The sequence below is a fragment of the Pinus tabuliformis genome, chromosome 6 (assembly GCF_031772625.1).
Source record: "Pinus tabuliformis cultivar Carrire ecotype Pingquan chromosome 6, CPIR1, whole genome shotgun sequence".
NCBI lineage: Eukaryota > Viridiplantae > Streptophyta > Pinopsida > Pinales > Pinaceae > Pinus > Pinus tabuliformis.
The window spans coordinates 388,761,725-388,833,333 of record NC_142292.1 but is presented as its reverse complement, the minus strand read 5'-3'; the positions used below and the strand labels follow the sequence as shown (position 1 = coordinate 388,833,333).

Below are 71,609 nucleotides of genomic sequence, written 5' to 3'. Positions count from 1 at the left end.
TTTATTAACGATTGTAATTCCTCCTTGAAAAGGAAATGCAATCTTTCTAAAGTATGTAGACACAACTGTAGCCTTAGCATAAATCTAGGGCCTTCCCAGTAGGATGTTGTAATCAAGGTTTCCATCGATAACCTCAACATCAATTTCTACTATTTTTCCCCCCAGTTCAACTTGCAAGTTACTTAAAATCCTGTACGGGGTGTATGTTCGTCCATCAAATGATTTTAATGTCGTTGACGATCACGACAAGGGTGGTGAGCCTAAAGTTTTCCAGCAACTCATTGACATAATACATGTAGATGCCCCCTCATCAATAATTGTTCGATGAACAGTTTTGTTGAGGGCTTTCACTTGAATGAGGAAAGCGAGTTGAGCTGGTAACTGAGGTTCATATCCTTTATGATTAAAGGCCACAAGATTGGAATCCGCTGGGTCAATCCCACCTATTGTTGATAATAGAGCCTGCTTCTGGGAGGGGCAATTTTGCAGTACCTCAAGTGTCAATATAGCGGACGGTGATTGGGCCAGGTCCTCTACTATATTATAATTCTGTGCTGCTCTGGCACGAGGATTAAATGTTGATTTGTGTACTACTCCCTTTGGCAGCTTTATCGTTAGCTCAGGAATGATGGGTGGCACAACTTCGGTTGAAGTTGTTGTCGAACTACTAGGTTGATCAGTAGCCTTGTTGTTCGACAGTTGTGGATTCCCGTAATATTTATTCCTTGTCGATATCAAAGCATCATTTTGCTATTTCGAAATGGACAACATAAGTGCTTGGGACCGGGAAGCATTGTCGCTAGCAACGAGATTGGTTTCTGGGTTCAGAAATGGATTAGTCAGTACCGCTAAAGTTTTTGAATTCTTAAAGAATTTCTTAATCTCAACTTTATGTGGACAATCTCTTATCCGATGATCCTCATCGCATATCTGACACCCCGAAGGAGGTTTCCTTTGCCCATAAGGGTTTGTAGAAGATTTTTCAGGAGATGAATCATCCTGCTTCTTCTTTTTCCTTTTCTTTTTCTTCTTGCCTCCTGGTTGCTTCGGTTCTTTGCCTTTGTCAGTCGACACGAAATTAACCTCCGAGGCAAGAAGTTCTTCATTTGCATTTTGACCGGAAACCGTGTGGGCTTTCTTTGATGTAGCCTTTACGGTTTTCGTGCTAGTCGTACTTATCACGCCATCGCCAGCATGAGAGTCTTTGTTTGATTTAGGAGGAGGAGGAATAGAGAACTCTGGTCTAGGAGCATCAGGGAATTTATCGTAGAGCGTGCCAGACTGAGTATAGATCAAGTCTAGATATTGCGCACGAGCAATAACTTGCTCTTTAGTGATGACCCCTCCCTTTGCCACATCTTCTGTAATAGACGGTAACAATGACTTAATAAACCATTCAGCTAGCAGCTGATCAGGAACATATGTTTTTACCATTCTACGATGATGTCGCCAGTCATAAATATGATCAGATATGTGAGTGGTCATCGTTTGCTTAAAATTGGTAAGAAGCTCTGTTCCTATTTCGTACCTTATTGGTAACTGAAAATGGGTTAAAAAGGTTGTGGCAAGGGTGCTGAAGTTATCGAATGAAGCTCTAGGAAATTCGATGTACCATTTCGTTGCTGGACCAGTTAATGTTTGCTGAAAAAGGCGAAGCCTAATCGAATCATCTTTTAGAGTGTTGGACGAACACCACAGATGAAAGGTCATCACATGATTCGATGGATCTTCACCCGAATTACCATTAAATTTAGGAATATCTGACGGAAGTTTATGTGGAATCACCGGCCACCAAGGGGCATAAGCAATTGGATCGTTTGTTAGCCGATTAAGATCTAGTAACTCTAAAGTCGCCACGAAGGGAAATTGTTGATTCAGGTTCGGCGAAGCATACCCAGGATATGATGGGATCGCCTGAGCAGTGGGTCTTTGCATACCAGCATAATGTATTTGATGCTGATAACTTTGGTAAGGCTGATGGGCATAACCATTATGATATGATTGATGTTGACCATTTTGAATATACGACTGCCCATTACCTGCAAAGCTTTGTTGCTCAGGTCCTTGGTAAGCCTGTTGGAATTGCAGTTGTTGATATTGTACTAGCCATGGTTGTGAAGCCATTTGATGTTGTCCAATACTAGTTGTTTGACCAAGATGAGGGGTAAGAGTACCCGTTTGAGCCTGGGTCACTCCAGTTAAGGAGCCACTAATCGGTGATTGTGGTTGTGTGGTGGAGACAAGAGGTTGTTGTATTACGACCTGGGAAACTTGAGGTTGGCATACAACAGACAACGCTTGTACTTGCGACACCGTCACAATAGTCAGTGTAGGGGGGATATTTGACACAGGTAAACTTTGCTGCATTGAGTATACAATTCTTGGTTGTTGAGGCAATATTGGCACCCAACCGCTGGATGTAATTCCAGCATAACCCAAATTCTGTTGTGAACTCTCATATGGTTGTTCTCCTGGAGGAAACAATGAAAGGGCATACTGCCCCCCATACGGCAGCAATCTAGTGCTCAAAGGAAAGATTTGCCTTTGGGGACCGGACTGCCCAAATTGATACTGTTGCGAAGGATCAATTTGCTGAGACTCAACATAAGAGATTCCAGATATTATTCCAGACGAACAAACGGGAACAGACCATACTGTCAAAACAGTCCCTAGATGGACTCCATCTAGCGATTGAGAGCTAGTTGGGACAGATGGTACGCCGACGAACATCGTTGGAGTAGCAGCAAGAGGTTCCACCGTTGCTGCGTTAGATGACACAGTCCTGGATGTCGACAGTTGTTCAAACATATCTAGTCTATCCCAAATATTTCCTAGCGATTCTACAGGAACTTTCGATGAAGGGAGACTAACTTTTGATGAAGAAGGATATAGGGTGATCGCAGCTCCAAAATGCGATGGAGTACTAGATGGAAGATCCTCCACAATCTCTTCTATAACAATCAATCCAAGTGGAAGAGGTAGACCGTCAGGTCTGTAAAATATTTTTGGTGCCGAAGAAGGTATAGACTCTGCAGCGACAGATGTTTTGGCCTCAACATGATGTCGAATCAGATGATATTTAGTATTGATGTGCTTTGTTCGATCATGGAACTTTGGGTTCTTGGCCAACTTTATTGCAGAGGTGTTGTCAATCATGAGTGGAGTTGATTGTACTTGTTTTACCTGCAAATCTTCAAGAATTTTCCTGAGCCACACAATTTCTTTTGTTGCTTCAGCTGCTGCCACGTATTCTGCTTCTGTTGTGGAATCTGCTGGAACTTATTGTTTGCGTGATTTCCAGGAGACAGCTCCTAATCCAAGACTCATAGCATATCCTGAAGTAGATACCCCGGTTTCGTTGTCTCCATCGAAGTCTGAATCAGAGCATCCGATCAAGCTGAAGTCATCCACCTATGTGTACTTGATTCCAAAGTCTTGAGTTCCCTTCAAGTACTTTAGAACTCTTTTTGTAGCAGACCAATGTCCCTCACAAGGCTTTTGTATAAACCTGGAGAGGATTCCAACAGCAAATGAAATGTCTGGTCTGGTAGTAGTTAGGTAGTTGAGACTTCCTACAAGCTGTTTATACTTTGTTGCATCCTCAAATTCCTTTCCTTCAATAGATGTGAGCTTTAAGTTTTGTTCCATTGGAGTAGTAAGAGGATTGCACTCTGTCATGCCAAACCTGTTCCACAAATCTCCAATGTATTTCTTTTGAGAAAGAAATATGGACTTTGGATGTTGGGTTACTTCAATGCCAAGATAGTAATGAACATAGCCCAAATCAGTCATTTCAAAACTTTTCCCCAATTCCTTCTTTATGGATGCAATGTAGCTTTCATTGTTCCCTGTCATTAAAAGATCATCTACATATACCACAAGATATACAACTGTTTTTCCAACTTTCTTGACAAATAAAGTTGCATCATCAAGATCAAAATGATTGCAATTGAATTTCAGAAGATGCTCAGTTAGTTTTTCATACCAGGCTCGCGGTGCTTGTTTGAGGCCATACAAGGACTTCACAAGTTTGCATACTTTATGTTCATGTCCTTTCACAGCAAATCCTTCAGGCTGGGACATAAAAACATTCTCTTTTAGATCTCCATTCAAGAAAGTAGTTTTTACATCCATTTGATGGACTTTCCAACCGTTCTGAGCTGCTAGTACAAAGAGTGTCCGGATGGTAGCCCATTTTGCTGTGGGGGAAAAAGTCTCCTCATAATCAACCCCTTCCTTCTGTGCAAAACCTTTTGCCACAAGCCTAGCTTTGTGCTTGTCAAGTGAGCCATCAACTTTATACTTGTTCTTGTAGACCCACTTGTAGCCAATTGGTTTGGTTCCTAATGGAGGATCAACCAGCTTCCAAGTGTCGTTCTTTATGAGGGCATCATACTCCTTTTGCATCGCTTCTTTCCATTCATCATGAGAAGCAGCTTCTTTGAAGGAAGTTGGTTCAAAATCTGTAGACAAGTTCAATTCACAATCATAATAAACATCCATATCAATAGGTGAATTAGAGTCATCTACATCACCTCCATTTTGCCGGTTTGAATTTCTGGTTCCTGTCTTTCCAACTTCATCAGGATGAACACTTTCAAGTGTCTTTGTCAGCCACTTTGGGGGACCTTTCTGAGATGGTCCAGGTTGCTCTATTGATTGAGTTGGGACTGAATCAAGATTGAGTCTCCCAATTCTATCAATTACATCACTTAAAGCATCATCCATTGTTGGAGTTTCATGCAGGGGAGAGTGCTCTTCAGAAGAAGATTCCACATGTTGATCTAGTATAGGAATCCCCCCTTCAAGATGTGGAATCTGATTATCAAATTCTTGAAATGATTTTGCTTTTGCAAATCTAGCCAAGCGATCAAGTTGCCGCTCAACAACATTGTCAGTTCTGGATGATTCAAGAAAAATTACATCTCGAGATACAACAAACTTTTTATTTACTTCATCATAGAGGCGGTATGCTTTGGAGGTGTTTGAGTACCCCAGGAAGATACACTTACGACTTCTAGCACCAAGTTTGTTTCTATGTACCTTTGGTATCAAGGCATAACAGGTGGAACCAAATACCCTGAGATGCTTTACCGAAGGAACATGTACATACCACATTATATAAGGAGTCTTGTTTCTTATAGCATTAGATGGACATCTATTCTTTATATATGCAGCACATAGAACAGCATCAGCCCAAAACATTATCTTTACATTTTTGAAGAAAAGCATGGATCGTACCATATTTAAGATTGTTCTATTCATTCTTTCAGCTGCACCATTCTGTTGGGGATTATAATGCACAGTTGTTTGATGTTTGATCCCATGTTGGCGAAGATAGTTTTCAAATTCATCTGATGTGTATTCTTTTCCATTATCAGTGCGAATAGACCCAATATGAGATTGTGCATCCTTTTCAATCCATTTATGAAAATTCTTGAATGTTTGAAAAGCATCAGATTTGTTCTTCAATAAATAGACCCAACACATTCTGGTGTAGTCATCAATAAATGTCATGATATATTTATTTCCATTTGCAGAAGGAACAGGCATTGGACCACATAAATCTGAATGAATGAGTTCAAGTTTCCTATGTGCTCTTGAATGTGAATCATGAAAAGACTGTTTGCTATCCTTTCGTAGAATGCAAGCATCACATTGCTTAAGTTTCCTAGGAATTGTAGGCAAACCAGCAACACCATTTTTCTTCAACAAGCGGAGACTGTCATAGTTCAAATGTCCAAATCTAGCATGCCATAATAAACTTGATGGAAGTGTACCTTCTTCATGATGAGCATTGTATGAGAAATGTTGTGCATGAGCAGAGGTTCCTTGCAGTTTGAGAAGTCTTTCTTCTTCTATTCCCCTCATGACAAGTGAGTGGTCAAATGCTTTTCTTACCTCAAGCTTGCCATCAAACATATGAATGGAGTGACCTTGCTGGCGAATGTGGACCAAGGATAGAAAGTTTCTCTTGAGCTGTGGGAGATATAGAACATGATCCAGAAGAAAGTTTGGAAGACCAGGTAGTTTAATCCTGATTGTGCCAAGCCCTGATGGCCTGATTTTTTATTGATCTGCAAAGTATACTGCTCCATCAACATTGTCAGTGAAATCTTCAAAAAAATCTTTTCTATGAGTCATGTGGCAGGTTGCTCCTGAATCAAGCAACCAATCATTTTTCCATGAAGCAAGTGAAGCATTAAACAAATCTTCATTTACTCCAATGTTACATTGTGCCTCAACATAGTGAGCGGATTCAGGTGCTTTACCTTTGTCTGTATCATCAGTTTTACCTTTCTGTTGGTTTCTTTTCTGCTCAATTTTTTCCCATGGTAGCTTGCATGTAGAGGCATCATGTGATCCATTTCTTTTGTAGTGAATGCAGTGCAAATCTGCCTTTTCTCCTTGAGAATGTCTGCCCCCCTGCCTCTGAAATATCTTCCTCTTCCTCTTCGTCCACCTCTTCCTCTTGTAGAATCTTGAGCAGGATGCTTTTCTTTATGAGCAAGGCACACAGTCTCTTCAGAAGATTCAGGGGCTGTCTTCTTTCCAAAAGCTTTCTCTCTTTCAGCAAACTTTTTCACAAGAGAGTCAAAGGTTATATCTTTGAGATTTCCATTTGCTTGCAATGACTCAAGATAATTGGAGTAAGTAGGATAAAGTGCCTTGAGAAAAGAAATAAGAGGAATATCCAATTCAACCTTAGTAGATTTGATATCATGCATTATAGACTTTACTTCAGATGCAAGAGCAAGAGGATCATTATTTTGCAGTTCAAGAGTGAAGAGTTTAATCATGAGTTGAACAACTTCAAGTGCAGAATGTGAGTCATAGAGTTCTTTCAGCTTTTGTAAGGCTTCAAAGGCAGTTGAATATGATGAAATATGGCGACTCACCTCTTCATTTACAGATGTTGTGATTAATGCATAAGCTTTGTTGTTCTTGTTTTCCCAAATGACAAGTTCTTTGTCTGAGGTAGGCTGTACTGGGTCATTGTCTCCTTCTCCGACACACACTCCTTTCCACAACTCATTGAAAATGAGGGTGTGTTTTATCATCCGGGACCATTCAGGATAGTTCTCCTTGCCAGTGAGAACTATTCCCACCATAGATATGATTGAATGCATTGTAAAATCCAAGAGCTGTAAAAAATGCTTCTGCTGCTAAAAGAAAATTGATTCTGATATCAAAATGTATTCTGGCCTCAAACAATATATTAAACACAGTCAAACGCAGTAGCGTTAACTATGTTAGTCACTTTGAAAATAGCTTTATGAAAACAACACTATGGTAGCCCAAACAACACTAAGGTATAATACATATGTATGTATTATCAAATAATACAAACATTATACCTCGCTGCCCTAAAAATCTTTACTGCATATAACATTTTAATGCATTATATGCCATGTCCATCATATAAAAGGCAAACACGCATATAAAAGGCAAACTCCATGTCCACGCATCGGTCTCCATGTCCACTTCAAACACTCATCGGTCTCCATGTCCACGCATCAGCAGCATTACAAAGGTATAAAACACTTAATGGTTCATATTAGTGTCCACGCATCACAGGTATTATGACCACAATAACCATGCATATCAAGTGTTATAACCACAATAACCACGCAAATCCATTAACAAAACATGACCACGCATACGCATATCAGGTCCACGCATATCATGCTGTCTCAAATATTCACGCGCAGTGTTAATATTCACGCGCAGTGTTAATATCAACGCGCAGTGAATATCTCTCACGTGTAGCGTTTAATAACAACGGAGCAGTGTTAATATCTCTCACGCGCAACGTTTAATATCAATGGAGCAGTGTTAACACCATTTATTACACCATTTCTGCATGTGTATTAACAAATCTATATGCGTTTTCATTGAAAAAAACTATATGCATATAACAGCGTTCAGATACCAAAACGATTTCTAATGCATACTCCAGCAATCACAAGACAGGATTTGAATGTTTAGTGGTATGGATTCCATGCTCACCGCACCAAGCGCCTCGCCCAAACTCAGAGATACAAACTGAAGACAGCATCGCACGAAGAACAGGCAGGGGAACGTTTCAACTTGGAGCAGCGATTCATTCAGGTGAATGCATAGCGCTTCAGGACAGCTTGGACATTGCTGGCAGTGTCAGGCAGAGGAGCGTTTGCAATGTCAGGTGCAGGTTTGTATAAAAAGAATATGCCAGACAGGCAGAGGAGTTACAAGGAGTGTGAGAGCTAAAAAAGGAGCTGGCTCTGATACCATGTCAGGCCAGGCAGTAACTCCATTAGGCAAGAAACTGATTCATGTATTCATTCAATCAGGTAGGTCTATTATATACATGAGGGAGAGACTATTCAGTTCATCTCCCGATGACTGTTCACATTTCTCATTTATTTATTTACATATATTTACCTAATCACAAGGATTAGGTGTCAACACACATTAGAACTAGTCCTTGAATTCTTCATGCACAATGATCATTGAAGAACTAATGAGTTGTTAGGAGGTAGATTTATGGAGCACTAGTTCGGGGCAGATCCATAAGACCCTATGTGCAGACTTCTTAATGGAGCTAGAAGGTTGCTAGTGGGAATATCAGTGAGCCAATGTTTAGTGATACAAAAAGGAGTTGTCCATTCCATTCAACCATCCGAAGCTAGCGTGTCCAGTGCCTGATTCATTCCCAATGCCAAACCCCAGATGACCCTGCCCCTCAACAACATCCCCACAACTTTTACGACTCAGGTGTTGGGTGCCTACCCTCAAGAGCCAACTCGCCGAAACCTCTATAGTAACCTCAGTGAAGACAGAATGACAGACGATGACAGTATCACAGACATTGACAACATCCCAGCTCTCGACCCCTTGGTTTACAAGACCACCTAGACAGAAGCATACCCCCGTGCTGACACCGTTTCTCTCAAGCTAGATAAGGCCCATGCGGGAGAGGAAAATCCCATAGCGGATTGATACTAGGGAGGTTCTAGTGCGGCTGGGGTTCTTCCACCAGACACGCGATGTGGTGCACTTCTCCCAACCCAATTTACTACCGTCCACCATCCAATTTCTCCCATGCATATCCTAATTAACAAACCAAATAGAGAGAAACATGATGGAGTGAACGAAGAACCAATTTACATACTCGGTAGCCGGCGTTTGGGGCCGATGGAACCTTCGCCTCTTCCAAAGCTACTGTTCCACTCTCGCCTTCAGGACCTCTACATCTTCTCTCACCTTAATACTATCCTTCACAGCAATCTGGAAACTTACCAAATTGTTTATGCGACCTTTCTTCATTACGGTTTTCTTAAACACGCCAAAGGCCACCGCACCCATTGGCTTGAGTGTGTGGAGGGTGGTGGCATCATTCCTCTGCGTACTCATTATTAAGACGGTCTTAATGGATCCCTCTGACGGCTCGCACCCCCATCACGGGAAGTTCAAGCTTAATTTAGAGTGAGTTTGCATGAAGCAATTAACTAGAGTTAAGTCAAATTAGAAATAACATCATTCCATATTTATTGAGTTTAAGTCAAATCAGAAATAAAATCATTTCATATTTATTAAGTTTGAGCTTTATATACTGTGGTTGGGTCATTGTTGACTTCCGTAATTATGTCTGTGATAGACTAATGAATATAAGGGTTCTTGTGTGTGAATTATGTTTTTTCTCATCTTCGTTTCCATCAAATGAATGTAGCTAGCTAATAAGGCCACAATTTCATGTAGAAAATAATGAAAATTTTTATACAATTTTGTGTAAAGCTTCGAAATTTTGAATGTCCTAAATTTTTTATAGTGCTAAATCTATTTCCACCATAAAAAAAAAAAAAAAAAAACCTAATTCAAACATTCTCAAAATTATATTTATTAAAAAAATTCTCACCAACAAAAATTTAACCATCCAAACAAAATTATTGCCTAATTAAACAACGCCTAACCAAAGAAACCATGGAAATTTATTTAGTTTGCAAGGACTCGAACTTTAAATCTCCACAAAATTATTGCCTAATTAAACAACGCCTAACCAAAGAAACCATGGAAATTTATTTAGTTTGCAAGGACTCGAACTTTAAATCTCCACTCATCCGTGAAGAAAAGATGACAACGAACCGATTGGTTTATTGACGCTTTGCCGAGAAAGGAAAGGTAATAAAGCGAAAGGAAACAGTGAATTCTTTGGATGATGGTAAATGGGTGGAATATTCCGCCTTAACATTATAATCTTATAATATGAAATAGAAAACATATAAATATTTTTAATATAAATATAATTATAAAAATATATAATTATATTTTTTAAATATAAATTTAATAATATATATATATATATATATAAACATCTTAACTGGTAAAATACTTATAGTAAAATGGGTTCCATTTTCCAACTTAAAAGATCATTTATATTACAACCACGCATGTTTAGTCTCGTTTTAAATTGCTAATTGAAAACTTTAATTTTGACTTCAAGCTGGTTTCTTGAGGTCAAAAATGTACAACTTCAATTTCACACACTCAATTGCAGATAACTCACCAAGAGCACCATAATCATAACACTCAGTAGCTCGTGAAGTTCGTTATACATTGAAGGAAGGAAGGAAGGAAATTATTTTAACGTCCATGAGGCTAAAGATAGCTTATGGGACAGATTGCTTCTTCATCTGCTTGATGTATCCGACTCTTTTTCTGTGAAACTTCAAAATAATTTCTCTGAGCTTCTCGACAAACCCCTAAACCCCTAAATAAATAGATTATCCCAAGAGCTAATATCTGCATAATTTTCTCTGTTGTCTTTGAAGGCCTCACATTCGAAAATGAAATGTTTTTCTGTTTCCACTTTTCAGGAAGAATAAAAAATGCATACTCTTTCCTCCCACACTTCTTTTGGCCTTTTCCAGGGCCCTGCTGATGAGAATTAGTCCTTAACTGAGCAATAAGAATTTTGGCTCTCCCAGAGATATTGACCTCTATGAATTACACTTTTGAATGTGTGGCTCCCATTGCAACACCACAGACATTCTATTGTTATATATTAAAAATAATAATAACTATGATTGGTAATTGTAGTTGTAAAATTTAATTTTTTATTGATTTTTTTGCACTTTATATTAACATAAATTTATGAATGATATTATAATATTGATTGCACAATTTCTAAAGATATATACATTTTGCTAATAAATATTTTATTATTTAGTTAAAGTGGGTATATTATAAATTTCATGAAAGTAAAATAATAAAACACTTGAACTAGACATCAATTTAGATTTTTAATTGAGAATCAATGCTATTTTAATTGAGAATCAATGCTATTATGTGTGAATAATTTAGTCATGTTCTTTGCGCTTTTCAAAAATAAATATGGTGAATTTCACAACTAGAGTTATATTTGATAAAACATAAGTCAATAATAATTTGCAAAAGCAGATGTTGAATTTAGCAAGAAAGGTAGCTTTAAGGTTAAATTCATACCATACCCTTAATAATTATTAATATGGTTAACAATATTTTATAATGTAATTGTACTAATAACTATGAAATATAACCATGTATACTTACATCTTAAATAAAAATAAAATATTATATATAATTATAATATTTATTTGAATATTATTTTAGTTTATATATATATATAAATATATCAATATTATACAGAATTTCAAATAAAATTCATAATATTATTATTATTTTTAAATGCATTTCATTTTTTATATTTATACCAATTTTATAGTAATTGCAATTAGCTTTTGAAGACTCGTGTACAACTTTCACATTTACCTTTAAATATGTAAAAGCTTTATCAACCTTTTGCTTGCGATTTTTATTAACAATTAATTTTATTTACTTAATGTCGAAACGTTTTTCGGAGTGTTGTATTGTTTCATTTTTGCAATCCACCGAAAATATTGACATATCTTTTAAATTAATTTGGTTGAACTACTTTACCGTGCAACTCTGCAATAGCTAGACTCTGGTCACATTTTTCCAAGTTCAGAATAATTAAACTCCATTAAAATTGATGAATTTACTTTCGAAACTAATACCAATAAATTTCATTTCGAAATTAATACTAGCAAAATTGAATCTACTTTGAGTAGATATAAATTTTATGGAATTTCATATATATATTTGTTATTTTTAATTAATTTTCTAATAAAATGTATGTAATTTTTTTTGAAGGTCATTATGATTTAGTGAAATCAAAACACTGTAAAAAATATTAAAAATTTATGGTTCATTAAATATAACGATATAGAAGTAGAGTATATCTAGAGTGTTGAAACACTTTTTTTTCAAAAACTCCAAATTAACAAAGAATACACCACTGCCAATTTTTTTATTTTTTTTAAACACCAAGTTAACAAAGAATACACTACTGCCAAAAACTTTTCTTTCTTTTTTCAAAACCAAGCTAACAAAGAATACACTAATGCTGAAAAACATGATTTTTTATGAATCTCTTAATTTTTAAAGAACGCACAGTGAAACAATCGCTAAGTTGACATATCAAATGTGAATAAAAAAAACCAAAAAATAAATCATAAAACATGAAAAATAACTAAAAATAATACTTTTTTCTCAAAATAGAAGCAAAAAGTAAAACTCAACTTCAAATTTATATATTAACATTTTCTTCTATGATGTGTTTGAATTTAAAACCACATGTTAACTGAGATGCTTGTTTAGCTAGATAAAACACAGGGGTGGTGAATGTGAAATCATCCCAAGATAAAGGGAAAATGATTGCCCAAATAAACAACCATGAAGATAACGCAAGAGAAGAAACAAATAAGGAAGGAGAAACAAATATTCAGGTTGACAACATGCAAGATAGTGAAGGCAAGGAAAGACAAAATAGGGCAGCAAACATAATTATTAAAGGGGTGAAAGACTATGGGAAAAATGAATGTACTTTTGACCTTGCAAAAAACTTTTTGAAAGACAAATTGCTATGGCAAGTGTTATCACCAAAATAGGACCCTGATAGGCTGTTGATCAGACTATCTCGGTGTAACTATTTCAAACCAATCTTTTAGCTAAGGCTTAGCCTCCTCAGCCTGAGAGGGCTCTCTCAAAGGGTTAATGATTTAGATTAAAGATATGAATAGATGGCTAACTCTATGGTTTGTAATTGTATATGTTTATAGGTTGAAAGATGAAGGCTGGCTACCATTGGGCTATGGAGTCAAAGTATGTTTCAGTACCACAGCAAGATCAGCTTAACATGAAGTCAGGGCATAGAGAGTTTTTATGCATCAACAAAACAAAGATACAATGCAAGGAAACAGTTTATAAATACACGAAGGAAGTTAGAGCATGATTGATGAGTTCTAAGTAACATGTATTCATACCACTGCAAGTAAGTGAAAGAGGAAAGCCATGAGACAATATAACATTAAAAACTCTCTTTGAATCCTGAGTAGTGAAGCCAAAGCATTCTACCTAGCATGGAAGTCAAGGCATTATAGAGTTCAAGTGCAGAAATGAAAATACAAAACAGTGAAACATAGTAAGTTTATCTATGAAGGAAGTCAGAGCATCATTGATGAGTTCTCAGTATCGTAAGTAAACACCACTGCAATATAAGTATTGCAAGATGCCATCATAACAAGAACATGCAAGAACTCTTCATGAATCTTGAGTTGTCTAAGTAGAAATCTGCATTAGGTTAAAAATATACACAGTCTGCACATAGAGCAGCAGCTGAGCCAAAAAGTCTCCAACCCCACTGCTAATTCGACCTCTTGCTCTATATAAAGCATTTACAATTAGGATTCCATCATCCCTCATCAAGAGAATTCGAATTTGTCATCAGTGACACCTATTCTAACCATAAAACAAACCATTAATTAGAACTAACTTAACTAGGAGTGCTAGTGACCTAATACAACTAGGAGTGTAACTCCTTATTATGATTACAACAACCTTATCTAAGAATTTAAAGCATTCTTTGACATCTGCAACCTCATGAAGTCGAATTTGATGAAGCCTCCCATGTGGTCATCCAACTGCTGATGACAAACCCTATAAATTAGGGAACATGTTTCCCTGTTTCTAGGTTTAGATCCTTGAAAATTGGCACGTGGGACAGAGCCTTTATCTCCTCATCCATGACACATTTTACGAAACTGAAGGAGATTTTTGTAGCCCATGTTGTCCAGAACAAAAACCTCTCTTGGTTTTCTAAAACATTCCTCCAACTGTCCAGAAACTGTCCTTGAAAAACACGTGTCAAACAGGAAAAATCCGTTTTCTAAAATTAGGATCTCAATGAAAGCTTAGTATATCCCAACTTAAAACACTTATGCATAAAGTGAGATAGGTTATTGTAGCTGGAGATTTTATGAAGAGAAACCTCCCTCAGAATTCCAAAATACATCTTCCTGTAACCAGAAACTGATCTTGAAAAAGACTGCTAAAACCAGAAGACAAAGCTTGACTTTCAGCAGTTTCGTAGCGCAAGTTTAACCATAAATTCCTCCCACCTCAGAACGAATTTGAAGAAACTGAAAGAGTTTTTTGTATTTCAGCATGTTAGGAAGAAAATCCTCTTTCAGTTTGCAAAATTGAGTTCTCAGATGCTCAGGAAAGCTTCTGGAAGTTAACTAGTAAAAACAGTTTTTCTGCTGAAACAGGCTGCTTCAGGGGTTTCGTAGCGCGCTACGAAAACACTGATTTTGTAGTGCAAAACAGGATTTTTACACTATCTGCGCTACGAAAACATGGATTCGTAGCTAGTTTCAAAATTTCTCCAAAATGATGTGAGATATGACTTCTAAACACATGGTGAGGCTTCTAGGACATGGAATGAGGTTGTCAAACTTTATTTGAAGATGGACATGAGACTCTAACCCTATGACTTAGACTCTAAAACATAAAAATGACTTCACCATGACTTGACCATGACTGATACAAGAATTGAGAAACCATGTAAGTTGTGCAAATTGTTTAAGGAAGTTTTACAGTGATAACAGTAAGGAAAAATATGCCAAGCATGGAGGGTGGGTCAGTTTAACGGGGAGAGAGCCAGGGCCATAAAAGTCATTATGCCTAGCTTGCGTGATAAATATATCATTCTAAGCAAGAAACATCTCTTGAGGGGATCTCGTTTTTTCTTAGAAGAAGATTTAACTGTAAAACAACAGGAGAAAAGAAGGGAGGAAATTTTAAAGGTTAGGGCAGCAAGAGATGAAGGAAAGAGAGCATGGATTTATAAAGGAAACGCTGTGATAGCACGATTTGGACCTCCTTCCAGAACAAAGCAGCAAGATAGTAAAAAAGAAGAGGCAACAAACTCTTCAACAGGAAATCAAAAAGCAAGTTTGGTACGGGAAAACATGGACAAAGACTCAAATGTGAGTCTTGCATGTCAAAATAAATAACAATCAAGTCATACCCAGATTTCCTTAAGATTAGTTTATTGGAACTGCAGAGGTTACCCATGGAGACAAGGACCCGAGTTAGGGCCTATTGCGGAAAATAGAGACATAATTTGTCTCATAGAAACACATGAGCATGAAGGCTGCAAGACACCTTTGTTTGAAGGACACTAAAAGATGGTAGTGTGGAACAAGGCAACAGGGAATGGAAAAGGGCACGCGGGTATCATGGTTTTAGTAAGGGAGAAAGAAGATCATCTCATTCAGTTAGAAAAAGAAGACTCAAATAAGCAATTTATTTCGTTTAAAATATCAGAAGAATTGCAGCGTGCTATTTTGTGCCGCAGGTTTCAAAAATCCACAAAGGTAGAGGGCTTGACCACAAAGATCTATTTGCAGATTTAAAAGCGGATATTGCAACATATTCGCAGCTAGGTGACGTCCTTATAGTGGGTGATTTCAATGCTAGGACTGCAAGTGAGCAAGCTAGCATTATTTGTTGTAAAGATGAGTGTGACCCTATTTGGCTTACAAAATAAAGTAATCATCAGTGGGAAAGAATTTCAGAGAACAAGGGCTGCAATTTCTTTGGTGAACAATTGCTTACTCTATGTGGGGCTTTTGATTTAGTCATTTGTAATGGCTTGACTAGATGGGCAAAGTCCGGTAATTTCACTTGCAATACTTACAATGGAGCAAGTGTGGTAGATTATGTAATTTTCTCGCATGGTTTGTGTAAGAAAATGGGAGAAGTTTTGGTTGGAGATCGGCTGTGGGATTTGAAATCAGATCACAAACTAATTTATTTATGTTTCTCTTGGATTGGAAAGAAACAATTAGAGTCAAAAATTCAGTATGTCCAACAAAATCTCCCACGGGGCAGAATTCTTTTGACTCCAGAAAATTGTAATACCTTTAAAATGACGCTAGAGAGGCTCTTCGAGAAGGAGAGAATTACAATTGACAATCTTCATAGTCATGAATTCACACATTTAATTCAATGCACACTTGCAAAGTGCAAAAGAACAAAAATTAAAAATTCTGAAACAAATTGTTTTCCGGTTAATGCTTGGTTTGACGAGGAATGCAAAAAGGCAAGGAGAATGTGGAAAGAGTCAAACAAGGATAACAAAAATCTCAAATCTTACAAGCAGTGATTAAGCAAGAAAAATGTCAATTTCATGGTTTCAAGGAGGGAAGAACTAATCTTCCATGGGAAAAATAATCCCAAATTATTTTGGAAGGAGCTCCAACCGAAAAAGATACAAATTGAAAATAATATTACAGCTTCTAAATGGTTTGACTATGCAAGACAACTCTATGAGCAGGTTCCCAAGGTTGACCCTCCCCCCTTGGTCAACACTAATACTGAATTCTTCACGGTACAAGAGGTAGATATGCGTATCAAGAAGTTGGGTGTTGGAAAAGCAAAAGACTTAGTTGAACTCCAAGCAGAATATCTAAAGTGGGGCTCAAAGATTCTTGCACCTCACATTACAAAAATCTTCAACAATATCATACAACAAGGGCTCCCCACAGATTGGAAAACTAGTCTGGGAATACCTCTTTTCAAAAGTGGCGATGTCAATAATCCCTCCAATTATAGGACCATCATGATAAACCCTTTGTTTGCAAAGCTTTTTGGAAGCATGCTAGAAAACAAAATTAGCAAGTGGGCATAAGAAAGAGATAAACGTGCTAAAGGGCAAACAGGTTTTAGACTCCACAGTTGATCATTGCATAACTTTAAGGCACATCATTGAAAAAGTTTGGGAGAAAAAGGAAAAAGTCTTTTATTGCTTTGTTGATTTCATAAAAGCGTTTGACTTAGTTCCTAGGGATAAACTTTGGCACAAAATGGAGGAACTTGGAGTTCTTAAACCTTTGAGAGCAACTGTGCATAGGCTGTATGAAGAGGTGAAAGTCAAAATTAGAACTTCAGCAAGAATTTATGAAAGTTTTAGAAGCGATATCGGGGTCAAGCAAGGTTTCCCACTGTCTCCTACCATTTTTGGTTTATATATCGACAAGCTTCAGGAGTGGTTAAATTCGCAAGGTGGTGATGGTATCTATTTGTGCAAGTTTGTTATAAGGCTTCTTTTGTATGCAAATGACCTTATTCTAATTGCCAAATCGACTCTTGGTTTGCAAGAGCACTTACTATCCCTTGAGCATTTTTGTAGAAGTGTGGGGATGCAAGTCAATATTAGCAAAACGAAAGTCGTGATCTTCTCTAATAAAGGAAATCATAACCAGCGTAAGTTCTACTTTGAAAACAACATTTTGGAAGAAGTTGCGGATTACAAATACCTCGAAATTGACTTCAACAAAAATCTAAGCTGGAATGGTTGTAGAAAGAAAAGAACTTTGGGGGGTTGGAAAGCATATTATGCTTTTCAAAATAGGTGTAGAGAGGCAGGGTTATGGGACTGGAAAACCACTCAAACTCTTTTTGGGCTTCTAGTGATTCTGGTGATTTTCTATGGTTGTGAACTGTGGGCTAGCAGTACCTCTGACATGCAATGGAGACAAACTGAGAAAATTCAGAAGCGTTTGATTACAAACAAATTTAAGATTAAAAGCGCAGTTCCTTATGCTATCTTGTTAAGTGAAACAGAGACTGCTCCTATTGAATCAATTTCTATGGTGCGAGTCATAAGATATTTAAAAGAAATTGAGCAAATGGAAGAGGGTAAATGGCCTTAGGTGTCTTTAATAATAGATTGTGCAAGAGAAAAAAAAATTGAATGCAGCAAAACAACAAATGGTTTAGTAAATGTGGTATTTGCTTGAATGCGTGCCCCATAAACAGCGAAGAGATAAAAGCTTTTGTTATGGAAAATTTCCACAAGTGTACTTGGGATAAGTAGCTAGGAAGAAAGAAAAATTATTATATTGAAGTGTATAATCCCACTCATAATCATCAACCAAAAGCATAATTAAAGGCCAATATCTTTTGGAGAGCCAAAATTCTTATTGCTCAGTTAAGGATTAATTCTCATCAACTCCATTGTGAAACAGGGGGCTGGAAAAGGCCAAAGGAAGTGTGGGAGGAAAGGGTATGCATTTTTTGTTCTTCCAGAAAAGTGGAAACAGAGAAACATTTCATTTTAGAATGTATGGCCTTCAAAGACAACAGAGAAAGTTATGCAGATATGTTGGCCGCTAGCTTTTGGGATAATCTATTTAGCGAGGGGTTTATCGAGAAGCTGGGAGCATTTTTTTTGAAGCTTTACAGAAAAAGGGCTAAATACATAAGCAGATAAAGAAGCAATCTGTCCCATAAGCTATCTTCAGCCTAATGAACATTAAAATAATTTTTTCTTCTTCTTCTATAAAATTTTAATACCGTTGTATTTGAATTTAAAACCACATGCTACCTAGGTCCAGCATAATAATAATAATAAAATACATATGAAATTTTACTACTGTAATTGTTCAATTTTAAAAACACGAACTTATAAAAATTAGAATAACTTGAAAATCGAAAATCAAAAAGCAAAAATATGAAAAAAGCTTCCGAGGTGAAGGCATCCTCCTCGAGATGTGATAAGCGGGTATCGATAAAACTATATTAATTTTCATTTGAGTATTTGAAATGATATAATTTTAGAATTTATTTAAAAAAATCTAAATATTTTTATTTAAATTTAAAATACCAGCGTCTTACCTGTCACGTTTGCAAATTCAAAATTCTGTGGAAGTTATCAGATAAGACCTTTTTGATCGGTTAAAGCTTTGTGCCGACATTTTTGCAGCCATTCTTTTTGTGAGGCTCTTATCTTTTTCGTTACTCCTAATTGCAGAGACATTTTTGCGCAGGCAATCTGCTCTCATCTTTTCCCTTACTCTGAATTGCACAGACATGGTTGCACTCATCTTTTTCCTTACCATGAATTGCATGGACATTTTTGCACAGCCAACTTGCTCTTCTCATTTTCTTCTTTTTCTCTGAATTGCATTCGTTTGGTTATCTTCGATGAAAGAGTTCTGAGGCTCAGTGAAAGAGTTAAAAACATACTCTATATATTCTTCGCATATTTTCTTCAGTGAAAGAGTTCTGAGGCTCGGTGAAAGAGTTAAACATGTACTCTATATATACTTTGGTGAAAGAGTTCTAAGGCTCGGTGAAAGAGTTAAACACGTACTTTATATATTCTTCACATATATTCTTCGATGAAAGAGTTAAAAACATCCTCTATATATTCTTCGCATATATTCTTTGGTCTGTGGGCTGCGGTGGGCACGGGCGATCTGCGGTCAAGTTTGTTGATATCAGGTGCACACATTCCTTATCTTTTTCCTTTTCTAATACATATTTGCTCATATAATTTCAAGTATGAATATTTCACCACAATTACCAAAGATTACCAAGGGCAGACCTAGCACAGTTACTCTACAAGGCCTTTATGAGTATATAGAGTCTTTAGAGAAACGTAGAGAAGAAAGAGAAGCCAAGCTACAAAAAGAATTAGAAGCCATGCTGGAAAATAAATTTGCATCTCTTGAAGACACAATCCAAAAACAAATAGAAAATAAAATAGAACTACTGGAGAATAAAATGGAGGCAATGGAGACTAGATTGCAGGTTATAGAAAAACAAAACCAAGATACTAACCAACCATCCCAACAAGGAGATGCTAATACTTTAGAGAATCTTAAAATGAAAGACATAATTAAAAAACTAGAAGAAAAAGTTAATAGCCGCCTCACCCTAGATAATGTGGTAGAAAAGTTAGATATCAAACCAATTAAAGATGAAATGAAAAAATTAATAGAATTAGACCACGAACGTAACAAAAGGGCCTTGAACCTTATAATCTTTGGTTTAAAAGAGGAAGTAGATGAGGATACTTTAGCCTTAGTCCAGACAGAATTACATAATAGATTACAAATTGAAACAGTGTGTCTCACAGAAGCAACAAGGTTGGGAAAATTAACCGAGAATAAAGGAAAACTAATCCGCATAAAGGTGAGCTCCACTGATCATAAGTACGACATACTTGAGTGGGAGGATGGAGCGCTCCGCGATAGACCATAAGGGTTTTGGTTAACCCCCTTACTGCAACCTATTACCTCTCTGCCCGCGAACCTGCTGCTGCCTGTTAGCTGTTAACCGGCCCGTTTTTTCAGGTCCATTTGTCGCTTTCAAGATGTCTACAGCTATAATGGGTGAATCAATGGAAACGGAGGAGGAGGTTGATTATTCAGAAGATCCGCATCCTGAACAGGTCATATTTGGGTGCCCTAATTTTTCAACTGCAGAAGCCGGCCCTAGCCGTCCATCGAACCCATCGCTGCCTCTTCCCTCTCCGGTGGTAACCCTACCGGATCATCGCTCTGCTCAACAATCTGCTGAAAAGTTCCCTCGGGGCTCCCCTGCTTTGGATCTTCCCCCTCTGTCCCCTGGGACCCTTCGCTTTCTGTCGTCCATTATCCCTCCGTCACCCTCTTTTGATCCGCATCCGCACAATACTACCTTCTTCGCCGCGACATCTTCGGGTCCTCCTCTTTCGGCTGTCGCAACCCCTTCTGCTTCCCTTCACTCGCCCGGCTGTCAGGGCTAGACCTGCAAAACCTATCCATTTGGAAGGCTCCTCGGATCCATTAGTGGACCACCCATCTACACCGCGTACTAGAAAGAAAAGAACTAAGTGTGTTAAAGCGACATCAAAGGATATCTCGATTCGTTTTGGAGATACCTCTACTATCAGGGAAGCAGATATCATGGCGAGCACCATACTTGTTCAAAATGTCCGAGGGAGGGCGTATTTGGAAACCTGGCTCACCCTATGGGTAAAGGAAATTTGGGGAGGGGTCCTCAAGGAATTACCTGAGGTTCAAGTTTTACCTCGAGGCTGGTTTGCCATACACTTTGCAAAGGAGAACTATACAGACTTGGTGCTGGCTAGATATTGGCACATTGAGATGGCGCCGGTTCTGTTAAAGAGATGGAGCCTTCTCTTCAATTCGGAGAGAGAACAAATTGGGGCTGGTCCACTGTGGGTTCATCTGTCGGGGCTCTCTCTTCAGTACTGGAGTGAGGAGGTTTTCATGCGCATTGGAAATGCTCTGGGATCATATCTGGAACATGATCGAACCTTCGTAGAGTCAAGAAACAAAACCCTCGCGCGCATCTTGGTATACTTGGATACTCGCGAAGGATTGGAGGAGAAGATTACCCTACACTGGGGGAAATTTACAAGGGTACAGATATTGGACTATGAAGGGGTTCCATTTAGATGTCGCCGCTGCCACAAGGTAGGGCATATATTCAAGGATTGCCCCCTCAACAAGAAACCAGAAGATACCGCTACGCCATCCAATGCACCTTCGAGGACTATCTCGTCGGCCAACTTGCATACATCGGTGCTAGGACCTCCCATCATCAACACTCAAAATGTATCAGGCGTCGCTTGCAGAACTCTCTCGCCGTCGGTTACCAGATCTCGGGTTGCTGCTGAAGCTGCCATTGCTTCGGGTACATCTCTCTCTCCTCCTTCATATTGTATTTCTCCTTGCTCCTCTTTGCATATTCCATCTATGTCTGTTGCATATTGCACATTACCCACTTCCCCTGTCTACTCTCCATCGGCTCCCTCCTTGCATACTCACCCCTCGACCTCCTCCTCTCCATCCTCATCTCGGGGGACAAAGCATCATTATAATCTCCGCCCTCACATTCATTCCCATGGATCCCATCTTAAAATTGCTGGTTTGGGTCTTGTAACTACCGGGTCGACTCCCTTGACTGTCCGGGGAAGAAAATCATTCATGTCTAAAGCTATCAGGCGTGCTGGGGCGAAGGTGGCCTCTGGCCGCCAATCCACTATTGACGAGGTTCTTAGAGCAGCGAACACCCCTGGCCATCTCCCTCCATGAAGTGCCTTTCCTTTAATTGCAAAGGCTTGGCTAGTGCCTCCAAGAAACTAACTATGCGCAGAATTTTTGAGACTGTTTCTGTCGACATCATTCTCCTCCAAGAAACCCTCGGCCCGGCTGATCCTGTCTCTGTTGTTTTATCCTCTATTATCCCGGGATGGAAGTTTTTGGCTATGGATTCTACTGGTAGATCGGGGGGCCTCGCGATAGGCTACAATCCATCAACCATCAAAGCACAAGCCACTTGGGGAGGACAGGGGTTTATGGGCATAGACCTCTTTTCGAACGATCTAGGGTACAGCCTTAGGGTTATTAACATCTATGGCCCCTGTCAACAAAGGGAGAACTTTTGGCATCATTTGTTGGGACTATCCATCTTCTCTGCTGACAACATCATTATTGGGGGTGACTTAAATTTCTCCCTGGGATATGGTGAATCTTGGGGATCCATGGCTCAAGTAGACTCGATCACAGGTTATATGTCAGACCTTCTGGAGAGACATAACCTGATTGATGTCCCAATGCACAAACCACTCCCTACTTGGAGGAACAGAAGAATTGGAGAAGCTGCACTTGCCCGCAGACTAGACAGATTTATCATGAAAGGGGCCCTTATTCAATAGCTGCATTTCTACAAACAATGGGTGGGAACTGGAGGCATTTCGGATCACTACCCTATATACCTGGAAATCATGGGACCTCACAAAAATCCAAAAGCCCCATTCAAGTTCAATCATGGCTGGCTTCAGGATCCTTCATATATCAATATGGTCAAGGAATTTTGGACTTCTAACCCGATTGATAGGTCAGAATCCTTGGAAAAAGGTTTCTGCTCTAACCTATCTCAGCTCAAGCACCTCTCTATTAAATGGGCCAGAGAAAAACATCAAAAGGAAAACTCAGCACTTCTGCTCATAGAATCAGAACTCTCCACTTTATTGGATGAACGAGGCTTAGGGTTTTCCACTGCAGAGGACAAATCCCACCTGGTGGATTTGGAAAACCAGAAGTCAAAGATTTTAAAAGACAGAGAGGAATCGATTTGTCTTCGTAGCAAAGCCATTTGGTTAAAAGAAGGTGATGACAACACTCGTTTCTTCCATAATTATGCAAAAGGTAGAAAGGTCCAAAACACCATCTAGAATATCCCATTGCTAGAGGGGGGAGTTGTTGACTCCTTCAACAAGCTCTCACACCTAGGATCTTCTCACTTCAAGAACCTCTACAAACAACCTCCTAGCTCGACTATTGCTGATATTATCAACATTGTTGGACACTTCCCCAGGTTTGTAAATGAGGATGAGGCAGAGGCATTATATGATCCAGTGACACCTGGGGAACTTGAGGGCACTTTAAAATGGTTCAAAAAGGAAAAAAGTTCGGGGCCGGATGGTTGGACCATTGAGTTCTACATTGCTTTCTATGATCTTCTCAGCCATGATTTACTAAGGGTTGTGGAGGAATGCAGGGTATCTGGGTTACTTTACAATGCCATCAATTCGACGTTCATAGCCCTTATTCCCAAATCGGACTCCCCTTCCTCCTTTGATGATTACCGCCCCATTTCTCTATGCAATGTGCTCTATAAGATCATTTCCAAGATCATTGCAAATCGCCTCCGTCCTATCCTGTCCCGTCATATTGCCCCTCAACAATTTGCTTTCCTTGAACATCGTCAGATCCATGAAGCCATCGGTTCGGCACAAGAAGCCTTTCACTCCATTTGGACCAGACACCATAAGGCCATTATCCTAAAGATTGATTTGGCCAAGGCTTTTGATCGTGTCAGCTGGCTCTACATCAAGATGCTCCTCATCCATCTGGGCTTCCCCAACAATTTCATCACCTGGATCATGGCTTGCATCACCACCCCCACCTTCAGTGTTCTGATCAATGGGTCGGCATCTCAGTTTTTTCACTCTGAACGAGGTCTCAGACAGGGTTGCCCACTGTCTCCTCTACTTTTCTTGATAGTCATGGATGGTCTGAGTCGATTGATTGCTTCAGCTAAAAGAAATGGGGATCTTTGTGGACTCAAAATATCTGATGACTGCTTTCTCACCCATCTTCTTTTTGTGGATGATGTCATGATATTCCTTGATGGCAGCATCAGGGACTCTCGTACATTTTCGAAAATCCTCACCCTTTTTTCCTCTGCCACTGGGATGCTTGCAAATCATACAAAATCATCAATCATTCTTACCAGAACATCTATCCATGAGTCTCAATTTGCTCGGCAACTCTTTCCATTTTGCATTAGTCCCTTAGATCGTGGTATTAAGTATTTAGGTTTCTGGATCAAGCCTGTCAGCCAAAAGATAGCTGATTGGATCTGGCTCGTATCAAAACTGGAAAAGCGGCTTAACATATGGAGTCACCGATACCTATCCAGAGCTGGTAGACTCGTATTGGTTAAATCTGTACTGGAGGCAACACCGGTCTTTTGGATGGCTCTTGCATGGATTCCGAGAAACATCTTGGCAAGGTTACACCAATTATGCAACAGATATCTTTGGAATGGGAACCAAGACAAACGGATATTTGCATGGGTGAGATGGAAGAAGATAACGTTGCCCAAAAAATGGGGAGGCTGGGGACTAAAAGACCTACCCACATTTGCACAGGCCCTTGCAGCTGAAATGGGGTGGACATTACTCACAGGTCATAATCTCTGGACTAGCATCACATATCACAAATATATTTGGCCTATGCACATAATGGATTGGATTCGGCTTCCAAATTGGCCCAATTCTGACATCTCATCTGTATGGAAAGCACTTCTAAAATCCATGCCACTCATCAGGGAAAACCTGGTTTGGAAAATTAACGATGGATCTTTGGCTCGTATTGGCACAGACCCATGGAATGGGTGTGGAGGCAGACATCTATTATCCGAGGCTCTCATACAGCACCTAAATTCACTCGAGATCAAAGTTCTAGTTGACATTGCGAATCCACTTAATACATCAATTTTTGAACAACGCTGGAAATCCGCACCTCAGATCAATCTTCCACCCCACTAGCACTAGGAATGGACCGATTATATAAATGCGTTGTCAGAATCTCACATCAGAATCAAACCAATGTTTTTAAAACCGGAACCGGTGACCGGACTGGTCCACCTAATGAACCGGTTTATCGACCGGAACCGGTCTAACCGGGACTGGTTTGGTCTAAACGAACCAGTTTTAAAAAATACATTAAATAATTAATTTTAATGAAACAAAACTATTTTTAAGATGTAAAACCATGATTCCAAGCCAATAGAGACAAAATATGCAAAGTTTGCTCATTTATATACCATGTAAAGGTGAATATATCAAAATGGCACCGAGTACAATACATATCATCGAAAAAATAGCAAAATACATAAGAAATGAGGCTCTAAATGGCCTATAAAGTCCAAAAACAATGTTGCAAGCTATGAGGCCATTGACCTACTACAAGTCTACAGTGTACACATGATCAATCATCAAGTTCATCACCACTACTAGACACAGGATCATCATCAGGAGCTACATAGACATCATCTAGTTCAGAGTCTGAGGATGCCTCAGCCTGATCTGCAACCTCAGTATCAATGCCACCAATGACAATAGAAGTGGACCTAATGGAAGCACGAGTTTGTCGACTTGCATGACTAGTGCCTTCCATTGGTTCTTTGCCTTTCCTTGATGCCGCTATTGATCCTAGTTCTGATGCCACCACATAATCTGCATCATCCCCCACTAAAGCCATGTCGATATCAAAATCAGCCTCAAACACAGGTTCTTCAGTCTCCTCCACCCATTCTGATGTTGGATCAATATCGTCCCACACAATGGCATCTAGATCAGGAGTTTTGTTCATCATTTGGAGCTCCGATTTCATTTATTCTTTAGCCCCAAACCATGAAATCCTGAAAACCATTAAGTCTGCTGAATTTTGAGTGAAATCTAAAATTCTAGTTTCTCCATATGAAATCCAATGAGGTCGAAACCACTCTCAAACATCCTGAGTCATTTCATGGTAATTTTAAAAATTTAAGTAAAAGGATGAAAATGAAAATTAAAGGAAATGTCACTTTTACTTTAAGAATTTAACATTACCATTAATTGCTAACATTGTTAGGGTTGAAAGAGATTCATTTGATTTCTTTTTATTTTATTTTTTTTCACGATGCGAAAACAAAAAATCGCTCTGATGCGAATTCCTGAACATTGCAGCCAAACCCTAACCAGCCGCCGCCCCTGACTGTTTACCCTGCTACAGCCGCCGCTCCCCTGCTGGTCGATAGCAATGGATATGGCGGTAGGAGGGGAGAGCTCTGCTCCCCCTCCAAAACACTCCGCGAGTTCTGACAATACCCAGCACTCTCAGCCTCTGCACCCTTCTGACGCTGGCCCAGATGCAGGACAAGGCGAACATCGGAAAGCTGAGGCAAGGATTCATACGGCCCCGACAGAAGAAGACGAAGCTGACAAGGAGACCCGCGATAAAGCCAAGGCGACTCAGCCTAAAGCAACCTCAGCCACTTGTATCCCAAAAGCTGTCGAACCCATCAAGGTGGACCTGCCCAGCCACCGCATCAATGGTGAAATTCAGTACATGCAAGATCATGCACTCATAGGAAAATTTTTAGGCTTCTGGCCTACGGAAAAAGCCTTACAAGGTTGGATAGCTTCAAAGTGGAAGCCCAAAGGACAAATAACTCTGCAACTAGGACCAAAGGGCTTCTTTACAGCTATATTTCACTGTGTGGAGGACAGAGTGAGGATATTCGAAGGAGGGCCGTACTTCTTCAACTCCTCAGGCCTCTATCTCACCGAATGGAAGCCCAGATTCAATCCCGATAAGGAGGATTTCAGTTGGGCACCCGTCTGGATCAGGATGTACTCCCTCCCTGCAGAATACTGGAAAGAAGAAACGCTGGCGGACATAGGCAACAAACTGGGCACCTTCATCCGAGTTGCAGCGGAGACAAAAACTCGCAAGTACACCTCATACGCTAGGATCTGCGTCCAGATGCATCTGACCAAAGCTCTCGCGGATACGGTAAAGCTCTATCACGATGATTATGAATGGACTCAACCTTTAGATTATGAACACATTCCCTTCCGCTGCCGTAAGTGTCATGAGCACGGCCACCTATTCCGTGACTGTCCTTTAAATTCCCAGTCCAAAGCAGCTGCTATTGTCTCTGATATAGACTCTGAAGGTTTCATCAAAATCCCCAACCGCCGCAGGCATGCCAAAAAGAGTCAGCCAGTTACTGAAAACACTCTCAAAGCGGACCACCAGAACAAATTCTCTGTTCTTGCAACGCATGAAAAAAATGATCATCCCAGTTCTGAACCCCCTCACAAACCCTCTTCGCCCTCTTCCTCCCTCCCTCACTCAGATCCCTTGCAGTCCTCTGACCCTGATCCAATGAAGCCCACTCCCAGCCCTTCTTTGGAGAAAGGTAAATCCATATCAAGATTCAGTCCCCTCTCTTTCTCTAAAGAGCAACCCTCAGTGGATAATAAGCAGCAGGACTCCGATATGGAAACCGATGCTACTCTGGCTCTCAGGCTTCAGCAAGAAGCGGATGAGGAAGTTCTAGGCAAAACCACTGTTATGGAAGAGGATCAAGCGGATGTCACTATCGATGGATTAGACATCTTCACACTTGAGGCGGCATGCAAACAAAAAGAATACAACTCCATTCAACCTTGGCAAATCGACAAGCTGGAAGGAGTCCTAGCCAAGGCGCAGCATAATAAAAGCCTGGGCATCCAGGGAGGCAGTCTGTGGGATGGAAAAAAGCTACTCAAGGATCTCAAGAAAAGGGGACGAAAGACAGACCTCCAGCGCACCATAGCAATAGGTGAAATACTTATGGAATCAGGGCGATTCCCTAAGTTGACAAAGTTCTACAAACCCAAATCACAGTTTACATGAAGTTAATATCTTGGAATGTGAGAGGACTCAACAGTCCCTCAAAACACAGAATGATCAAACATTTGATTCAGCAAGAAACCAAAAGCAACACTGATGCTATTGAACGAATCCGTGGCAAAGTTTGGGCAGGAAGCAGGGCCATCTCTGTTGATGCCTCCGGAGCCTCAGGTGGTTTAGCTATCTTATGGAACCCTCAGATCATCACGTTATATGACTTCCACGCCACACTCCATCTCATTCAAGCCTCATTCCACCTCGTTGGCACCGGCATACATGGTCATCTCACAAATGTTTATTTTCCTCAATTAGTTCAGCAAAAAATAGAACTTCTGGAAACGCTCTCTCTTCTCAATGAAAACAGACAATTCCCGCTATGGATCGGGGGCGGCGACTTCAACATAATAACTTCCATGGCAGAGAAACAGGGAGGCCGAATCAGGCTCGACAGTGACAGTGAAAGCCTCAAAGAATTCATTCAAACCAATCACCTTATGGACATCCCTACCTCTAATGGAATTTTCACCTGGACAAACAAACGACGAGGCATTCATCACATAGCCTCCCGCCTTGACAGATTCTTTCTCTCTGACAATGCAATCCATCTAGGAGGGGATTTCAATGCTTCCATCCTTCCCCAAGGCGGGTCTGATCACTGGCCAATTTTGCTACAATGGTCCAGACCAGGCAATCAATGCAACAGACCCTTCAGATTCGAAGCATTCTGGCTCACAAATGCCACTTTCAGAAAGGTAGTCAGCGATGCCTGGGCAGCCTACACTCCGCCGCAGGGTGCCAAAATGTATCAATTCCAACAAAAGCTAAAAAATCTGAAATATGTCCTCAAAGTCTGGAATCGCACAAGTTTTGGCAACATTCAGGAGAAGCGCTCCCAATTAGAACAGCAAATGAGTAAACTCCAACAAAATCTCATTCTCCAAGGCAGAACAGAAGAACAAGCACAACAGGAACAGGAACTTTGGAACCAAATCGAAGAACGCAGGAAGCAAGAAGAAATACTCTGGCGGCAAAAATCGAGAATCAACTGGCTCAAAGAGGGGGAGAAGAATACAAAATTTTTTCATAAGACCACCATTCAAAGGCGAATGCATAATAATATAGCGTTCATCAACAACCAACAAGGCGAAAGAATTGAGGAGCATGAGGACATGGAAAAGGAATTCACAGGGTATTTTAAGGAAATCTTAACGGAGCCCATTGAGAACAGGGAAGCAGCAATCCGGGCCATCACGCAGCACATTCCAAGCATCATAACTGAGGATCACAACAACAGATTACTCCAGCCCACGACCCTGCAAGAAGTTGAAGAAGCCATGGCTCAACTTAAGGACGGAAAAGCGCCTGGTCCCGATGGCTTTACGGCCAATTTTTTCCACGAATTCTGGGACCTCATCAAAAATGAAGTATGGAACCTTGTTGAAGAATCCAGAAGTATGCATTGGATCCTCCCGTCCCTCAATACCACCTTTCTAGCTCTGGTTCCCAAAGGTGAAGAACCCAATAGGCCGGAAAACTTCAGACCTATCGCACTTTGCAATGTCATATACAAGCTAATCTCAAAGGTTATTGCAAACAGGCTCAAACCTCTCCTACCCCTGCTCATATCTCCGGAGCAGACAGGATATGTGGAAGGACGGCAGATTATGGATGGAATCATACTATCAAATGAGGTTATACACTCTTTAAAGATCCTCAAGAAATCAGGTATGATTCTAAAACTCGACCTCTCCAAAGCTTTTGATAAGCTCAGTTGGACTTTTATTCAAAAAATGCTTTTAGCCTTTGGATTCAGTGCAACATGGACCAGGTGGATCATGAATCTTATTACCTCCCCCAGCTTTTCAGTTCTTTTGAATGGATCTCCCTCTTCTCCCTTTCGGCCCTCCCGTGGCATAAGACAAGGGGATCCTCTCTCTCCTTTTCTCTTTGTTTTAATGGCTGAGGGTCTCAGCAGACTACTCAAAGCAGCTATAGCCTCTCACAAGCTTAAAGGTATTTCTATACATGGTCTCAATCCGCTGTCCCATCAACAATTCGTGGACGACACCATGTTATTTGGCCATCCATCCTCAAAAGAAGCCTCTATGTTTAAATCGCTCCTCTCCCTTTACTCCGATGCATCTGGCACCTCCATCAATGCCTCCAAGTCGCAACTCTTCTTTTTCAATACCCCCCCCTCCACACAAAGGAATATTGCCAGAATCTTGGGATTCACCATTTCCCATCTGCCTTCTAAATATCTTGGAGCACCCCTCTCAGCTTCAGCTATTAAACACGCTTCATGGCGATCCCTCCTTGATAGGCTGGAATCAAAACTCTCTTCGTGGACCTTTCGTGCTCTCAACATGGCAGGCAGATTGGTCTTGATCAAGTCTGTCCTTCAAGCTATGCCGCTGTACCTCTTCTCCACTCTGGCAGCTCCAAAATGGGTCCTTAAAGCCATTCGCAACCTACAGCGCAACTTCCTCTGGGGCTCCACGGGCAGAAATCGAAAATGGGCCCTCGTGAATTGGAAAGATGTGTGCAAACCCAAAACAGAGGGCGGACTAGGGCTTCGAGATCCACTTCAAAGTAACAACACCATGGGAGCCCGAATGTGGTGGAACTGGCTCTCCAAGCCTCATTCACCTTGGGCCCGCTTATGGCAAGCAAAGTATGCTATGGGAAGTCAATGGCAAGATCTCATCAGAATCAACTCCATCGCCCAAGGCTCTCCAATCTGGAATGCTGCTAAGATACACAGCCGTTTCATACAGGAACATAGTTTTTGGGAAATACACTCTGGCACGTCAGCTAAGTTCTGGGAAGATTCGTGGCAGCAGCTCCCCAAGCTGGCAAATCTATTCCAGATGCCACTCTGGCAATCGTATATGCAGCAAGAAAACCTCACTCAAGTGCATCAATTCTGGCAGCAAACGCAGCATCAAGACTACCAAACATGGAGACCCGCAAACAGCTGGCAAAGGGACTGGGAAGGCGAAACATACTCAGACTTGGACCAGGAACTCACACAACGCAGAATACGCTACTCCAACCAGCAGGACAAGCTCAGATGGGGTCACAAGCACAAAGGCACATTCACCACTAAAGAAGCACATCAGTTGCGCTACTCAAACAACCAAGGGAATCAAGACCAAATTTGGGCACGAGTCTGGCTTCCAGGGCTTTGGCCCAAAATCTCAACCTTCCTATGGTTGCTCAGTAAAAGGCGTATACTTACTTGGGATAACTTGATAAAACGAGGATTCATTGGGCCCTCTAGATGCCCAAACTGCAATCTTCACACTGAGACAATCAGCCATCTAATGGAGACCTGTCCACTAGCAAAGCAGCTCTGGGAGAGGGTGGAGAACTGCAATAAAAGAGCAGCACCAAGAGGCGAGGATGTAACGGACAATATTAGGAACTGGGACAAGAACCCATTCCGAAGTCAACTTCTCAATACCTTATGGGATCTAATTCCAGGTTTTCTGTACTGGCTTCTCTGGAAAGAGCGTAACTCACGCATCTTCAACAACACCTCCCGGACAATAGACGCTCTGTGGCTTATCTACAAAAGAAATATCCAGGAAACCTTAGCCATAAGAACCTGGTATGACACTGACATGCCAGAAGCGCAACAAGAAAGGGATATTTTTAAAGAATGGAATCTTGACCTTTCAGCCTTTGCAAAGGTCATCACTCGTCCCCCTCGCAGCCCCACCTCCCCGTCCTCATGGTCCCCACCAGCTATCAACTCTTTCAAGCTCAACTTTGATGGAGCAGCAAAGGGTAATCCTGGTCCGGCAGGTTATGGAGGAATCATCAGAAGTCATACAGGAGCACCTATGCACATCTATTATGGCTCTCTCGGCAAAGATACTAACAATGTAGCGGAAATGGAAGGACTTTGGCAAGGGATCTGTTTCGCAGAGCAACTTCACTTCTTTCCACTTGAAGTAGAAGGCGACTCTCTCATCCTAATCAATGCAGCCAAGAAAATCCAAGCAGGAACAACAGCGGACAAAGTAGCAACCAGCTGGAGACTTCTAAGCAGGTTGGAATCCTTGGAAGCAAAGCTTAAAAATCCACATAGCCTTACCTTTCAGCATGTGCGAAGAACAGCAAATCAGGTAGCCGATAGACTGGCTAACCAAGGAGTTTCTCCGACATCAACATACTTTTCAGGATCCCTGGACATAGTTGAAGATGAACAACTTAAAAAAGACTGCATCACCTTGGTGCAAAAGGATCTTCTCCCCCCGGATGCGGGTGGTTGTTAGCTACACAAGGCTCATGGCTTGTCAGCAGGGCATGTGTCCGCCCGGACAAGCCACGTACACCAGGAGGACTCGCCCTAACTATTCCAGCATGCAGCATTTAAGGAGGAGAGTTATGGTTCATTGCAGAGGCGTCCCTTCGACATTTACTGTCCGCCTTGAGAAACGGAACATGGCGCTTCATAGCCGGAAGTTCTCGGACATTCTCCCGCATTTCTCGTCTGCTCCTGTTCTAGTCTTGAGGGAAGTGGCGGAGGCTCATTGTTTCGGCTCTCATTCAGGCTCTGAGAGCGACTGTGATGGTTTAGAGGCCATAGATTTGGGCAATTGGAGGGCATACGTGCAGTCTGGTTGCGAACCTGGGAGATTGGCGGTGTTGCAAACCTGCTATCTGCAGTCTAGTTGGAGGATTGGGAGTCTGGTTCAGAGGGACAATCCGCGTGAGCACACTCGTCACCCGCTCATTTTAAGTATGCAGCGTGAACGCCAAAGGGGAACCAGTCGACGTGGCAGCTACAGTGGTAGAGCCCCTTCTCCCTCTTCCTCAATTGAAGAATCTCCTGAACGCAGACGACCGAGGGGAAGGCCCCCGGGCAGAATGGCGGAACTTCCAGAGAGAATGGAATGTGGGCACACTGAGCACCCAATAGTAAGATACCGCCTTCCATGCACTTTGTCCAATTCCACTTTCTTCGTAACAGTTTCAGTGGAGCATTGCAGCAATCCATGGGGTGAAGATGAGGCTCCTCGTGCCAACCCTTCGCGTATTCCTGGGATTGTACCCACAGTGGACATGGAATTTTCCCGCCGTTGATATGCTGAGGCCTGTACAAGATCCTGGAGCAGGCCCGAGTGAACCTGTGCAGCGCAATGCTGGTAAGGCCATCCACCAGCCTCCCTGCTGCAAGATGGAGGACGAACCGCAAACTACTAAAGAAGATTAGCATGCCCAGCTCGCGCTCCAGGTTTCAAAGCATGAATTTTTCTCTTTGTCAGCTCCCTTCGCGATCATATATGTGTTGGCACTTTGTCACTATGTATCTCTGTCCATCTCTGTTACGGTGTCGGTTATCTACTATTGTCTCTTCCTCCATGTGTTTCTGTTGTTTCAGTTTCCTTGTGCTTCAGTCCATGTGTCGGTTACATGAGTGTCGCTCTGGTCTCAATCTTTTGTAATCATGGAATGAATACTCCTGAGTCTACTGTCTGTCCCAGGACAAGTTTTACAGGGCCTCGGCCCTGTTGTAATACTGCTGATGTAATTTTTGCTCTTGCTGTAATATAATAGCTCAGTCTTATTTAGAAAAAAAAAACATTGTTAGGGTTGAAACACCCTTAGTTTCCCCCCAAAACCCCTGAAACAAAGTGAAAAATATGAATTTTTAACTTTACGGTGGGCGTGCCAAAAACCGGCCGGTTTAGGATGGAACCGGCCGGTTTGATACGCCGGTTCCGTCCTAAACCGGCCGGTTTTCACCGGTTAGGGCTGAAAAAAGGTGAAATGCCCTATCAAACCGAGTTTTTTGGCCGGTTCGGACCGGCAGCGTTGCTAACCGGCCGGTTTGACCGGTAACCGGTTTTTGAAAACGGTTTTTAAAACACTGAATCAAACAGGGTCCGGATGAACTAATTTGGCATCAATCTGAGAATGGAATATATACACCAAAGATGGGCTATTTAACGTTGATATATCATAAGGTACCGGATCAGATCTCATTTTGGTGGAAGGCAATATGGAAGCTCACTGCGCCTCCACGGACAAAACTCTTTTTCTGGTGTATCCTAAAAGGTATAGTTCCCACAGGTGAAAACCTTATGCACAGAGCTATCTACGGGCCTACCTGGTGCACTCTATGTAAAAGCGCAACAGAATCGATTCTTCACCTGTTCCTGAATTGCACAGCTTTGACAAATCTATGGCACACCGTATCCACATCTATACACTTTTTGGGCTCTTGGGAAGGCGATGATATTAACAGAGCTTGGGAATCATGGTATAACAGTCACAAAGGATCTAAACAATAGAGCCTTCCCATCATTATCAGCTGGTACCTTTGGTTGGCTCGGAATCGGTCTATATTTGATGATAAACCCGTGAGCTGGCCGCATCTATCTGCTCTTATTATATCGGCTTATAATGATATGCCTGAGCCTCCCCAACCGCGCACCCGAAGACCCCGCGACCCTCCGCATATCGATAAACGTACTCCTTGGGCCTTTTTTGATGGTGCTGCCCAGCAGCAGGGATGTGGGGGTGGTTTTATCTTATACATCAGCGATCAACATTTCTATAAAGTCCGGATGGGTTTGGGGACTGGCTCAAACAACTTTGCTGAACTCATCACTCTTCGTCATCTCATGCATTTCTCATTGGGACATAATTGCATGAACATTCATATTTTTGGAGATTCGAAGATCATCATAGATTGGTTCAACAATATTACTGTCTGCCACACACATACACTCAGTAACATATTGGATGAAATAAATATATTGAAGGCTCATTTTATTGACATCACTTGCAATCATATCTACAGGGAACACAACAGCAGTGCCGACCAACTTTCCAAGGAGGCCACGACACTACCCCGAGGAGAGTGGATGATCCAGGAGCAGCACGGGTCAAATGCATACCAATACTATCATCGACCTTATATAGACCCGCATTACCATAGGGCGTTTAGCCCATGAGCTGCAATATCTAACAAAATTTTTTGATATCTTTGGACTGTTTTTGTATACAGTGGACAGAATCTTTTCTACAGAGCCCTGCGTGGCTAATATGTACATATAAATAGAACAACTATAAACGAACATCCTGCGTGATGTTTCTGGTTATATACTGATATTATAGATCATATACTGAGCCCACAGAAGGCTGACTGACTCTATAGCATATGCACAGTGCATCTACAACATGTAATTTTTCAAGTTAATGAAAGATTACGATTTTTCCAGTGGAAAAAAAGTACGACATACTTAGTAAAACCTCAAGTCTAAAAGGAACGTGAATATTCATAAATGAAGATCTCATTCCAGAAGATCAAGCAGAATTAAGAAAGGAGGTTCAAAAGGTAAAAGAAGCTAGAAAGGAAGGAAAATGGGCAATAATCAGAGATAGAAAAGCCTTTATTCGAGATAGAAACCAAAAAGATAGTAATCAATAGCAATTAAACATGCTCCGGATCCTTTGTTGGAACTGTCGGGGCTTCCCATGGAACAAAGGCCCCAAGCTAAGTTGAATTTCAAATGTTGTTGATATTATTTTGCTTGTTGAAACTTGGGAGCACGAAGAATCTAAGGTCCCTAACATAGATGGCTTTACGCTATGGTCTACCTGGAACAAGCGATCCTCCCATAGAGGCATTGGGGGAATAGCTTGTTACATTAAGAAGAACATCTCCCCCCATGCTAGGATTTATAAAAATGACCCTCACAACCAATATAGTTGGATAGAGATCAGAGACATTAATAATAAAAAGTCCTACATAGCAATATGTTATTTTCCCCCCATCAATTCTAACTTCTATAAGAAGAAGAATCTAGATAAAACTAACCCTTACAATGGTTTAGATAATGATATTTCTAGCTTAAGGAATGATGGTAATATCCTTTTAATAGGTGACTTTAATGCTCGAACTTCAAACAACCAAGCTATTATTCTAAGCAATCATTCCAACCCTAATCCTCTTTGGTTAGACGAAGACCCTACTTTGGCTGATAGGTACAAAAGGAGCTATGAAGACCTCGGGGAAAATTTGTTTGGGTTGGAGCTAGTCAAGCTTTGTAGTGCTCAGGATCTCATAATTTGCAATGGTCTAAGGAAATGGCCCAATTCCATCAAGATGACCTGCATCCATGGACTTGGTAGCAGCGTGGTAGACTACGTTATTTCCGATCTCCCATTATACAACGAAATAATAAATTTTGACATCTTAAATGACCATGAACCTGACTCTGATCATTGGCCTTTACTTATAACTCTCAATTTTGTCATGGATAGAGTTCCCACAGAAAATAATACTTACAGCCAAAAGAACTTAATATTTGATAGAAATAAAAATGATCTCTTTCTAAATGAATTTAAAACTATTTTTCTTCCTCTATCTAGTATAGACAACATAGAAGACCTCTATCATAATTTTACTACAACCCTCTCATATTCTATTAATAAGTTCTCAATTGAAGTTTCAAATAATAAAAGAAATAGCAAAACCAATCCATGGTATGACAAAGATTGTAAAAGTGCGAGGAGAGCAATTAAGGAAGCTGTTGATGAATCTCTTAAAATGGATAAGATAAAAATATACAAAGTCCTAACTAAAAGGAAAAAGAGGCAGTACATTCGTCAAAGACAGGAGAATATCTTACACCTCTCTAAGGTAGCTCCTAAGAAATTTTGGAGGCAGATTCTGACTAGGAAGACTAAAGATAATAATAAAATTGCTCTTCACGATTGGAATTCCTATCTTAAAAAGCTTTATGAATCTCCAAATGTCATGGATAATTTGGAAACCCTGCTTACAACGAAAGAAGTTTTCTCTTTAGAAAACATTAAGTTTGGGGTTAGTCGCCTCGCTAATGGGAAAGCTAAGGACATTGAAGGTTACCAGGCGAAAATCTTAAAAATTGGAGGTCATTTCCTCATCCCCACATTCACAAGCTTTTCAATCAAGCAGTCAAGCAAGGGTTCCCTAAACCTTGGACTGAGAGCCTCATTATCCCTATTTTTAAAAGTGGGGATGCAAATAACCCCTCTAATTATCGGACAATTATGATTAGCCCTCTCTTAGCCAAGTTATATGGTAGTATTTTGGAAAAGAAGTTAAGCATATGGCTTGAAAGTGAAGGTAAGCGGGCTAAAGGCCAAGCAAGTTTCAGAAGGCATCACTAAACAACAGACCACCTCGTTACGCTTAGGATCATTGCGGAGGAATGTCGTAATGATAAATCCAATTTATTTTGTTGCTTTGTGGACTTTAGAAAGGCTTTCGATATGGTTCCTAGATACAACCTTTGGAATAGATTAGAAGAGCTAAAGGTTCCTCTCGAGTTAAGAGCTGCCGCTATAAGGTTATATGAGAATGTAATTGCCAAGCTAAAGAGCAATGAGGGGTGGTCGAAAGATATTAAGTGTAACATCGGAGTTAAACAAGGTTGCCCCCTCTCCCCTACCCTATTTGGCATTTACATCGATAAGCTTGAAGGCTACTTAGAGGAAGCAGGATGTGATGGCACGATCTTAGCTGGGATAGTCATCATCCTTCTTCTCTATGCTGACGATATTGTTCTTTTGGCAAGGTGCCCATCTGATCTTGATAAGCAACTCAGGCTTCTTAAGGATTTCTGCTCTACCATGGGTATGACTGTTAACACTGACAAAACAAAAGTTATGATTATCAAATCCAAGAAGGACACTTATGCTAATTTTATGTATGACAATAATAACTTAGAGGAAGTGTATTCTTGCAAGTACCTAGGAATTGATATTCATCACAAGCTCAACTGGAACCATAGCATTGAGAAAAGGATTAATGGGGGATGGAAAGCTTATTTTGGTCTTCAAAATAATTGTAAAACAACAAACCTTGTAATGTGGGATAAAAAGAAGTTCCTCTTTGAAACTTTAGTCAGTCCTGTTATCTTATATGGCTGTGAGGTTTGGGGTTGTAGCATCTCCAGAGAATCATGGAGAAAGATTGAGCAAATCCAGAAGCGTTTTATAACTTATAACCTGAAAATTAAAAGTAATACACCCTATCCTATTCTCCTTATAGAAGCGGGTCTTTCCCCTATTGAGAGCCTAGCTATGATTAGGCTTCTGCTATACAAGCACAAACTCAATAACATAGACGATCATAGACTTCCTAAGCTAGCTTTAAATTCTAGCCAAAACCACCTAAGGCTCAATCGGGGGTGGCGTAAAGACACAAGGGCCTGGTTAAACTATTGGGAGATCAACGAGAATGATGCATTGCAAGACATAAATAACATTAAAGATATTTTTATTTCTAAGTTCAAAGAAAAAATGTGGTGTGAGAAAGATTTAGCGGCTAAAAGAAAATTAAGTTATTATAAGAAGGTCATCAACCCCACCCTAGAAGATCAAAAGTATCTCTCTATTTTAACTAGCTCAAAGACGAAAATTAATATAGCAAAGATTAGAACGAATTCTCATGAGCTCCATAGTGAAACAAGTCGTTGGGTAGTTCCTAAAACACCATGGATGGAAAGGATCTGCCATATTTGTGAGAATAGGAACATCGAGGATGAAAACCACTTCCTCTTAGAGTGCCCCGCGTACAACCACATTAGATCTCAGTTTCACAATCTTTGTTACAATACCAACCTTCCTAGCCTTTTACAATGTCAAAATTATAGTGAGCTCGGAAGGCTTCTCTCCAAGCTTTTTGAGCATAGGAATAAAATCTTAAATCAAATTAAATAATTTGTTTTTAGGTCCGATAGACCAATTTTTGGTCTCAGGGGGGACGTTAACCACCACCATCATCATCATCATCATCATCAACTAACTAATATTTATAATAACTTTGATAACTAACAATTTTAGATTAATTTATTTTATGATTTACTTATTCTAATATATATTTATAATTATAAAATGATCCATTTCGTATTTTAATAAGAATATTAACTTATTTAATAAAGTTTTTAACCCTTATCTAAGTCAACTAGCCGTTTCCCGGTCAAATCTAGTCGTTGTCATTATAGCCATTACCTGGTCTAGAATGTTCTGCCCTATCTATTTAATATGCAAAGCGAGATCTGTTCATTCAACTTGTCTTGACGATGAACCACACTGGTTGGTTCGAAATGCGTCGACAAAGGTTTTCTACATGTGATTTATGCCGAAATTCTTCTTATAATTGTTATGGATCACAGAAGCCTCAATTCAACAATTGAATTTTCTTATTATGAGCTGTTTTATATAGAGAGTACTTTTTAAGTAGAGAAATATTATAAGATATTAAATGTTACCACTTTAATTTCTATATCTCACATTCCAAATATGCTAGGTGCAGAGAGGACATTTTCCAGGTCTGACATGGTTAATATTATCTACTAAACATTAAACTCAGAACGAAAGTGCCCAACCTAACAATGATTATCTGCTTCTCATCAAATTTATAACTCTGATTGAATATAATGGCCCAGATTTACTTAAAAATAACTCTCTAAATAAAAAGAAATGTATCAAGCAGCAAGAGGGGAGGAGAGAACTCATCTTTAAATCTTTTAACTGGCTCCTGCTTTGGAAGCGAAAAGATAAAAAGGGAATCAGAATTTAGCGAACAATAAATCTTTGAATTTCATGAGTCATGCAAACTAAAATTTGAATCGATTCGAAAACTCCGAAAAAACGAGTTTAAATCGCAATTGTTTTTGTAAGAAAGTTGTAATTATTACCATTTAGAACGCCATATTTGGTCAAAAATCATACCTGAAAAGACGACCGGAAAGAAGCGATTTAGTTTATGATTAGCCGACGGGTTTAAGGGGAAAGGCGCGAGTCAGTTAACGATTAGCCCACTGCAGTAGTTTTTTTTCCTGGTATTATTATTATAGGCTGCTTAGAAGGATGATCTAGAACAATCGATGGCTAATAAAAAAAAGTTTTGATAAATCTCAAATGGAGATTATTATGCCGTAAGGCGTTTCCCTTTGAGATTAACTTCCCTGTATGCCACTGTGTAATGCCTTGAGCCGTTGATCCATTGTGTTAGACGATTAAAAGAATCTCTTCCGTCCGATCATTATAGGCGGTTGCGCATTGTAAGTCGGATCATTATATGCTGGAAGTTAGTTATCCCTGTATGCCACTATGTAATGTTACCGATTCATTATCCTCGCAGCGCATCACATCTGGCAAGCATGCACTCATCAGGTTACCTGTATTCCCATGTTTCTAATGGCGAATAGGTATAAGGAAATGTTACCCTGCATGATATCCAGGGCAGCCACAGTCGATGTAATATCGAGCGGAATGGGCGGGACAAGGAACGGTGCACTGCAACTGGTAAGCTTCTAGGATTATTGTGGGGTATTTTTTTTTCAATTACCATTTTGTTTTACGTTCTGATTACTAAGATGCAGTTTTCTGTGACTTGCAGATGTATGCAGAATTGCAAGTGCTTTCACCGTTGGTTCCTGCTCGAGAGGTTTACTTTCTTCGATTCTGCAAACAGCACGCTGAGGGCGTATGGGCAGTGGTGGATGTATCTGTTGATGGCCTTCGAGATAATTCGCCTGCGGGATTTATGAAATGCAGGAGGTTGCCTTCTGGTTGTTTGATTCAGGACATGCCCAACGGGTATTCCAAGGTTGTGCCCGAATCCTATATCGCTGATAATGGGGAATAGGAATTATCAGGCGGGTACAGTAACCAATTAATCTCAGATGTAATGTATATGTGTTTGATGAAATATCAGGTGACATGGGTAGAGCATGCGGAGTATGATGTTCGTGGAGTGCACAGGCTTTACCGTTCTCTGTTAAATTCCGGGATGGCTTTTGGAGCACAGCGCTGGCTGGCAACTTTAAAACGTCAGTGTGAGTGCCTTGCTATTCTCATAGCAACAACGAACGTTTCAGCAAGAGATCCCACGGGTGAGAGCCACAGTGATGCCCTTTTCTTTTCTTTTTTATCGCACAGAGAACAACCAGATGTAGAAAATATATCAGGGCGGTTATCTAAATTTTTTTAGGTTCTTGATGATGGGTAAATTTAGGTTCTTGATGATGGTTGGAGTAAGCTTTTATGAGTGGAGTAAGCTTTTATGTTTTTTTATGATAAGTGAAGTGTTTCTTAGCAATTTTGGCCAATCTAAGTTTTTACTAAATTTGAAAACACAATTGTTTTCCTAAAATTCATCTTACGACACTAATTATGAGGAATGCATTCATCTGCATAGCCATACCGACTCCCAATGGGCGTCGCAGCATGTTGAGACTTGCGCAACGCATGACGGACAGTTTCTGTGCTGGAGTGAGTGCGTCGACTGTACACACCTGGAATAAGCTCTCTGGTAACATTGATGACGATGTTCGTGTTATGACAAGAAAGAGCGTCGATGACCCTGGAGAGCCACCTGGTGTCGTGCTGAGCGCGGCCACATCAGTGTGGCTTCCTGTTTCTCCGCAAAGATTATTTGATTTCTTGAGGGATGAGAGACTCAGAAGCGAGGTAAGGAATAATTGGACTCAATAATTCATAGCATGGCATTGTTTTTTCTGTTTCGTTTCATCCACAGCCAGTACTCTCTACTGACCACTAATAAAAAAAAAAAACTGGAGCAGTGGGATATACTGTCAAATGGAGGTCCAATGCAAGAAATGGCTCACATTCTGAAAGGACAAGATCCTGGCAACTGTGTTTCTCTTCTAAGAGCAAGCATATGTTCCTTTTCTTTTTCTTCGAAATGCTTCTTGGAGAATAATTCCTCTCATGAAACCCTAACCTTAACTGTGAATGTTTTCGATTTTAGGCCATGAATTCCAACGAAAGCAGCAACATGTTGATCCTGCAAGAGACTTGCACAGATGCATCGGGGTCTCTTGTAGTTTATGCTCCAGTGGACATCCCAGCCATGCATGTGGTTATGAGTGGGGGTGATCCAGCTTATGTTGCCCTCTTACCCTCTGGCTTTGCCATTCTTCCAGACGGACCAGAATGCAGGCCCCTTGCACTAAACCCTACTGGAAAGGGCGTTGGAGTCAACAGCCCCCGTGTGGGAGGATCTTAACAGTTGCATTCCAGATATTAGTCAACAGCTTGCCAACAGCCAAACTCACAGTAGAATAAGTGGAGACAGTGAACAACCTCATATCCTGTACCGTGCAGAAAATCAAGGTAGCTCTGCACTGTGAAGATGCTTGACATAAATCTCTCCCTCTTAATCCTCACTGTCTAGTTTTTTTGTGTCCCCATAAGCTTTTTTGTTTTTGTTTGGTCCATGCCAATCAATGTTTAACGTGCAAGGTAAGGGGAGTTGGCATTGGCACTAGGCAGTTATGAGGGGATCTCAACACCAATTTGCTCGCATTGAGCTGGGTGTTGATTTGTCCCTCATAGTAACAGCCACAACCACCTCCTCCTGCCTGCTTTCACCTTTGTCTTGGGATGGACAGCAATGGGATTACTGAGATCACATGATATATGTAACTGAAAAAAATTCATGAAGGATGCGTAGTGGAGTCAAGAACGCACCACATATATCCTTGCCAAGTGGTAAACAAAACTGAAACCAGCCAGACAAAGCTTCTTTCCTTGGCAATACAATTATCAAACAAACATGATGTTTGCACAAGTTTTACCACCATGCAAGGGTACTGGTTGGGGTATTGACTCCCCGCAAAATCTTAATCGTTTACTACTCTCATCTTTCAGTTAAACTCAATCATCCATTCATGTACATGATATGACATGACGACATTGATATTATTTAGCTTAATTGCAGGTTTTGGATGATAGGCTTTTGCATTTTTGTTCACTTATCAGGGTAGGTATGTTGTTTCTTTTGCTTGTTTAAATTCTGTTTATAATTCATTTCCTTTGTGCATAAGCCTGTGCATTAATGTGGTGTAGCAAAGGTTAATGCCTACAAGAATTGACAGTGTTAGTCAAATTTTTTTGGTTTCCTACATAAAAATCAAGCAGGTTTTGTTTTGAAAGCCCTTTTTTTCACTGCAATACAGAAAGTTGGTATGGACATTTTAGCCTTTTAACTGTGTGCTATCAATTACATATTTGAATTCAAGCAGAATAGTGAATGTGTCGAGCATGTTATATCATATAATACAAAACATTGACAATGATAATGAATATTTTCATGTTTTCATATAACATATCTGGAGTAAGATAACAACGTGATTGCTTTCTTTTGCTACAGTGCATTGAGCCTTATTGTTGAATGTGTCGAGCATTTCATTTTTCCGACTTCCAGTAATTTGGTTACTATCTAATGTAGTTCATCAACATTTTTCGATAAGCACCATGCTGATTGGTAGCACCATGTTGATTGGTTTGCTTTGAAATAAATAGCCGCCCAGAAGGTGGCCCGACCTTTTATAAAAATTCAACAATTCCAACTTCATAAGTCTATGTCAGATTGTTCTTGAATTAGTGAATTCTCTTGGTTTCCTAGGGTTTGTGGTTGTTCTTGGGTTAGGATCCATGTTTTATTTCCATTTTAGTTTGTCTCAGAGTATATGTCTGCTTTGATTTCCTATTTTCCTTGTTCTTCAAATTTGTTTTCGAGGGTTTAGTACGGGAAAATCTCCATTTTATTTAAGGCGGTGTGATCGCGATTGCATTGCCTAAAAGTGGTTTTTTTGAAAGAGATTGATAGTAATTTTTTGTTGTGGTTTTGGATTTTCTGTTTTGATGTTTGGGCTTTGGTCTTATGCTTTCGTTCTTGCTCTCTGTGCTGTAGATCGCTCTTTTCCTTGAATCATGGCTCGTACGAAGCAGACAGCACGGAAATCTACCAGAGGAAAGACTCCAAGGAAGCAGCTCGCAACAAAGGTAACGGCTTTCCTATATTTCTTCCGTTGCATCTTTGGTGGAGTTAATTGAGGCGTGTTGTTTTTATTGTGGCATTTTATTCTGAAGCTCCTTTTTTAAATTAGGTTGCTCGTAAATCTGCTCCCACGACCGGAGGTGTGAAGAAGCCTCATAGATATCATCCCGGAACAGTTGCTCTTCGTTATGTACACGCAGTTTAAATTTGCTTCGGATTCTATCGATATGTTTACAATGTTTTCTTTATAGTATATGTATCTTATTGCAAATTGTTTAATCGAGTATCAGAAGAGCATGGAGTTGCTAATTTGGAAGCTGCCATTTCAAAGGCTTGTGAGGGAAATTGCCCAGGACTTCAAGGTAACTTGTCACCTTTCTCGTTAAAATGTTAGCTTAATTGGCGACCCATTTAAATGAATTGCTTGGTACTTTGTTCTGGCGGTGGTACTTGTCTAATTATTTTGTTTTATTGTGTTCAGACGGATCTGTGATTCCAGAGTCATGCTGTCTTGGCACTTCAGGAGGCTGCAGAGGCCTATCTTGTCAGTCTGTTTGAAGATACTAACCTCTGCACCATACATGCGAAGAGGGTGACCATCGTGCTGAAAGACATTCAACTTGCAAGGCGTATCCGTGGGGAAAGGGCCTAGGCCTGTTTTCACGGTGATGATTTGTAAAGGTCGGATTTTTCTGGGGGAGAATTCTGTAGCATGTACATATATTTGATGAAGGAAGCTTTTTGTAGAAACGCATTGTAGATTGCAGGATTCTGTAATGTCGTATAATTGAAGTTTACATTGACTACAGTGGATTTTGTGGATTTATGACTTCTAATGTAATGTCGTATAATTGAAGTTTACATTGACTACAGTGGATTTTGTGGATTTATGACTTCTAATTGAATGGGTCGACTCGAGCTAATTGTAGCTGCTTATTAATATGGAACTTTTTGCCATTCGAAGCCATGTTTTTTGAACCCATACTGCATGTTGATGCTTGTTAAGCTCTTCATTATTATACAGTATAATTATTGTTTATCAATGTTGAAGTGCTATATGTGTCTTCATGTATAAATTTAATTTGTTTTTCGGTAGACCACATTCTTCGTGATTTATATTCTGCATTTTCTATTACTTTACACTGATAATATTCTGCACTTTCTATTACTTTTCACTGATAATCGACCGCAATACAAGATGTTGTATGACGATGTCTTTTATCAATGTTAAAGTGCTATATGTGTCTTCATGTATAAAACTGGTTGTTGAACAATAATTTATCCTGTCTGCAAGAGAGGGCTGTTGGGCTGTTTTATCTTGTCTGCAAGAGAGGGCTGTACATTTGCCAAAATTCTTCAGAGTGGAACTTGTTTATATGTTTTTTAATAATTGACTTTGAAGTTTACAAATAGTTGGATGGATTTTATTTGCTAGGCTGAAGCGATTATTCTACAAATCCACTACGGTTGTGAGCAATGAGTATTTATAATTATGTTATTAAATATTTGGATGGATTTTATCAGCAAGGCTGAATCTACCATTTTGTGCAGTCTTGCGATGTGTTAGCAAAAATATGTTCTTGAATATTTGCATGGATTTTATCTGCCTGACTGTTTATCTGTCGGACTGAACTGAGTGATTATGGAATGTTTAGTGGTTGTATCAATTTGTTCGGAAAATTTTGTTTTTGAATACTTAGGAAGAGATTAGTTTGCAATGCGCAATAGTTGTAAGCAATCTGTTTGCAAAAGTGCAAGTTGTTGCAATGCTTAGGTGGGAAGTTTCTTTTGGAAAATTGTTTTGCCATTGTTTTTGTGATGGTGCAGTTTTAGCTAGTATTCATTTTTATTCCTTGTGAAATTTTATTCATTCTTTCCATATGGCCCATTCATTGTCAGTTTGTTAAATTTTATTCATTCTTTCCATATGGCCAATTCATTGTCAGTTTGTTGTTGCAGTCTCGTCGTGGCCACACTCGGCGAGCCACAATGTGGCTAACTCATTATTGTCAATTTAGTGCATCTCGGCCACTTTGTCAATTTAATGATGACTTGAAGAAAATCTTCAAGTGTCATGTTTCGTTATCCAGTGTGAATTTTTATGTCTTCTTCCGATGTGGCCAAATCATTATCAATTTAATGCATCTCGGCCACCGTGTCAGTTTACAACACATGTTGGTTGAAGAGTTTCATGGTTAACTGTGAATTTTTATGTCTTCTTCCCATGTGGCCAAATCATTGTCAATTTAGTGCATCTCGGCCACCATGTCAGTTTACAACACATGTTGGTTGAAGAGTTTCACGGTTAACTGCTTAACACTCTGTTCTGATTTTTCATGAAACCCTCATTCCCAGTTTTCAGGAATCATTATTCTCAGTTTTCCAACCAAATTACTCTTTAAATAAAAGAATGAAACACTCGTTCTCAAATAAAAATGTTCTCATGTAAAAGATAGAAATACTTGTTCTCAGTGTTCTACCCAAATTTGAAGAAATACTTGTTCTCAGTGTTCTACCCAAATTTGAAGAAATACTTGTTCTCAGTGTTCTACCCAAATTTGAAGGGTTACCACCAAGTTTGAAGGTTTTAACGCAATAGCATTTTTAATGCTCAATTTGAAGGGTCTGGTTTTTTCTGGGTACTACAATTTTTCTGAATAATGGAAATTTCCAGCTTATTTGCTTATATCAAACATTTGTGTAGGGTTTCAACCAATTAACATTTCATTTAGTATGTATATACAAATCAATGATTTTGGGATCAAATTCCACAAAACAATTCTATAGATGCTCTTCAAATTCCTTCAAGCTTTTGAAAGTAAAACCAATGAATTATCAAATTTTACTATAATAAAAAACAATTAGAAAGCCTTTAGCCATCCCAAATTGCTCATCCTTTAGGTTTGAACCAACATCTCTTCTAGAAAAATTCAACAATTCCAATTTAATAATCCTATAGGCCTATCTTTGTACCTTTTGGGACAATTGCTAGTTACGTCGTAAGGCGTTTCCCTTTGAAATGAATTGCCCCAGCCGTCGCCGTGTCCTATTGTTAACCGTGGATTTGTGGTGTTAGACGATTGAACAAAGTTTGATTGTTGATCCAAAACTGAAACGGTTCATGAAACTGAAACGGTTCATGAATTTTCAAGGACCAGAGAGTCTGCTCAATAGCAGCGGCAAGATGCCTTTGCCATGGAACACATCGAAGCCTCGATACTGTTTCCTCGCAAGCAGAACACCACATCGACCCTGGCAGCGCGCAAAAATACATATGAAAAGAAACAGATGCCACTCAGACCGCCAGCAACGATCAGAGGAAATTTTTCCACAGGGGAGCGATGTCTCCGTCCTCTGCAGAAACAGGGTGCTTCAATGAATAAACACAGCGTATGCATTCTCTCCTTGTTTTTACAGATAATTTATATGCTGCAAACATGTCATTCCCTCAATTGGGTTTATTACAGTGAAATGTGGCTAGGGGGCAACAGGTTATCAGCCTCTCTGCTCAACCATCGAATTTTTTTTAAGTGGATACCCTTTTTTGGTACGTTCAGTTGGAAGTGTGAATCAGGATTTGGTTTTATTGTTTTTTCCATCACAGAGCGACAGATTTATCCCGGCAAGAGGATCCATCGATTTGGAGGTAGCTAGATTCATGATCACGCAGAAGCAAAAGGACAGTGATGATACCCATGTCCTCTCCCCTTCCCCCTCCTCTTCCAGAAAAGCATACAAGAAGGAGATGGCAGCCACTTTATTGAAGAATGCCCGTGCTGCGGACAACAATTACAGAATTCTTTCTTTCAATGGAAAATCATCGACTATTTCCCAGGCTTCACAAGAAAATGTGCTAGCTAATTTCCCTATTTCTAGAAGAGCACGCAGATATATTGCTCAGGTAGGCCTGGATTTCATATTTTTTTACAGTCATTTTCACTAGATATTCCATAATCAAATCTTGAATACCATTGATGTTTACTCGTTATTGAATCAAAGCCCTTGATCCTATTTTCAATTGCAGCATTATCCCATATGGAGGAATGTGCTACACAGATTTTTTTCTTTTTCATTTGTAACGCTGAAATCGCTACCACACCCATTCCAATTTCTTAATTTTTTTTATAACAGAATGATGTTAGAAATCATTTCAGTACAGGAAAAGTACCCCTTTGCAAACAAAGCCATGATAACATTTTTTTTTTTAACCATTGATATACTCTTCGGACACCACAAAAACTACATAGTATTTGGGGTTTTTGTTATTAGTACACTGGATATGCCTATCTGAGGACCATTGTCCTTTGTCCCTTTTTTTTCACCTAGTAATTTAACTTATCCATGTTGATTGCAGTCTGCAGATAGAACCCTGGATGCGCACGACGTTCTGGATGATTATTACTTGAATCTATTGGATTGGAGTTCCACCAATGTTTTGTCCATAGCCCTGAACAACACTATATACTTGTGGCATGCTTCTGATAGCTCTATATCTGAGCTTCTGATTGCAGATGAAGAAGAGGGCCCCGTTACCAGCATTAGTTGGGCACTCGATGGGACGCAAATTGCCGTTGGGTTGAATAATTTTGTTGTACAGTTATGGGACTCGCAATCTAATAAAAGGGTAAATAAAACCTGTTTATCTCTTCCAAGGTTTTCTCATTCTAAGATAACCAACAACATTTATGTTTTACGGACAAACTGAAACAGGAAGATTTTATTAACTCGTTTGATAGCTTTCTTCTACCATATTTTGCCCCCTCAAGATCTCTGCAGTAATTTCTATGCCTCTGTTATTTTTCAGAATTATATGTTCAAGTATGATAGTGTCCACGGACAATGGAAGCATCATGAAGTCAAGGTCAAAGACTCGAAAACTTTACTCTTTGGAGAAACATCTGTTGCTATATTTGGTTTGAGGTAAAACACTTGTTTATGGAGATCAATGAGAGTTTCATAGGTCAGTTACTGCTTGAGCTTAGGCATGAATAGAGTGTGACTGCTTGAGCTTAGGCATGAATAGAGTGTGAGCGCTGACATTGTCTATTTCTTCCCATTTGTCTAACTGTTCACATTTTGGTTTGAAAACTATAGAAATCCCGAGGAAATACCATGGGGCGAGGTCGACGCAGAGTATGTGGTTGAATCTACAGGTGTCTTCACCGATAAAGAGAAAGCAACTGCTCACTTGAAGGTTTGAATATTACCATTCCACAATTCAATTATAATTGATTTTTTCCTTCAAAGTTTATCCGACATGCTACTAATTAAAAATACAATGTACCTAAAAGTTGATAAATGATATTTGAGGTAACTAAGGAGTTGTCACATGCAATACCGCTCCCTCCCTACATGAGCAAGGAGATTTGGCAATAGCATGTCTCAAGTAAAAAAATTACCTCAGCTGCTTCAAGATAGCCATGAGAAACCTGAAATGTTTGAAATGTCTTCTCTTCATGGGAAGTTATGATCAGGACCTTGCCTGAACAAAACTTAGTATGACCAGGGTCTTACCTGAGCAACAAACAGTGAGACTACCACCTTACCATGTCAAGTGACAAAATACAGCTTGTTACCATTACTTTCACGCAGTCATGAAAGTGCACTGTTGTTCGAAACCTAGGGCTCATGATTTTCCTATCTTTACATCCAAATTATCTCTTTGTAAAGCCCACTCTGTTAAGCCAGAAATGTTATCAAGGCTTGATTTGCTTTCTTCAAATCCTGCTCGATCATTATATACGGTATCTTTCAAGAATATTTGAGTTCATTTGCATAATGAATACATTATTCTTTGGCAAAGTCCGCTTGTGTAATATATACATTATTCTTTGCTAAAGTCCTTTTAAATGAGCAATTTTTCTCTTCTTCCTTATTTATCTATCTAGGAGGAATTCTTCATTGAAATTTAGGCATATCTGCACATCATTCTCTTGATGAATTTTGGATCGTCTACCTGAAGATTGTTCTTCATTTTGCATTTTTTTTTCTTCGATTTATTCCCAACAGCATTTATGTTTTACGGACAAACTGGGATAGGAAGATTTTATTAACTTGTTTGATAGCTTTCTTCTACCATATTTTGCCCACTCAAGATCTCTGCAGTAATTTATGTGCCTCTGTTATTTTTCAGAATTATATGTTCAAGTATGACAGTGTCCACGGACAGTGGAAGCATCATGAAGTCAAGGTCAAAGACTCAAAAACTTTACTCTTTGGAGAAAAATCTGTTGCTATGTTCGGTTTCAGGTAAAACACTTGTTTATGGAGATCAATGAGAGTTTCTTAGGTCAATTATTGCTTGAGCTTAGGCATGAACAGAGTGTAAGTGCTGACATTGTCTATTTGTTCCCATTTGTCTAACTATTCACATTTTGGTTTGAAAACTGTAGAAATCCTGAGGAAATACCATGGGGTGAGGTCGGCGCAGAGTATGTGGTTGAATCCACAGGTGTCTTCACCGACAAAGAGAAAACAACTGCTCACTTGAAGGTTTGAATATTACCATTCCACAATTCAATTATAATTGATTTTTTCCTTCAAAGTTTATCCGACATGCTACTAGTTAAAAATACAATGTACCTAAAAGTTGATAAATGATATTTGAGGTAACTAAGGAGTTGTCACATGTAATACCGCTCCCTCCCTAAAGGCTATTAACATATCTAATTTTGTAAATTTCAAACGGTATAAAGTGCAACAATGGAAATTACAATTTGGACCCCATATAATAAAATTTTTTTGTTGATTTCTAATAGGCAGGTGCTAAAAAAGTTGTTATCTCAGCTCCAAGCAAGGATGCGCCTATGTTTGTTGTTGGGGTTAATGAGCACCAATACAAATCTGATTTGAACATTGTTTCAAATGCAAGTTGTACTACTAACTGCTTGGCTCCCTTGGCTAAGGTTTGCAATGATATTTTTACTAAATTATCACAGTTTTCATTGTATAGGTGTCTTTATATGAGAAAAATTACATATTGTTGGGGAGGAACTATATGTTAAAAGAGAACAAAAACACTATGTTTTCTCTGGCAGGTAATCAATGACAAGTTTGGCATTGTTGAAGGTCTCATGACAACTGTCCATTCCATCACAGGTACACTTACTATGAACTAGTATTATGCCCTTGAATCTTATTGATACAAGGCGTTTGCAAGCTGCATTGACTTATGTTTCTGTATGTAAACAGCAACATAGAAGATAGTTGATGGCCATCAAACAAGGACTGGCGAGGTGACAGAGGAGCTAGTTTTAACATTATTCCTAGCAGTACAGGAGCAGTTAAGGTAGGAAGAAACAAATTATCAATGATGATTAAACATATTTAAAACCATCAGTAAATATTTTATTCTGGTGATTATCATTCACATTAAACACTTTATAAGGTTAGTTTTATTGATTTACTTCTCAGACAATTCTTTCGGTCATTCTTTTCATGTATAAAAATTACCTCAGCTGCTTCAAGATAGCCCTGAGAAACCTGAAATGTCTGAAATGTCTTCTCTTCATGGGAAGTTATGATCAGGACCTTACCTGAACAAAACTTAGTATGACCAGGGTCTTACCTGAGCAACAAACAGTGAGACTACCACCTTCCCGTGTCAAGTGACAAAATACAGCTTGTTACCATTACTTTCACGCAGTCATGAAAGTGCACTGTTGTTCGAAACCTAGGGCTCACGATTTTCCTATCTTTACATCCAAATTATCTCTTTGTAAAGCCCACTTTGTTAAGCTTGTCTGTTTCTATTTTCCACTGGTGTTTGTTCATCCTTATGGTTACCCTTGACAGTTAGGTGACTGTTAGGAGAGCAAATGGGAAGTACCACTTCTTTATAGTAGGCACAACAACACAGTTGCTTGACATTGGATCCCATTTGAATTTAATATTTTTTATTTCTTACCTAATTTTCGCATTTTATCATATTGTCCCATGCTTAGGGTGATTAGGTTTTATTTGTTTATTGGATTTCTTTGGAGAAACATTAACTGTGTACTTGCAATTGGTTAATTCTCTGTAATCTAGTTGGGTTCTGCATATTTTTCTTCTAATTTTGTTAATATGAATCCCCACCAGCATCACCTTTTATGTTCTCACAGCTACTAATTGTGATTGTATTTTTGAAGGTTGTTGGCAAGGTTCTACCAGCTCTCAATGGAAAGTTGACTGGAATGGCCTTCCGAGTACCCACACCAGATGTTTCAGTTGTTGATTTGACTGTTGGACTTGAGAAGTCTGCCACTTATGACTAGATCAAGGCGACCATTGAGTAAGTAGTCTCAGTTACCCCCTAAGAAGAGGAAGGGAAGAGGATATATTCAATCTCTGTCACGAATAAGTTTCGAGGTTGTGTATTTCATTTTAACTATATATGGTACATTTCATTTTATAGGGAGGAATCTGAGGGAAAATTGAAAGGAATTCTTGGTTACACAGAGGACGCTGTGCTAACCTTGTGCCATATAGAGACTTGACAACTAACAACCCAAAAAACTTCAAGAACTTGAAGAAGATATAGTATATTGGGTAAGATTTATTGTTTCCAATTCCAGAAGAGAAAAATCCTTTCTCACTCATGTCACAATTTTCACTCATACGTCTCTAAAGTTAAGAATTGTACTTATCAGCGGTCCAAAGCATTCACGGGCTTAGGGATCGTTTCACTACCTTTGTTGAACAGGGAATGATAATTTTGTATTGGGAGAAACATATAAAGAGCACTGTTCATTGAAGTTTTTTCAAGATTTTGTCAAGATTATTGAATGTATTAGAACTAATTCAGAATCTATTACTATTATTTTCAGTATCTTGTTCTTTTTTTCCTTCATTTCATTGGATAAATCATAAAAGGTTTTATTCAAGCTTTGATTCTGCCATTTTTTTGTTACCAAATTTTGAAATATTTACATATTGCATACCTTGTTTTCACTAAAACAATTTGAAGGAGAATACCAATCATTCTCTCTATTTTTGGAAAAATAAAATAGCTTAATATTGAAACTTATCTTCTTTTTACTGTGTTAAATTTGGACTTGCCTCCATCCACTTTCTTAGTTGGGAGCCTGAAAATTACTGTGCAGAATATCTTTCATGGAGATATCAAACCAGAAAACCTTATGGTTGGCAGCGATGGAACAGTTAAGATTTCTGACTTCAGTGTTAGCAGGATGTTTGAGATAAGAAAGTTGCTCTCTGAGTGTACCTTCCTTTCTGATAGTGAATGTGTTCTAAACATGACCTCTCAAACTGCACCATTTCATAGTTATAGACAATTACAAATGCCTACTATTGACTATTGTTAGGTGAGTATTTTTTATTAAATGTTAACGTTGGACAATGAGGATTCAATTACTGGGAGGAAATGTTTTACAAAATCCAATGTTCCTTTGGATGTATACACGGCAGCAATGATAAGCTTCGAAGGTCTCTTGGTACTCCTGTTTTTACTGCACCAGAATGTTGCCTAGGTAGAGTGCTTGAAACTTTGCTAGTTATACAAATACCGTCTGCTCAAGATTTGGACAATCATTGCTGCTAATTTGTACTGTATTCATATCTTCGATGATATATTGTCCATCTTGTTTGTTGTCAGATTACATTCTTATACTCGACATATATTATATTTTAAATTCATGCTTGTTCTCTTGTAAATAAAAGCCTGTTCAATGAAATGAAAGACCAGAGGAAAGGAAGAAAGGGTCACATGTTAAAGGACAGATACTTCAGTTGTCAAAATAGGCCTGACAATTTTTGTTGCCTGTTTTCAATAGGCTTGACATATCATGGTAAAATTGCTGATGTGTGGGCATTGGGTGTGGCACTATACTGCATGGTGTTAGGTTCTTATCCCTTCATTGGTGACTCCTTGCAAGGCACATATGACAAGGTAAATGAATCTCTGCTGCTTTTGACTTTTCAAACAGGCCGGATGGAGGGAAATACTTATTTTGTTGTTACTAGTGGTGGCTTAGATTGTTCATGATCCACTAGTGGTGGCTTAGATTGTTCATGATCCACTTGTACTTCCAGAGGATATGAATCCAGCACTTGCAAACTTACTGGAAGGTCTTCTTTGCAAGGGTAAGTGACTTTTCTCAATTGAATGTTTTACAGAGCAGATTTTAATTTTAAGAGTTGCATTGCTGCAAATTTTGAAATTCACCATAATAATCAAGCTGCCACTATTGGATTTCACAGATCCGAAGAAAAGGATGAGCTTAGAGACTGTTGCAAGGCATCCGTGGGTTATGAAGGATTTCACGTCAACTGTGCAGGTATTGGGGAAATGTGAACAGGGTAGCTCCAGATATCATTCTAATCATCATGAGCAAACTGTAGCTTCCTCTGAAGCATTGTCAGAATCAGTTTAACAGGGATGTTTATGGTTTTTATTTTTAGATATTTCATGGCTGCTTAGTCATGGAAGAAATGTTGTGGTTCTTCAGAAGAGAGGGTTCCTTTTCTCATTGTATTTATATTGAGTTGCTCTATGATGCTTGTACATTGTATCTACCTGTATGACTTTAGATATTCAGCGGCATGCTTTAGTTGGACTTCCTTCTAATGCAATTGGGACCTCAATGGAATATTATTTGACAGTTCTAACCATTCAAATAATAATCAAGAATCACATGATATGGTGGCTAATGTTCAAACTTCAAACTTTCAAAGCACTTCACTGTCAAGAGCTCTGGGGGAATTCTTCAAGATATCGGTGTGTCAGTTGTAGATTATGTGCTGGTAAGGTTGCAGCAAGCAAGTTCAGTGTCTCTGTTGTAGAATATGTGCTGGTAAGATGTAGCAATCAAGTTCATCATACTAGGAATTCCCTGGTGTAATTCACAATAAAATAATATTGCAATTTGAGGCGGAGGGTTTTAAGCACCTTGTGCATGTAATAACTCTATTTATGATAGCTTATTTTTTACGGCTTTGTGCAACCTGTTTTCAAGCTAGGTTGGTTGCCAGTCCAAATATCTGCAGAGATCTTGGCCATTTCAAATTGATCTAGAATCGGTCAAGTTAGTTTTCTTGTAGTGGAATATTATAAAGACCTTTCCTTTTATGGTTGTGGTACACAACTTGACGAGTGTAACAATAGAAAAGCAAGCTAATTGTGTGGCCAGGTTTTTGATGGCAGTGATGGAACTGTCCCTGAATAAAATGGTCATATGGGGCTTCATATTTAGATTGTGATTTTTATTCTTATCTATTGATGATGCATCTGTATATTCACAAACGAAACCCAATAGATTCGTTGCTGATTTCTTGGAGCTGAGGGTTTCTATAACAAGATGATTGGTACCAGAAAGCCACCAAAGATGCGAGTTTGAATGGAGGATTTTGGGAAATCTCTAAACTGATTTTGTCTACTCATTTGCTACATGGCTGAGTTTGATCAGATTTCCAGTTGGTGCTTATACCAATCCATTGAACTGATAAGAAGGCATTAGAGTGTTGGTATTAAATGGCTGATTGAACTGTGGAACCTTGCTTGCGGATTGAGTTCCATTCCTTTTATATTGGCCTCTATTATTTAGTTATTGTGCAAGAAGCACTGGTAAGGAATCAACGCTTTAATTTATGCAGTGATATATGAATAGCCATTTCATGTTTTTGCTTGAAATTGCAATATCCATCTTTGTCTGAGCTTCAAATTTTAAGCTTTCGCAAGTGGGGTTAAAGTTCAGCAGTGAAGATGGTTGTATGTTAAGGCAACCACTAAAGTTAAATTTCTTGAGCCATGAATAAGCAATTGGAGCCATGTGCAAATCCCTGGGTGATTTTGACAACAGAAAAGTACGCGCTGTCATGACAGCTTAACCAAATGAAAGTCCTCGTGTTCAGTTGTTTGCCCCTCAAGGGTCACTTTAATTGTTCAAGTTGGCTGCTTCTTGTGTCTGATTCCTAGGCATTGTAATGTTTCTATCTGAGCTTTAGAAGGAAGCGATTTCAAAGAAAAATTGCAATTATTCTAGAACATGGAACTCAGATAGTGAAGATTGCAGACGAAGAGAGTTGAATGGGGAGATGCTGGAAATTTCGGGTATTGTACAAACTTGAAATGGTAACTCAAGTCAAAACTGAAATCTATATTACAGTTTTTGTATTCATTATGTATTCAAAACCAACTGTTTTTCAATTTTTAATTACACAATTTTTTTCATGTTTAACTTGCAACTAGATTGAGATGTTATGCTGTGCAAGGAAAGGAGACTTGGCATAAATGGCAGTTGCCTGTAATATTAGTTTTGAATGTGCTGGATTGTTGACACTGAAAATAATATTTCTTACACTTGGTGTGCATTTGGTCATGATAATGTCCATCGATATTTTGTTCCAGTTTTTTCGTGGCTTGTAAGTTCAATGCATTATATCTTTATTTGTGATGTTTTTCAAAATTTCCATTTTATCATTAAATTCTTTCTATTCATTTGTTGAGGATTTGGTAAATTAATATCTAACATTAAGAAAAATAAGATTCTCAAATCATTTTTGTGAGCAGCTGGAAAGGCATGACCCCTTTGAAAGTTGCAAGAGTAGGCACGTAGGCACAAGAAGAAGATCTAGAGCTGATGTTTGGGACATTTCTGAAGCATTGAAGACAGATAATGAATTTGGCATGCTTGCAACATTTAAAGTTGACAAGTTTGGGGATTCTTTCCAATTCTTTGGATTAGAATGCCGACAACCATTTTCTAAGAATTTTCTATCCCCGGGCATGTTCTTGTTTAGTCCATAATTTATGTTTTAATTTGCTAAATATACAATGAAATATAAAACAAATAAGTAAGCCAAATCCCCTTCAATCAATGTTCTAAAAAGGTGTGAGCATTGTGAGTCATCTGCCATGCTCCAGTGTTTATGTTATTGAAGAAACATAGAATGACTAAATGTTGAACCAATTGTTTCAGTTACTAGGCTTTTCTATCCGTTGAAATTCCTGCAATTACAGTCTTTTGACACAGAGGCTTCCCTTCTGTATGGACCTGATCAAAGGCACTCTCCTTGGATGTGACATGCTTGAGATTAAAATCTTGAATTGAGTCAACTTCTGCCTTGCTTAACATGACAAAGCTTTCCACCCCCAAAGCTATGATATTTTTGTCCCTTTTCTTCACCAAGTGTTTGCCTGTTGTGAACACAACCTCTACATGCAGATTGCTCTCTGTAGTTTGGTTAACAAAAAACAATTTTCTACTTAGACCAGGAATGTAAAAAAGTGTTTTTGAACATAAACTTTACCAGTTAGATGTAGTGTTAAAGACCACCACAACAAATGTCAAAGCAATTTGTAGTGGTAATTAAATATCTCTTGCTTGCGTTAATAGAGAACGATTTTCATGGGCGCATTTTTAAAGAACATATCATTAGCTTAGTGTTAATGCATTTAAAAGATCGTATTACAATTCTGTTTCAATTTCCTTTATGTTTTCTCTTTTTTTCTGTTTCAATTTCCAGTTTTTAAAGTTGAAATGAGCTCTAATCTACAATGCTATGTATTGATAAACACGAAAAGACCTTTATCCCTGACAAAGTTTTTCCTAAATTAATAGATTGCTAACATTTGTTATCTATAATTTTCACAACAAAATCTGTGAGCATTCAAGTTGTCTGTAAATTTCAGATATCAGCGAGAAGAAGCAAAAATTGAAGCTTTGGTAAATCTCAAGACTTCCAAATCTGAAGCTGCAACCAAAAATCTTAAGTTATAAGGAGTGTGCCTATAAATATTGGTACACATTTAGGAATATTTCTATAATTCTGGTCATTTACAACATTTAGAAAAAGTGAATAGACATGTTGATATTTAGGTCATTGACCTAATGCACACACCATATGGATAATAGATTTCCGCACTTTATGCCTTACGGCGTTTCCTTTGCAACATCTGGTGCAAATGCTAGTATACTCTGTTTATCTCAATGACCAAATAATCTCAAGGGATTCATCTTACCAGCGCATTTCCTTTGAAAGCCACTTCAGTCTAAAACCCAGTTCTTCTAGAACTTGCTCGAGATATATTGCAAACGCATTTTTAAAATATTAAAAGCAAATATTTGATGCACACCATACTCTGGTTTAGCTAATGCTACCATAGAATACGGGGTAGGCAGCATTCATTATCCATGTACTAATCAAGGAAATTGAGTGAACTCCAGTCTCAACAAGCATCCCAATTCCTACAAACTAAACACTGACCTGCTGCAACTCCACTGTGCATATATTTAGCATTTGCTTTCTAAAAATTATCTCCACCTTTTTTGTGCAAGGATTCACACCTGCAATTATGAAGAAACCTTCGAGAAGGTGCCCTGCAGAAGCCACAACCAGATGGGAAGAACCATAAGGTGACCAACCTCGTCCTGATCCCCTTGCTTCCTACCAGCACCCGTCCTTTTAAACCAAAAAAACACAAATTGAAATTGAAAAAACTTCACTGGAAACTTGACAATACTGACCATTTTTGGCTGCTTTTGATGCCTGGATCACTGTATTTTATGCTGTATGGATCAGTTATTGTTACACTTACATTGTTTTCCCCTATGCTGCACACAATAATATTTTTTGAGGTATCCTGCATTGATATTCATGTGGTCAGCGACTCAGCATGAGTGAAATGATAAATGGACTTCACAAGAAATCCTCAGGGTGGAAGAAACACTCTCAGAACATCTGTGCAGAGGAAAGGGGAGAGGATTGGAAACCTCCTCTGTTCTTCTTTGGAGTGAAACCATGGTGTCGGTGGAAAAAGTCACAAGGAACTCGGATGCAATGGAACGATCTCCACCATTGAATGTGAAGGCAATGTGATCTTGTTAAGTTGAGCCTGTGTGTGAGACTGCTGTTGTTTTTTCCTCTTTGCCAATAAATGAATAGACAGACTCCTGCTGGACCCTCGTACAGGGTGCCTCATAAACGATTTGCCCAATAACATCTGCAACATGAGAGATAAACATGGCTAAAAATTCCACAGAAAAAATAGAAAAATAAAATGTTAAAGTTACCGTGTCGTAAATTGAAAATTATTTGAACTAAATTAATTCAAAGTCAGCTATAATAATACCTCTGAGGTTTGGATTATTGGACAACCAGCCACCTTCAACCAAGTCAAGTGACTGGGCCGTTAAAGGGAAGCCGACAAACACTTAAATTCTCTGCAATTCTCGAGAGTCGAGACCCCATTCCTTCAGGTTCCGTAGGTCACCCAGCGAAGGCATCACCATGTCCAGCAAAGGGTTTCCTACCCACAGAATTTCTAAACGACTGGGGAGCTCAATTACATTTGGCAATTCTTTGAAATTTGTGCCCATCAATTTCAATGTTTTCAGGGACCTTTGATGTGTCAGTTGCCAGGGTCATACTTCAACTTTTTTACAGCGGGTAAGATCTATATGCTTGAGCGTTCTTATATTTCCAAATGTTTCACTACTGATTGTTAAATTAGAACAAAAGGAAGCACTAAAATATTTAAGGCTGGTTAAACTCCCGAAAGAATCTGGGAGCCTGTGCAATTTCTCGCACCACCTCAGGTCCATGCGGCGGAGGTTAGTCAGGCTGCCTAAGGAATCTGGCAGCCTTTCCAATTTCATGCACTTAGACAGGACCATGCTGTGGAGGTTAATCAAGCTGCCGAAGGAATCTGGCAGCCTCTCCAATTTCTTGCAACAACTCAGGTCCATGCGGCGAAGGTTCGTCAAGTTACCTAAGAAATCTGGAAGCCTCTCCAATTTCATGCACTTAGACAGGACCATGCTGTGGAGGTTATTCAAGCCGCCGAAGGAATCTGGCAGACTCTCCAGTTTCTCGCACCCACTCAGATCCATGCGCCGGAGGTTCGTCAAGCTACCGAAGGACTCTGGCAGCCTCTCCAATTTCTCGCACCACTCCAGGTCCATGTGGTGGAGATTAGTCAAGCTAGCTAAGGAATCTGGCAGCCTCACCAATTCCTTGCACCGAGAAAGGTTCATGGAGTGGAGGTTCGTCAAGCTACCAAAGGAGTCTGGCAGCCTCTCCAATTTTGCGCACCTAGACAGGTCCATGTGGTGGAGATTCGTCAAGCTACCAAAAGAATCTCGCAGCTTCTCCAATTTCCTGCACCTATGTAGGTCCATGTGCTGGAGATTCGTCCAGCTACAGAAGGAATCCTCCAGCCTCTTCAATTTCTTGCACCCACGCAGTTCTATGTGGTGGAGGTTCGTAAAGCTACTGAAGGTATCTGGCAGGTTCACCAATTTCTCGCACCCAGAGAGGTTCATATGGTGGAGAATCGTCAATTTACCAAAAGAATTTGGTAATGACTTCAATGGACCCACATGTAACACCAAGGCCCTCAACGAATTCAAATGACCGAATTCTTCTGGCAATCTAGCAAGAAAGGAAGAATCAATGACGATCCTTTCCAGGTGCTTCAGCTGCCCTATGGACTTTGGAATGCTGGACAGCCTGCTCGCATCAACAATCTCTAATTCCTGCAACTGTAAAGGTGCCTGGAAGATCAAGCAAGTATTTCTAGTATAAGAAAAAGATATATACACTGTAACAACGACAAATATGATTATCATGAGAAAAACCGTCAGACATCATTGGAGACCGGGGCTATTATGCAATATCAATAGGTAATGACCACACAAATTAACTCAAAAAGTTTAGATTTACCTGCGATTTGCCTCGCCACAATGTTTCCAATACTCTCCCCTCCACTTTCAAAACCCTCAAATTCTTAATTGTAATCCAGGACGGTATGCAAGTGTAGGGCAATCACGCCAGGAAAGCCATATGAGATTTGGAGAGCGCACCCGCAAAATACGATCCAACAGGTGCCCTTTAGCCTCAACAAGTTGCAAATTAATGACACCAATACCAAGAAAACAATCAAGTTTATCGTACAGTCTGTTGCAAAACTGCATCGCTCGGTTTCCCAACGTCTGATAATTCCTTTGGTACCATGACAACTTTTGTGAGCTCGTGCTATGCCCTTCAGGGAGCAGCCCAATTCCGCGTGCTTCGGTTAAAACCTGTTCATTGGGTTGCAGAATTAATAAACTGTACACAGCTTCCTATGTTTAAATTTAAATATTTTGAAGGTGAAAAACAATGGATAAATGGAAAACTGTATACAGATTTCTACAGAAGAAAGGTGAACTATTTAAAAAGTTTGAATGATTGGGGACTTACATATGATTGCTTGTGCAACCAATCATGAATGTTCCCGGTGGGACGCCAAAGACGGCGCGGCGATTCTTCCTCTGCAATGTCTCTTCCCAAGTCTCGGAGTTGATCGTGCATATGTATAACATTTTTATCATCGACTTCAACCAGACATTTGCCCTCTAAATTTGTAAGCCCCAGCAATCCGTTCCAGCCTGATTCGTTCCAAACTGCTACGGCACTCGCTTTGTTTTCCCCTTATGAAAAAAAAGGCGATATCTAAAAAGATCTTCCGCTCCACTTCGCTGAGTGCGTCGTAACTAATTTTTAACCTGCTCTTTATATCAGGTGAAACTTTTATTTGAACCTTTAATTCATAAAGTTTAGCCTCCCAATAAAGTTCAGGTTTTCCAAAGAGAAGTGCCCCAAGCACTTTCAAAGCTAAAGGCAGTCCATCGCATACCTCAAGAAACCGATCTAGAAGATCTTCAAATCCGTGCAGTGGATGGGTTTGACTGAAGGCATACGAGCAAAAGAGCTCTTGGGAATGTTGTCTAGGAAGGCCTGTTAACTTGTAAATGCACAACTGTTCCACTCCTGACCTTTCGAGGACATCCTTATACCGAGATGTAATCAAAATAAAGCTATCGGATCTTAAAACATCTTTAACTGGTAAAAGGGCCTCTAGCTGATCCTCATGATCTATGTACATGAAAAGATTTGAGATAATTTTCAATCATACTTTTGCCTTCATAAATGTTATTTATATCCAGATCTTTTTGAGTCAGGCCCCTCAGAAGTTCCCTTTGCACGGAATGTAATGAGCTTTTATTAGCCTTTTCTCTAACATCTGCTAAAAAATAAAATTTATTGTACTTCGAACTCTTTCTATTGAAGAGTTCTAAAGCCAACGTTGTCTTCCCCATTCCACCCAGGCCTACTATGCCCGCCACTTGGACTTCTCCACTGTGCTGCTGCTGCTTTAAAATTGTAGTTTCAAAATCTGTGACTTTGTCATTTAAGCCAGTGGGATATTTGGCTACATACAACCCTGGCTTTTTACTCAAAAACACCACCTGTTCAACTATCTTCTCTAACATATGCCCCTCATCACTGGATATTCACCCAAAAAAACAAAATAAATAAATAATTGAAACCATAGGGCAAATCCCCTCATCGCTAGAAAAAAACACCAAAATATATAAATAAATAATTGAAACCACAGGGCAAATCATCATAATACATATACATGTTATATATTGTAGACACAGAGACGGAATCGAGGGTCTTACCCGTTAAACTTGCCCTTCAAATCAAACCCACTTATGTTTGCGACAGTAGAAAGAGCATTTCTCCATTTTTGAAGAGTGGCAGAGTCATATCGTGACTTCTCTTCATGCGTTTGTGAGTCGACCGTTTTTTTCTTTTGGAGTTTGTCCAGGGCCTCAGCATAAACTCCTTTTTTGTTCTGATCGGTCCACCTAAGCTCAGCAGGCTCAACATGGTAAAATATAGGAATAATAGGAGCCCCGTCTCCAGCATGAGGACGAGTTCATGCAGACACCATTGGGAATACGCATAATTAGGAGAAAAAATGGCCACGTGGACCGAGGCACTTCGAATAGCGCCCACTATTTGGGAAGGAAAATTGAGCCCCTCTTTCAATTCCTCATGGCCTAAAAAGGGTCTGAATCCATGAACAAGAAGACGACCGTAGAGATAACTAGCGAAGGTCTTCTTGGTGTCCGGGCCACGGTGGTTAATAAACACACCGTAGTTGTAGGAGGCGCAAGAAGCGTCCATCGTAGTTGCAGGAGAATAACGCTGATCTTCAATTTCAATTCCAGAGTGGGTTTTGGGAATCAAGGATGGAGGCGTTGGGTATGGGAATGCCAAATGTTACAGAAATAGAAATAGAAACTGGTCAACCCTGAATGGCCGAAGCAACTTGAGACTCGAAATGCGAGAATGGAGATGGATTTAGGAGCCTACCAGAAAATGTGGAGAGGATCGTAATGGGAGAAAACTCGAGAGTGCCGCGAAAAATAGATCGTCCTTCTGCTAGATGCTTGCACCACCACCGCATTCAGGTGGGAAGAAAACACAACAGTAGCAGGTGCCGATGAAGTGCCTGGAATTTCGTGTCTTCGGGTTGGGGTCCACACGGTTATTTGTCTACAGCGAATCTCTCTCTTTGCGTGTGAGGTCCACACGGTTGATGGTCTCAGCAAAGGGTTGTTTATCTAGCGCCAAAAGGCCAAAATTCGTTGGAATCTGGTTTTTATTTTTCAAAAAAATTGATACGAGAGCTTCAACACTGTTTTTATTGTGGAAATGTATTAACACCATCAAAAATTACCAAAATTATCAGAGTACTCAAAATTTTGAAGTTACTCACTGGTATTTATAATTGGGATTTCCAAAAATTTCTACCAGATTTTAACAAAATGGTACTAGAATTTTGATTATTTTCCAAACAAATTTGAAGCGTCATTACACTCTGCTTCTTGAGAAAATATCTCTTTGCATTTGGGGTTTACAATAAATTTAACTTTTATGTTTTTTCCCGAAAATTAATTTTCACAAAACAACAAATTTCTTACTCAAAATTCATAACATTTATGTTTTTTCCGGAAAATTAATTTTTACAAAACAACAAATTTCTTACTCAAAATTCATAACAGCAAAATCAAGATTCATAAACCAGAATCAGGATAGAAAACAATTTAAATATAAATTAAGCCATAATAAATGATCCCTCAAATCAAGAGACCCTAAATGTCATCAAAACGATTTCATTTCCATCATTTCACTATTCTCTCATTGGATCGGGGTTTAAGTTTCATGTTTTTAGCTAAAAAATTTCACTGTAAAATAAAATGAAATTAAATTTTAATGTTCACAAGATTAAATATAGTCTATAAAACCTAAAAAATAAAAAAATTATAAAACCAAATAAAATATATTATCATTGCGTAGGGTTTAAATTTCATGTTTTTTCCCAAGAAATTCCACTAGCGTGGACTCCACAATGGTTTAACTTCCAATTTTTCCCCGAGAATTAGCTTGTGGGGTCCACAATAATTTACTTTCTTGTTTATTTCAAGAATGAACTTTCACATTACTTTCTTGCGTGTAATGCAACTTTGACCCGGATACTCCCTTCTAAGGAAAATATTACACCGCATTTCACACTTCCAATGCTGCATGGATTACTAAACAAATTGTAACTTGGAGGTGGATTACCAGTTATTATTCTAGTTCTAGTAAGAATTTGGAATGAAACAACACAAATGCTAAAGTAACTCGCTAAGTTATTCATAATCACTCAATTACTGTAACGTGATGTTTATACGTAATGTAATAAACATCATCCCATTTATAAATTTACATGCGACTTTAAGTAACTAAATGAAAACAAAACTTACTGGAACTCAATTTCGAGGAGTATACAAATGGAAACTGGAGTTTTAGGGAAAACTTTCCTCCTGGCCAACCCGTTAATCAAAGATTGAGAACTATTGAATCCCTAATTTTAAAATTATACCAAGTTTCTTTACATTTTTTTTAATATTTTCAATATGAACTAGAAATATCTTTAAGAGCTAATAAAAATTCACTAAGAATGAATAAAAATTATTTTCAAAACAAATTCACAATTCCCTGGTAACTAGTTGAGCCTAGAGGTTCATTCTACAGCCCAGTATGAGAGGATGTGTAAGTTTGACCATCCTTTGGTGCTCCTTTAAAATAAAATTAAAAAGTATGTTCTAAATAGAAAAATAATGTCGACTATAATTAAAAATGTTGTAAAGTAATTAGAAGTAAAATAAATGTGTGAATCAAATGTTTAAATCTTATATTTTTCAAATTTCAAAACAAGAATTTCGAGGTGACATATCTTTTGAAAATATTCATTTCTATACGTGATATTTTAAATTTTTAGTGCTTATAAACTCCTATAGGTGACTAATTTTCATAGCAAACATAGTAGTCTTGTAGGTGATATCTCATTACAAATAGAATAGCATCTTGCATCATGTTCATGAACATTTTTATGAAATATTTCTATTTCAAAATAGAATCTTTCCCTTAATATCCTATAGACTATCACTCATTTTGAAAACAAAGCATTGTCCTTCTTGAAATCAGAGCATTTATCTTTCTTGAAAGCAAGAGTTTTTCTTCTCAAAAACAAAACACTAATTCTTTTGAATACAAGACATTTTCCACCTCAATACATAGGGCATCATTGCTTTTGAAAACAATACATTTTCCTCTTCAAAACAGAGCACTATTCTTCATGAAAACAAGACATTTCCCTCTTTAAACACACGACACTATTTCTCTTGAAAATTGAGCACCTTCCATTTAAAAACAAAGCATTGATTTTTGAAAGAAAGACACTCCAGTCTTTGAAAACAAGGCACTATTTCTCTCTACATTGAGTGTTAAGTCCCTATAATACTAGTGATTCCCCCATTACTATTGTCATTGTAGCCTTTATTGTTATTATTGGGCCCCTATTGTCCCCATATTGTTATTAGTGTGCCCCATAGAAACCCACTATTGTTATTGTTGTGCCCTTATGTTATTACTCTTATGTCGACTTGATTATATTGTGACCCCTTAGACTCCTATATATAGAAAGGAGGTTTAGTCATTTGTATCATCCAAGAATTGTTCATTTGTGTAATGTAAAGGAGGTTTCCCCCTCGAAGAGGCTGAATTCTAAGGCATTGATTTATCTTTTCTATCTTTTTGTGAGCTAGTTTCATAACATTTGGTATCAGAGCTTTGGATTCTAGGGTTTCATTGCTCCAAACAGGTCATCGTGGCATTTTCGCTATAACTTTTTTTCTGTGACGTTTCAGAAGCTAAAAAGAAACCATTTGAGCCAAAATCGTTCTGAACTTCGGGTCCGAATTTCAGATCTTGTATCGCTATATTTTTGGAGATATGATCTGAGGAAGTTAGGGTTTTTGCAGACTCTCGAATTACATTCCAAACAGGTGACCTGGGGAAAATCGTCATAACTTTTGTTTTGAGCATCAGATTGAAATTTCGTAAGAAGTTTCAAAAAGAAGACGGCCTGTAGTTTTCTGTATATCAGTTTTAGGTATTAAGGTCGAAACAATGACATGTGGAACTTCATACAAGTTCTCTCTACTGAACTAGTTTATAATTAGGTCATCGTGGGAGATTTGGCATAACTCTTCCTTGGAGAATCCAATCTTGATCAGACTTGTGGGGTTAGAAATAGGACTCAAAGGACTACTGTAGAACATGATTTCATATATTCGAGATCCGTAGTTACAGAGATACAACATTTTCAATATCGAGCTCTTACAAAGTGAAACAAATGTGTGTAGTTTTTTTTAAATTTTGAATAAGATTGGTTTGAAAAAATAGTTTGAAGGAATTCAAAGGGAATAGTGAAGAATTATTAGCATTAATTGATGTCTCGAAGAATGAAAATGGAAACACCTAGTAAGCAATCTGTAAGCTCTAGCATGACTCATGAAGAAGAGGAAGAAATGCAACATGATATATCAAAATTATAAGACCAAGTACAACAAATTTCACTCTCACAAAAGGTAACTAAAGCCAAGATCAATGGCGTGGAAGCTAATATGAATGGCGCGCAAGTTAAGATGGATAGCATGGAAGCTAAGATGAATGGCATCGACGCTAAGATGAATGGCATGGACGTTAAAATGGAAGAATTAAAGATAAATTTGAATAAGTTGCTACAAGAAATAGTTACTAATGGTGAAAGGGTAGTAAAGGAAACTCATGATGAGAACAAAAGAAATGTTAATCATGCTTTCATAGACTCTAATGTTGGATTGAAGACCCACCATGTTCCAAAAATCAATATGAGGAAGTTTGATGGCAAGGATCCTAGAACATGGATAATACAGATAGAGCAATTTTTCGATCTCCATAATATGCAAAACACACAAAAGGTACGTATTGCAACTTTATATTTGGAACTAAATCAGTTTGTATGGTATTAATGGCTTTACTATCGTAAACAAATTGTCACTTGGGCAATTTTTATGGAAGAAATGATAGCACATTATGAGGATACAAAATGCAACACCTTTTTTAGCCAATTAATAAATCTCAAAAAAAGGGTTCAATGATGGAGCACATTGAGGACTTCCAAAAATTGAACATAGGGGTAAAAAATATTCCAGAGGATCATAGGATTGATGTGTTGATAGGGACTTTAAAGGATAATATCCAACATGAAGTTCACCTTTGGGAACCCGATTCATTGGAGAAGGCATTCAGGTTAGCAAGAAAAATGGAAAAAAAATTATGGCAACCAGTAAGCCTACCACTCACAACTATAAAGATGGAAGTGGTGTTGCCCCTAACCTTCCACAACCTACAAGGTTGACACCACAACAATTGAAAGAAAAAAGAGTAAAAGGGCTTTGTTACAGTTGTGATAGCAAATACACTAAAGGTCATAAGTGTGCTAAGAATAAATTATTCTACATAGATTGTGAAGAGGAGGAAGAAAAGGAACAAGAAATGTCAAAAGAAGAGGATATACTCCAGGAACAAACCCTAGATAATGAAAAAATGAATCCGACCATATCTTGTAATACATTGGCTAGAATTACCACTCCTCAAACTATCAAGGTAGAAGGACATATCAAGAAGAAAAAGGTAATAGTGTTGATTGATTCGGGAAGTACCCATAATTTTATTCATTGTAAGATAGCCAAGGAATTGAATTGCTTCCTATATCCAACACTAGAGTGTCAAGTGATGGTTGCAAGTGGAGGAACCATAAATTGCTTTGGAAAGTGCCATAATATCAAGCTATCCATGGGAGAATATGTATTGAATAGCCCAATGCTTTCCATTCCAATGGGTGGTGTTGATGTTGTACTAGGAGTCCAATGGCTACAATCCTTGAGTACAATAGCTTTTAATTTTCAAGAACTTTTCATGAAATTTTGTGTGGAAGGAAACGAAGTGGAATTAAGGGGTATTGCAGGGAAACCGGGAAAGATAATCATCTCTAACGGTATGACAAAGCTTCTAAAGAAGGAACAACGAGGCGTAATTGCACAATTATGTTCGCTAGAGGTTCCCACATAGAAATCATCTATTTCTCAAGATCTCCAAAAAGTCTTGGACAATCATTCCAAGGTATTTGAGACTCTCAAAGGCCTCCCACCTATTCGTGATCATGATCATGCTATTCATTTGATTCCAGGAAGTGTTCCTCCAAACATCAAGCCGTACAAATATCCCTATGCCCAAAAGAGTGAAATTGAACGTATGGTCGTAGAAATGCTAGAGGCTGGTATAATTCAACCTAGTCAAAGTCCTTTCTCTGCTCCAGTAGTATTGGTGCACAAGAAGGATGGATCATGGCACATGCGTCCGGATTATAGGGAGCTCAACAAGCTCACTATTAAAGATAAATTTTCCATTCCTGTCATTGATGAATTATTGGATCAATTTCATGGATCAATTTACGTCACCAAGTTGGATCTTCATTCAGGATATCATCAAATCAAAATGAAGACTAAACACATTCCGAAAACAACATTTAGAACTCATGAGGGTGATTATAAATTTTTGGTAATCAAATTGTGGGCACTCATTCAAAAGTTACAACAAGATCCCTGTACATCTGATACATTTAGCTGGAAAAATGATTCGTTATGGTACAAAGATCACTTATACCTATGTAAGAATTCCCAACTCAAACAAAAGATTCTTATGGAATTGCACTCTTCTCCCTTAGGAGGGCACTCAAGATTTTTAAAAACTTACCACAGGGTTAATAAGGACATTTTTTGGGATGGCCTTAAATTGGATATTCAAAAGTTTGTGGCAGAAAGTTTGGTTTGCCAACAAAATAAAGTTGAAACAATTAAGACCCCAGGTCTATTACAACCTTTATCCACTCCAAGCCAACGTTGGGAGGAGGTTTCAATGGATTTTATCACAGGTTTACCCAAGTCTGAAGGAAAGAGTGTCATCGTGGTGGTAGTTGACAGACTTACCAAGTATGCACACTTTTGTGCATTATCACATCCATTTAAAGCTAGTATAGTTTCTACTGCATTTATGGAAACAATTAAAAAGTTACATGGAAACCCAAAGATTATTGTAAGCGACAGAGATCCCATTTTCACTGGAAATTTTTGGACAAAATTATTTTCTTGTCTCAGTACTCAGTTAGCTCATAGCTCATCTTATCATCCTTAATCTGATGGGAAAACTGAGATAGTAAACAAATGTTTGGAAGGATATCTTCGTTGCTTTGTATATGATAAACAGACACAATGGGTCAAATCGTTGCCTGTGGCTGAATGGTGTTATAAAATTTCCTTCCATACTGCAGCAAAAATGACCCCATTTATGGCACTTTATGGATATCATCCACCATCCATCACATCATATTTAAGAGAAAATTCTAAGGTTCAAGCAGTGGAACATCACATCGAGCATCAACAACAAGTTCTCCAACTCTTAAAGGATAAACTCACGTCGACGCAGAATAGAATGAAACAACGGGCAGATCAACATCGCAGTGAAAGAAGTTTTGATGTAGGTGACTGGGTATTCCTACGGCTACAACCATATAAACAAATGTCCCTCAAGCAAGCTAAGAAGGATAATAAATTATCACCAAAGTATTATGGTTCGTACAAGGTGTTGCAAAAGATTGGTACTATGGCATACAAATTGGAGCTTCCTACAGCTTCCCGAGTGCACCCAGTTTTCCATGTTTCATGTTTAAAGAAGGTTATAGGTGACAAGCTCCCAGTTCAAACAATATTGCCAGAACTTGACAAGGAAGGAAAAATCATATTGGAACCGAAAGCAGTCACAGAAACAAGAACTCGACAGCTACGAAATCAATCAATTTTGGAGTATCTCATCAAGTGGAAGAACTTATCTGCTGAAGATTCCACATGGGAGGATGAGAATTTTATACAAAAGCATCCAGAACTACTCAAGCGTTGAGGACAACGCTTTTCGAAAGGAGAGGGGTATGTTAGGTTCCTATAATACTAGTGATTCTGTAACAGCCCTGGTGAAAATTCCATGTAAAAATATATAAATACCACGGATGATGGGACACGTATTCCAAGCTGAATGGTGGGCAGGAAATCCTAATGGGTGTTCATTTGGTTGTTTATGGCTAAGGAAATTGGCAAAGGCAATGGCTAAGGCATTAAAGAGGCAAAAGGTATTTTTGCACATTTATTTATAAAAATAATGGGAATTAGGGGGAAAGGAAGGTGAAAAGTCACAGGTTACATGTGAGGAGGAAAATGAAGAAAATAGAGGCCTCATTAATAAAAAGGCTTCTAAGGATCAATGGGCAAGACTTGGTCAGTTTAACTTTGGAGCTCTCTCATTATTCTCTCTCTCTCTCATACTCTTGGATACTTAGATTTTTCTTGGAGGGTGTGGCATACTTGGATTCTTGGAGCGAGAAGGTAAAGGAAGAACATGAAGCGCAAGAAGGCATCAGCATCAACAACTACATCAGATTTTCTTGCAGGTATCGAGTTGCATGTAAGATTTATTCACTAGTTTTGACATGCATGTGGTTTCTTGGTTGTGATCTATCATTGGCATGGAGGATTTCCTGGATCGACAATGGATTGCCTAGCCTTGCCATTTCCTGGATAGCCATGGTGATTATGGGTTTACTTTCATTGCTTTGTTTTTGTTGGTTCTCATGTTTCCTTAGCTTGGGTTGAGTTATTAGTCCTGGAAGCCCTGGTTGAACAAACACTCTAGAAGCCCTGTAACAGCTTGGGTTGAGTTACTAGTCCTAGAAGCCCTGGTTGGACAAATGCTCTGGAAGCCCTTGGTGGGTTGAGTTACTAGTCCTGGAAGCCTTGGTTGGACAAACGCTCTAGAAGCCCTGTATAAGTTGTGGGTTGAGTTACTAGTTATGGAAGCCTTGGTTGGACAAACACTTTGGAAGCCCTGGAAGGCTTGGATGGAGACCAATCTGATGATGGTTTTTGGTGATGTCCGACCGTGAGGTGGAATCACTGTTTGATGGGTTGAGGTGGGTGGCCTCTAGAAGCCCTGGATGAGTTTTGATTGATGTGTTCTATGAGATCCCACATTCATTCTTGGAATATGGCACGGGGGTGATTGGCTGAAGAGAGACTTGGCTCAGCCAATCTATGGTCGGGTGGAATGTGGTAGTCCCATCTCCGGTTGGTTCATTGCATTTATTAATGAAAAAAAAATCATTCCCTTGATTTTCATGTGCAAATGTACTGATGTATATATGGATTTTGATGGCTGATATGTTTATTGTATTTCTGTTCCTATTATGTTGTTTATATGCACATTTACCCTGGAGGTTGTTACAGAGTGGTATCAAAGACAAGTTCAAACACTTGGAGTGGATGGGCTCTATCATAGGTAAAATG

The 71,609-nt window shown here is 39.1% G+C and overlaps 4 protein-coding genes and 1 pseudogene across 7 annotated transcripts; 4 read left to right on the top strand and 1 right to left on the bottom strand.

Moving 5' to 3' along the window:
* Positions 1-40,168: 40,168 nt before the first annotated feature.
* LOC149258960 (homeobox-leucine zipper protein ANTHOCYANINLESS 2-like) lies at positions 40,169-42,509 on the top strand (annotated as a pseudogene). The gene is made up of 6 exons (XR_016257157.1): positions 40,169-40,511; positions 40,606-40,815; positions 40,924-41,101; positions 41,407-41,678; positions 41,792-41,887; positions 41,980-42,509. The product of XR_016257157.1 is annotated as a homeobox-leucine zipper protein ANTHOCYANINLESS 2-like (transcript).
* A 1,437-nt stretch (positions 42,510-43,946) lies between these two features.
* On the top strand, positions 43,947-44,665 carry LOC149258959 (histone H3.3-like). The gene is made up of 4 exons (XM_089443369.1): positions 43,947-44,018; positions 44,123-44,203; positions 44,304-44,375; positions 44,513-44,665. The coding sequence occupies exons 1-4, from the start codon at positions 43,947-43,949 to the stop codon at positions 44,663-44,665; spliced, it is 378 nt and encodes a 125-aa protein (XP_089299495.1).
* A 386-nt stretch (positions 44,666-45,051) lies between these two features.
* On the top strand, positions 45,052-51,303 carry LOC149258958 (uncharacterized). Of its 3 annotated transcripts, XM_089416906.1 has the most exons (10): positions 45,052-47,403; positions 47,618-47,914; positions 48,368-48,637; positions 48,818-48,933; positions 49,108-49,207; positions 50,147-50,262; positions 50,406-50,505; positions 50,772-50,918; positions 51,051-51,111; positions 51,205-51,303. In XM_089416906.1, the coding sequence occupies exons 1-10, from the start codon at positions 47,209-47,211 to the stop codon at positions 51,210-51,212; spliced, it is 1,410 nt and encodes a 469-aa protein (XP_089273032.1). In that variant the 5' UTR covers positions 45,052-47,208; the 3' UTR covers positions 51,213-51,303. The 3 variants fall into 3 exon arrangements, 1 of the variants encoding a protein (XP_089273032.1); XR_016257153.1 differs by lacking the exon at positions 50,772-50,918 and having other exon boundaries at positions 50,966-51,111; positions 51,216-51,302; XR_016257152.1 differs by lacking the exon at positions 50,772-50,918 and having other exon boundaries at positions 50,966-51,111; positions 51,213-51,298.
* A 1,057-nt stretch (positions 51,304-52,360) lies between these two features.
* LOC149258957 (serine/threonine-protein kinase GRIK1-like) lies at positions 52,361-54,441 on the top strand. Its single transcript, XM_089416927.1, has 5 exons — positions 52,361-52,542; positions 53,097-53,483; positions 53,787-53,902; positions 54,018-54,096; positions 54,214-54,441. The coding sequence occupies exons 2-5, from the start codon at positions 53,378-53,380 to the stop codon at positions 54,384-54,386; spliced, it is 474 nt and encodes a 157-aa protein (XP_089273053.1). The 5' UTR covers positions 52,361-52,542; positions 53,097-53,377; the 3' UTR covers positions 54,387-54,441.
* Positions 54,442-58,038: 3,597 nt separating this feature from the next.
* Positions 58,039-62,718, bottom strand: LOC149258956 (disease resistance protein RUN1-like). Its single transcript, XM_089416898.1, has 5 exons — positions 62,460-62,718; positions 61,195-62,280; positions 60,676-61,034; positions 59,084-60,506; positions 58,039-58,954 (listed from the first exon to the last, which is right to left on the bottom strand). The coding sequence occupies exon 2, from the start codon at positions 62,265-62,267 to the stop codon at positions 61,863-61,865; it is 405 nt and encodes a 134-aa protein (XP_089273024.1). The 5' UTR covers positions 62,268-62,280; positions 62,460-62,718; the 3' UTR covers positions 58,039-58,954; positions 59,084-60,506; positions 60,676-61,034; positions 61,195-61,862.
* Between the last annotated feature and the right edge of the window lie 8,891 nt (positions 62,719-71,609).

Coding starts and splice junctions, on each gene's coding strand:
- LOC149258956 (XM_089416898.1), bottom strand. CDS start 62,267: ATGTTAGAGAAGATAGTTGAACAGGTGGTGTTTTTGAGTAAAAAGCCA.
- LOC149258959 (XM_089443369.1), top strand. CDS start 43,947: ATGGCTCGTACGAAGCAGACAGCACGGAAATCTACCAGAGGAAAGACT. Junction 44,019..44,122: donor GGAAGCAGCTCGCAACAAAG/GTAACGGCTTTC, acceptor TTTTTAAATTAG/GTTGCTCGTAAATCTGCTCC. Junction 44,376..44,512: donor AAATTGCCCAGGACTTCAAG/GTAACTTGTCAC, acceptor CTGTGATTCCAG/AGTCATGCTGTCTTGGCACT.
- LOC149258957 (XM_089416927.1), top strand. CDS start 53,378: ATGTTTTACAAAATCCAATGTTCCTTTGGATGTATACACGGCAGCAAT. Junction 53,484..53,786: donor TGCACCAGAATGTTGCCTAG/GTAGAGTGCTTG, acceptor TGTTTTCAATAG/GCTTGACATATCATGGTAAA. Junction 53,903..54,017: donor TGCAAGGCACATATGACAAG/GTAAATGAATCT, acceptor GTGGTGGCTTAG/ATTGTTCATGATCCACTTGT.
- LOC149258958 (XM_089416906.1), top strand. CDS start 47,209: ATGGAACACATCGAAGCCTCGATACTGTTTCCTCGCAAGCAGAACACC. Junction 49,208..50,146: donor AAGCAACTGCTCACTTGAAG/GTTTGAATATTA, acceptor GTTATTTTTCAG/AATTATATGTTCAAGTATGA. Junction 50,263..50,405: donor GTTGCTATGTTCGGTTTCAG/GTAAAACACTTG, acceptor TGAAAACTGTAG/AAATCCTGAGGAAATACCAT.